Source organism: Aedes albopictus, chromosome 3 (genome assembly GCF_035046485.1).
Source record: "Aedes albopictus strain Foshan chromosome 3, AalbF5, whole genome shotgun sequence".
Taxonomy (NCBI): domain Eukaryota; kingdom Metazoa; phylum Arthropoda; class Insecta; order Diptera; family Culicidae; genus Aedes; species Aedes albopictus.
Window position 1 is genome coordinate 350,479,548 of NC_085138.1, and position 72,089 is coordinate 350,551,636.

The 72,089-nt window shown below is 39.5% G+C and overlaps 3 protein-coding genes across 3 annotated transcripts; 1 reads left to right on the top strand and 2 right to left on the bottom strand.

The window, feature by feature from the left end:
• The first annotated feature begins 22,555 nt into the window (after positions 1–22,555).
• On the top strand, positions 22,556–23,454 carry LOC115260607 (general odorant-binding protein 45-like). Its single transcript, XM_029861627.2, has one exon. The coding sequence runs from the start codon at positions 22,561–22,563 to the stop codon at positions 23,452–23,454; it is 894 nt and encodes a 297-aa protein (XP_029717487.2). The 5' UTR covers positions 22,556–22,560.
• A 2,864-nt stretch (positions 23,455–26,318) lies between these two features.
• Positions 26,319–27,436, bottom strand: LOC109432647 (general odorant-binding protein 45-like). Its single transcript, XM_029875804.2, has one exon. The coding sequence runs from the start codon at positions 27,291–27,293 to the stop codon at positions 26,328–26,330; it is 966 nt and encodes a 321-aa protein (XP_029731664.1). The 5' UTR covers positions 27,294–27,436; the 3' UTR covers positions 26,319–26,327.
• An 8,311-nt stretch (positions 27,437–35,747) lies between these two features.
• On the bottom strand, positions 35,748–36,736 carry LOC115260830 (general odorant-binding protein 45). The gene has a single exon (XM_029862150.2). It carries the CDS (start codon positions 36,734–36,736, stop codon positions 35,840–35,842), a length of 897 nt encoding a protein of 298 aa, XP_029718010.2. The 3' UTR covers positions 35,748–35,839.
• Between the last annotated feature and the right edge of the window lie 35,353 nt (positions 36,737–72,089).

Below are 72,089 nucleotides of genomic sequence, written 5' to 3' on the forward strand. Positions count from 1 at the left end.
GATATTCATGAGAGATCTTTCATAGAGCTTCTACTAGAATTCCTCCAGGATTTCCTCCTAGAATTTCGCCAGGATTTTTTTAGGAGAAACCTCTTGCGAATCCTTCCCGCTACCCGGAATCCTTTCCTCTACTGGAATTTATTCGGAAATTCCCCTGGAATTCCTTCGGAAATTTCCCCTAGAATTTCTGCAAGGATTTCTCCTGTAATTTCTTCGGGGATTCCTCCTGGACTTCCTTCTACAATTCCTCCTTGAACTACTTTGGGAATTCCTCATGAAATTTCTCCGGAGATTCCACCTATAAATCCTTCCTGGAATTTCTATTTTTTTTTTATCTGTATTAACCCTCTAATACCCAAATTTTTGATTATGATCTAAATATCATTTTTCGTCATCTAAAATTGATTTAAACATGTTTTGGAAGATGATTCTTTTTAATTCTCGATTTCGTGAATTTCAGATTTTGATTTTTCTAATTTTTATTTTTGAACATCCCCACACTTTTATATTTTTCCTGGAAGCCAATTTTGGTAACGGATTTTTTGAGATGAAAACATTTTGAGATTTTATGGTTTTTGTTGAAATATTATTATTTTAATTTTTTTCACAGAAAATTTTATTTTCCGTGTAATTTTAAAGGAAAATAATTTTAGAGTGTATTCGATTCCCTTAAACTATTAAACAAGGATAGAATGATTGGGGAAAAATTTAAAATATGTTAATTGTAGCGATTCAATACAAAATAAACAATGACTTCTAGAAGGTGACTAAAACATCAAATTTTTCAATGATTTAAAAAAATATGTAAATATGCTTTAAAATACACCAAAAACCATTTTGAGGTATTAAGAACAGTCCTAAATATCAGCCAAAAATATAAAAAAAATGATTTTCCACGAAACAAAAATTACAAAAATGCTCAAATTATACCCCGTCTAAAGGCGGGATTGGGTATTGAAGGGTTAACGAGATTTTTAGCCCTAGGCAAGTTCATCTCGGGACCCACGCTTTACTTCCCTTCCGAAGGAAGAACTCACATTTTGCGAGTTTGTCGGGAGTGGGACTCGATCCCAGGTCCTCAGCGTGATAGTCAAGTGTTCTAACCATCACACCAGGTCCGCTCCACTGGAATTTCTACAGGGTTTTTCCTGGAATTCTTTCGGGGATTCCTCTAGGAATTCCTCCTAGACTTCCTTCAAGATTTTCTTTTGGAATTCTTTCGGGGATTCCTCCTGATATTCCGTCATTGATTCCTCCTGGAATTCCTTCGGTTATTCCTCTTAGAGTTCCTCCGGGGATTCCTCCTGGACTTCATTTAGGGTTCCTCCTGGACTTCCTTCGGGGATTCCTCCTGAAACTCTTTCACGGATTTCTTCTGATATTCTGCCATGGATTTCTCCTAAAATTCCTTCGGGAACTCCTCCTAAAATTCCTCTTGGACTTCCTATGAGGATTCATTTTGGAATTCCTTTGGGTATTCCGCCTGGGAATCCTTCGGAGATTTTTTCCAGAATTCCTTCAGGGGTTGCTCCTGGGATTCATGCATGGATCTTTCCTATAATTTCTCCTGCAATTCTTCCAATTCCTCCTGATATTCCGACATTGATTCCTCCTGGAATTACTTCGAATTCCTCTTATAATTCCTCCGGGGATTTCTCCTAGACTTCCTTCGAGGATTCCTCCAGGAATTCCTTTGATGATTTCTTCTTGAGTTTCTTCAGAGATTTCACCTGGAATTCTTTCGAGGTTTCCTCCTGAAATACTATCGGGAATTCCTTCTAGATTTCCTCCGAGAATCCCTCCTGAATTTTCTTCAGGGATTCCTACTGAAATTCTTACGGGAATTCCCCCTGGAATTACTACGAATATTCCTCCGGGATTTTCTTAGGGAATTTCTTCTGGAATTTTTCCGAGGATTCCTTTTGTAATTCATTTGGTGATTCCTCTCGATACTTTTCTCTAATTCCTTCAAAGGGTTTCTACTTTAAGGATTATTTTTTGAATTCCATTGGAAATTCCCACCGGCTTTTTTTTTCTGCTGGAATTTTTTGTCGATTTCTACTGGAACACCTTTGGGATTCATACTGGAATTCTTCCGGGATTTCCTTTTGAAATTCCTGCGAGGATTCCTCCTAGAATTATGTCAGAAGTTTCTCATGGAATTCCTAAGAGGATTCCTCCTGGAAGTCTATTGGGCATTCCTTCTAAAATGCCTTCAGGAATTCCTCTTGAAATTGAGTTCCTTCGAAGATTCTCGTGGATATTTATCGTTGGCTCCTCCTAGAAATTCTTTGGGATTCTTTCTCGATTTGGAAATTCTTTCTGGAATCCCTTTGAGGATTCCTCCTGAAATTCTTGCGAGAATTCATCTTCATATTTGGTCGTGAATTCCTTCGGAGTTGACTCCTGGAATTCTTTTGATGATTTCTCTTAGAACTCCTTTAGAGATTCCTTCTGAAATTCCTTTACAAATTCCTTATGGATTTTCTCCAGGATTCTTCTTGGAATTCCTTTGGTATTTCCTTCTTGAATTTCTTAAATATTTTTTTTTTTCAGAATTCCTTCGAAAACTCCTCGTGGAATTTGGGGATTCTTCCTATTGTTCCTACGGGGATTCCTTCCTAAATTTCTTCGAGGATTCTTTATGAACTTCCTATGAAGATTCTTCTCGGAATTTCTTCGGGGTTTCCTTTTCAAAAACATTTGAGGAATCAGCTTGGAATTCCTTCGGCGTTTCCCCCTGGAATCCCTGCAGAGATTTCTACTGTGATTTCTTCGGGAATTCCTTCGGGGATACTTTCTGGACTTCCTTCGAAGATTCTCCTAATATTTATTCGGGGATTCTTTCTGATATTCCGTCGGAAATTCCTACTGGAGTTCCTTCGGGATTCCCTCTTGCAATTCCTTTGGAAATTCCTCTTTTAATTTCTTCGGAGGTTTCTCCTGGATTCCTGACAGATTTCCTCCGGGGATTCCTCTTAGAATTCAATCTAAAATTCCTGCGGGGATCCCCTACGGATTTCCTTCGGAGATTCCTCTTAGAATTCTTCCTAAAATTCTTTCAGGGATTCCTGCTGGAATTCCTTTGAGGATTCCTCGTGGAATTCTTCTGGTAATTCTTCCTAGAATTCTCTCAGGGATTTTTCCTTCAATGATTCCTCCTGGATATTTTTCGTTGATTCCTCCTAGAAATCCTTTCGGGATTCTTTTTTGGATTCTCTTGGATATTGCCACTGGAATTCTTTTGAAGATTCCTGTTGAATTTGTTTTGGTGATTCCTACTTGAATTCCTTTGGAATTCCACCTGAATATTTTTCGTTAAAATCTTAAGGGATTCGATCCCGTTTGAAGTAGATCATCAAAATTCATTTTCTTAATCAGCCTAGATAGCTGTGTAGTGTCGGTAACGATTGTATCAATAGACTAAGAATCCTGTTCAGGTGATAAGAGTCGACGAACAGGTGACCCCTAATTCATTGTGTGATGCAGCTTTATGCTTACCCGGCCTTGGAATGAATGGCTAGGGGGGTCTAATAGAAACCTATCCGCTAATGGAGCCTGTGGAGTACCAGTGTGTCCTCCACAGTATGTTGCCCTTACTGCGCTAACCGGAGCAATGATGCAGTGGACCTTGTATTTCTCCGAGTCAATCAGCTGCCCTTCTTTAGTCTCACTTGAGGCTAAATAAGGACGGGATTATGAAGATGTTATTAATCAGTTTAAATTTTCACCTATATGGTTTCGCATTATGCGATTTAAACAGTGTATTCTGTGTGTCCTCGCCTTTGACGTTTTCCAATCCATATCGATCTGGCTTTATTGCTATTGTTCTTTGTTGTGCTATTATTGCGAAGAGTTTAATCTTACCTAGTTTGGGTAGTGGCTACGATTAGGATAGCTCAGACCAATCTTTAGCATAAAAGAACAGCAACTATCAATCTTTGCAGACTTATGCAAAATGGTACAGCCCAAGTGGCCTTAATCCAAGAACCTTACTTTCGTAAGGGGAATTTCAATCTAAAAACCTTGTGAACCCGGTGTTTTCTACTTTCAGTGAACATGGAATGGCAAACTCGCGTGTCATGCCTCGTACCTGTGTGCTTGTCAACAACGCAATTGTTGTTACACTCATCTCTGAACAAACCACCAGAGATGTATGTGCTATCACAATTGATGCATCTGTTGGAAACCTCAACAGGAAATACGTCTATTGTTCATCCGGCTGGGAAAACCTATGTACAATTGTTACCAGTTTGAGTGAAGTCAGTCGGTTAAACAAAATCCTTGCGAAATCTAAGGATTTCCGAGTAAACGAACTTCGTTTGCCAAATAACGATCTGACTTCCTCTGATGAGGAAGTTCTGGAATGCTTATTCAGCACACACTTCCTCGGTTGTGTGGATATTACATCTTCGGATGAACCTGATGTCTTTTCTTGTAGGTATGATTCTCTTGCTTCGGCCCGGAGTATTGTAACTATAGAATCGATTGAATGAGCACTTAATAGCTTTGTTTACTCGTTTTAAATCTCCTGGGGCAGATGGGATTTATCTTCAGAAAGGGATTAGATTATTTCAGACATGTTTTGAAAAAAAAATACTTGCTTGCAGTTTTGCTACAGGGTATATTCCCAAATCTTAGCGGGATATTACTGTGAAGTTCATTCCGAAACTGGGTCGTGCGTCGTATGAAGAAGAAAAGAGTTTCAGACCTATTAGTTTGACCTCGTTTCTTCTGAAATGCATGGAACGCATTGTGGATCATCACATCCGTGATGTTCATCTGGCCAACGTGCCTCTGCATGTGAACCAACATGCTTACCAATCTGGAAAGTTCACTGTGACTTTTTACACAAGGTTGTTTACGATATTGAGAAAGCGTTAACTCAGAAGCAATCTTGTTTGGGTGTTTTCTAAGATTTCCAGGGTTTCTTTGACAATGTGCCTTTCGTTGACATATTAGAAGCCGCACGGGGTCATGGTATATCTCCATTGATTTCCATTTGAATTCACCAAATGCTCAAAAATCGACATCTCCTCTCGACATTGCGTCAAGCAGCTATTCGGAAATTGAGTATTTGTGGATGCCACCAAGGGGGAGTCTTATCACCGCTTTTGTGGCATCTCGTAGTAGGTACGCTATTGAGGCAACGCAATAATAGCCGTTTTCCTACTTATGATTTTGACGACGACTACTTAAAATTGTTAGATGATATGTGCAAAACACCCTTTTCGACCGGATACAGGTAGTTGAGGGTTGGTGTCGCCAATAAAGCCTTTCGGTAAATCTGAGTAAAACATCTATTGGTCTTTTCACGGAAAGGCGAAACCGTAATGACGTTCGACCTTTGTGTCTCTTTGATTCTGACACATTCTGAAATCGATGTGACTGATCAGGTAAAGTACGTTGGAGTTATTATTGATTTTGAGCTTTCCTGGACATCTCAAATTGAATACAAAATCAAGAAAGCTTGTATGGCCTTCGGGTAATGCTAATGCCGGCCAACCTTTGGTACAACTTGGGGTCTAAAATCTCAGTATATCAAATGGATTTACACAACTGTTGTTCTACCAATATTGGCCTATAGATGTCTTGTGTGATGGCAAAAGGGCGAAGTGAGAACGATCCAATCAAAATTAGGCCATCTCCAAAGGATGTGCTTAATGGCGATGTCTGGGGCGTTCTCTTCAACTCCCACGGCGGCGCTCGAAGTTCTCTTTGCCGTTCCCAAACTACACATTCATCTCAAACAAGAAGCACTTTCTTGCACTTACCGTCTACGGGTACTCGGTCTTGTAGAGGCAACTCCTATGCACTGCAGTTCAACACACACCTCGTTGTTTCGCCATTTGATGAATTGGAACAAAGCTATCCTTGCTCCAAGTGATCCAACAATTGCTTGTAGTTTTCCATAACGGGCATTTTCCACGAAATTCCCTTCCCGGGAAGAGTGAACATCTGGTTATTTTGAGAGAAGTATTACAGACGGCATCGTATGTTACACTGAGGTTAAACTGGTTCTGGTGTCTACTTTCGTGAACTAAGGCTACATCAATCTTACTCACTTGGTAGATACTGCAGCGTTTTTCAGGCTGAAATCTTTGCTCATATCCCCTATTGCTTTCCCTCTCCCTCGGCTAAACGATAAAAAGGCTCGTGTTCATGGCGATGGCACAAATATCTCAAATGGAAGAGAACGTGCCTCTGGAGCCGACCTACTTATATCTGATGCCTGATATGTTAATTGGAATCGTCATTATCTCGGGGCATAGGCACCACAACACAAATTCATTGCATGCAGGCTTTAGAATGTTTTATTGCCACCCGGATTTATGTTATGCAAATTGGTACAAAAATTCTATTTATCCCTACAAGCATAACATATTTTTCCAGCACCCTTCTCCGAGATCAATGCACCTCATTGGCGTAGCTAGGGGGGGTTCCAGGGGTGCCTGGCACCCCCTAGAACAAATTTGGCACCCCCTAGAATCTTTTCTTGACAGACACCTAAAATAACACAACACAATAATTCTAATATTTATTAATGGCACATTTCAACAAAACTTAAGCACACTCAGAATTACTTAAATACTTGTTGTACGTTTTGGCGTTTACGATAATCAGGACAAACATTTCTATAGGTCCTAAGTGCATATGAGAGGCTCTCTTTAAGTCACCTCTCTTACGATTATAACGTGCTTGTATTTATAAAATTTGATTTACTTCTTGCATCGGAAGGTAGATCAAACAATCCTTTGCCGATCTTCACATCACAAATTGTCAAAATGTTCACAGTGACATGGTAATAATCTAAAGAGAACCGGAACAAAGAGAGCCTCTCTTTTGCAGATTGGACCTTTAGATATGTTTGTCGCCTATTGGTCAGAATCAACAGACTCTCTATGGATTTCTCCAGAAATACCTCTATCTATTTATACAGTGATTTCTCTAGGTTTTCTTATGGATTCCTACCGGTTTTTCTTTCAATAAACTTCCCTTATGATTCTACAGGCAGTCCTGATGGAGTTGTACAGAGGGTTCAAAAGTCCATTCAATTCGGTTCACTGGTTTCCGAGATATAACAGTTCAAAAATTATTTGGCCTCAAAATAGTGTTTTACCGGAAACAGAATAGTGTTTTACCGGAAACAGACAAAATTTTAGATTTTTCGATGCACTCTATATGAAAAATTATAGCATGTTGAACTTTATTGTGAGAGAAAAAAAGTTGCCTATCATCCCAAACATTTTGGCCACCCCCCGTATATACTAGAAATTTCTGCAAAGATTAGTCCAGCATTTTCTCCTAGGATTTCTTAGGAGATTCTCGGAATTCTTCTAAGGATTCCTCTAAAAAATTCTGTTGGGATTCCTTCAGGAATTTCTTGCGTGATTATTCAAGACAATCTTTCTGGGATGCTTTCAGAAGTTTCTCCGGTGATTCTTTCAGGAATTCCTTCAGAGATTTTATTCAGATATTCTTCCAGAAATGTCTCATGGAATTCCTTCAGCAGCTCATATTGGCCTTCCTCCGGGAATTGTGGCTAGGATTCCTCAAGCAACTCTTGCTGCGATTCTTGCAGTAATTTCTCTTAGAACTCCTCTAAAAATTCTCAATATAGTACCTTCAGGTAAGGACTGTATCGTTAATTATGAGTACACCTTTGAGGCTCTGTATTAAAAAGACTATGCCTTATTTTATTAACTGCTTTGTGTCTATGTGTTGCTAACGTTGTAAACAAACGATAACCTTCATTAAAAGTTAAAGCTTTTCCTCAAGTGGAACAATGCGAGGGTTTACGGAGGAGAAGCGAAAATCGATTGTGACCAGGCACTGTAAGGAAAAATGATCAAAATTAGCAAAAATTTAATGTATTAGGGTTTTTGTTGTCCAAAATGCATATATGCATAACACACTGAAAGACTTACCCGGACGCGGCAAAAAACAGGTGCGTCCAAGTCAAATTTGAACAGCAAAACTTGCAAAATCGTTGAAGGAAAATAGGAGGTATCCATTAGAGATTACGCAAAAAGTGTGAAACGACTGTTGGTATGGTTCAACGCGCCAAGGAGCGTAACTCCCCGAAGACCTACCCAAACAGAAATGTCCAAAACGCAGTCAAATTCTGGCAGATTATGTGAAAACTCAGGCTTGGAAGCTGTACGACGATGTTTTGAGCAAAAATTGCTTGTGCATATTCATGGATGATGAAACGTATGTCAAATTGGACTACAAGGTACTTCCAGGGGCACGGATTTTCACTGTTAAGCATGGCACGGATGTTACGAATTAGGAGAAAAAAAAATGGGAAAATGTGTTGGTTAGGCAAGCAATTTGTCAATGTGGTATGAAGTCGTCACCTTTCTTCACCGTCCCAGGTATGAACGTCGAAATATACCGGAAGGAATGCCTCCAGAAACATATTCTGCCACTCATCTGAAAGCACAAAGGTCCTACATTACTTTGGCCGGATTTGGCATCCTGCCACTATGCGCGTGACACCTTTGACAGGTATGAAGTAAACAATGTTCAATTTGTGGAAAAGGCAATGAATCCTCTAAATTGCCCGTAAAAAAGGCCCATTGAGAAATAGTTAACTTTGATGAAAGGGAAACTACGGAAAAAGGATAGAGGAGCAGAGGACGTCACAAAATTCAAGAAAAACTGGGTCAACGTATGCAAAACCATCGTCGGAACGGTTGTCCAAAACCTTATGAAGCACGCCAAGAAGAAAGTGCGAGAGGTGGCAAGATCCACGAAAAATTATATATACAATCATGTCATGGGCTTTTCTGATGGTCAATGAACAATGTAATTGAATTTAATTTACAAAATAAATAAAACATTTTGAAATACAGCAATTTTAAGGTGTACTCATAATTAACGATACGGTCCTTATTCTACTAGGGAAGTTCCAGAAATTCTTCCGGAAAATCTCTCTTGGATTTTTCTAAAAATCCCTTCGGTGATTCTTCCAGACATTTCTTCAAGGATTTATCCAGGACTTCCTCCAGAGTTTCTTCCAGAAATTTCACAGAAGATTTCTCCAAGAACTTCTTTTGCCCTTCCTCTTTGAATTCCAGCTGGAGCACTCATCCAGGAATTCCTTCAGAGATTTTATCCAAAGATTCCTCCAGAAATTCCTGCATAAACTCCTTTTGGCCTTCTTTCAAGGATGCCTCAAACAAGTTTTCCTGCGGTTCTACCAGCAATTCCTCCATAAATTCTTACTAGAATACGTCCAGAAATTCTTCTAGTGATTCCTATACGAATTTATCCTAGCATTGTGGCTTAAATTCTTCTGGAAAATCTTCCTGAGATTTCTTCAGAAATTCCTTCTGCGATTCAATCAGGGTCTTCATTATAAATTCTTTCTAAATTCCTTTAACGGTTCTTGCAGGGACTTCTCTAGGTATTCCAAGGATTATTTCTTTGGATTCTCCCAGGCATTTCCTATGTAGTTTCCTCCAGCAATTACTTTTAGGATTTATGCTGAGATTTCTACAATGATACATCCCAGAATCCTGCAAATAATACCTCTTGAGGTTTTTCCTGTGATTTCTTCAGAAGCTCTCCGGTGATTCCTCCAGGAATTTTTAACCAAGGATTCTCTCATAAGCTTCTCATGCTCTTCCTCCAGGAATTTCAGCTGGATTTCTCTAGATATTCCTGCTCTGGTTCTTCCAGCAATTCCTCTTAGGACTCCTCCTGAAATACTTACTGAAATACCTCACGGAATTCTTCTGGGGATTCTTCACGGAATTCTCCAGGGATTCCTCCAAAAACTTGCTGGGATTATTCAAGGCAATCTTCATAGGAGAATTGCTTTCAGTGTTTCTTCCTGGAAATCTTAAAGGATTTTTTTTTCCTGGTATTTCTCCAAATATTTATCACTGGATTCCTCCAGGAACCCCTCTTGACTTTAATCCAGGAGCTCCTCCTGGGATTCCATAAGCGATTGTGTCAGCAATGCCTCCTAGATCTCCTCCAGAAATTCTTATTGTGATACCTGCAGGAATCCCTATAGGGATTTCTTCTGGTATTCTTGCTGGGATTCTTCTAGGCAATTTTCCTTGGATACTTTCAGAAATGCCTTTGATTCTTCCAGGGATTTTTCTTAAGACTCATCCAGGAGATCCTCTAGATATACGAAAAATCTTATAACTAATTACAAGGCACAGATTATAGCTAATTGACAAATTGAGAGATGGGTGGGATTCGAACCCACAACTCCGTGTTCGCTAGACCACAGTATGACCATTTCTTTGCAAGTTTGCACGACATAACACTTATCGTTCTTACAATCATCAAGAAAATATTAAAATTACCGGTTTCGGGCGTGATCTAGTCCATCTACAGGACAATGTCCGACTGACTGCGTTGATTTTCGTACGTTGTGCGTACACGTCTAAAAATGAAGAGTTCATCTCGGGACCCATGCTTTACTTCCCTTCCGAAGGAAGAACTCACATTGTTTTGTAAGTTTGTCGGGAGAGGGATTCGATCTTAGGTCCACGGCGTGATAGTCAAGTGATCTAACCATCACACCAGGCCCTCAACTCCACAACTTCGAAAGTTCTAAGGTAATTTTGATGGAAATTTTTCCAGTAATTTCTTTTGGAATTTGTCGGGAAGTTTTCCGTGAATTTCATAGGATTTTCTTCAAGCAAGCCCAGTTTAGAGCTTCTGAAGCAATAGATATAACTAGAATTAAATCATAAAGAATTGCCAAAGTAATCACGATGGAATTGCCTGAGAAATTTGCAAAACAACTGGAAAAAATGCTAAATTTTTTTTAGAAGAATAGCTATTGAAATTATAAAAAACTAAAGAAATTAAATAAATTAAATTCCAATGAAACTACCACAGAAATTAAAAAAGGGCTAAAAATCTCGCTAATACAGATAAAAAAATCTTTCGAAGTAGTTGCAAAGGTATTCATTACCGGTGGAATTCGTAAAGAAAACATCAAGGCTTTTTTTTTATAATTGGCTAAATGCAATCTCAAAATAAATTGCCGAAATTTATTCTTTAAAAATTTTCACAAACATTCACAAAAAATTTCTAAGAAATCCTCAAAGGAGTTCCTGAATAAAATTTTGAAAGAATTCCAAAGTAATTGTCGTAGTATCATCTCGTTACAGAATTTTTAAAGAACCACCAAAGATTTTTTTTTAATAAATTTTCGAAGGAAATCTTTAAGGAATTTGCCGAATCAATTTCCAAATGAATTACCGAAGAAGTTTCCACAGTAATAATCGAAGTTACCAAAATTTCTAAGGAAATTGCTGATAAAATTCCAAAATAAATTTTCAATGCAAGTAATATCGGGATTGCCGAAGGTATTCCAAAACTATCTGCTGCAGGAATTCCTTAAATAATTACAGAAGAAATTTTCTAAAGAATTTTAATTACAATTATTGGAGCGATTTATAAAAGAATTTCCGAATAAATTTTCAAAGTTATCGCCGATAAAATTTTCAAAAGATGCGTGAAAGGTGTTTAGTGTCAATTTCTAAACATATTAACAAATAAATTCTTAAAGAAATTGCCGAAGGGGATCCAAAGATATTCCCGAAGAAATTTGCCAAATCCAAAGGAATTTCTGAGAGATTTGCAAAATAAGTCTTAATTGAAATAAATTGCAAAACAATTTCTAAAACACAAATTCCATGTATTATACGCAATCAAGTTATAAAGTTTACAAGTACAACGGTTTGGATTTAAAAAAAAACTGTTCTTTAAAATATAGCGCGTTTAAATTTACGTTCTATTTGTTTCCACGACGCAGTATATCATTATACTAAGAAATTGAGGGTGGATCGGTACTTCCTTTTACAAAAAAAAAAGCAAAATAACCTAGAAGCCACTGAAACTGGCACCCCCTAGGCACCCCCTGGGAAAAAATCCTAGATACGCCAATGATGCACCTCCAAGGAAACCTAAAAGCCTCACTCGATTGATGCAATATGCATGACCTACTTCCAAGAAGAGCTTTGATACTAGTACCTACCACAAACAAAGTGTGTTTTAATTGGTACCCCATACCTAAAACCGTTCGGTCAACAAAGACTAGAGCCAAACAAGCTCCGTTGCCTGTGTGACAAATTAATTACAAAAATGTTACCCGGACTACGTCTGCCATATCCCCATATATGTGGATCGTCCGTCGGTCGAACAAAGTGAGCCGACCTTTGATGATGAATTCTGTTTGATGCCATCGATGACGACGACGACGACTACGACGAGGTTTCTTTCGAAAGACCAACCACGTGTGCTTGGGAAACTTACCTCGACTCGAGGGAAAAGCGGGTACCCCAGCTCAAGTTCAGTGTGTGTGAGTAGACATGCTACTTTTAGCACCACGAACATCAACGAAGCCTTTACCAACAATTAAGCGGAAATCAAACAACTCAAGAGTGAACTGTGTCGAACAGAAATAGAACGTAACAACCCAGTTGGGGACGTTCTCAGACCATTAGTGGATTGAAAATAGCAGAAAGCGAAAGCTGGTGGTTCAGTTTATGACCTTTATTTAGAATTCTTACTTTCAGCTGATGGCACAATAATTACTTAACTTCGAGAAACAGTATCCTTTCCTATCCCCTCACTGAACGTGGCAGTTGAGTGAAATGATCCGAATAAATTGACCACAGAATCTGCACCTTTGTTGATCCGGAGCGTACTTGTACCTGTTTTGTTGTTTTTCGCTGCACTTTGTCGAAGAAGTACGTTTGGTGGTTTTGGCCATGTTGACTGCCAACGGTGAAAATACAGAGCAAATGAATTGCTGAACTTGCTTCTGATAACTGATGATTGATTCGTTAGATTGTCTGGATTTTATACGACGATTTTGAATCGTACTTTTATACCTGCAATGGTACCTATAAGATACTCCATGTATAGTTATGTACCGTGATATAGGTAGCCATTATTAATTCAGATGAAGATTTAGGTATATTTAGGAACATTTTCAAGGCACAACATTGTTTGAGTAGTCGAGTTAGCCATGATTTTTCCAGGATGCTCTTCATGATAGCTGTCCAAAAGATAATAGGGATTTGTAAGAAAAAATACACAATAAGTAACTTGGCATCATTGAGGTTGCTCCGTTTCTCGTTGCTGGTAACGAGCTCTTCAGAAAAATAAATACCGTGTGTGAGAATATGCTTCCAAGAAAAAAAAGTTTAATCGGTAAGCTGATGATTATTTTAATAGTTAACATTTATGGAATGTAAATAAATTTAAAACTGCTCAATAAGGAAATGAAAAAAAAAATACAAATCCTTATTATTTATTTTGGAAATTTTGCTAATACAGGTCGGACTCGATTATCCGGAGTCGGGATCTGGGGCTTCCCAAAATAATATCTCACAAATGGAATGCTGTAAGAAGCTGAAATTTTGAGAGAATCAAAATGTCAAAACTTCAGCTTTATAGAGAATTTTGTTCTCCAGATATACACTCCCGATCAAAAGTTTGGGGTCACCCTAGGGGTCACCCCCTCAAAAACATGTCATTTTTTAGGTTCATATCTTCGCCAATTTCTTCGGCAACTTTACCTTAAGGCGAAACTGGAAGCATTTTCTCATTTTTACGGTTTTTGATTTTTTATTAAATAACAAAGCAATATTTTCAAATCGGTTTTCGTGCACATGTAGAGTATGGATCAAGGTATCTTCTGAATTTTTTTGTTGTGAAATTTTGTTTAAAAATGGTTTCTGCAAAAACGAAAAACATTTTCCACTACAAAAAAATCAGAAGATACCTTGATCCATACTCTACATGTGCACGAAAACCGATTTTGAAAATATTGCTTCGTTTTTTAATAAAAAATCAAAAACCAAAAAGTGATGAAATGCTTCCAGTTTCGCCTTAAGTTTTAATATGTAAATTTCAACAAATATGTGTGGTTCAATGTCTATGCAGTAAGTATCATTCATTTTGTATCAAATAAGCCAAGAAGAATTAAAATTGAATGAAAGATGACAATAATACCATTCGATCATCTGAATGCAGGTTTTGCGTCAGATTGATAAAATTCAAGATATTGGCGAGTTTTGGGAACAATCTCCTTAAATTTTAGCAAAATTTTGAAAAATATATGAAGAAATGTATTTTTTTTAATTAGAAAAAAACAATTTTAAATTTCTTTCTCAACGTTTTTTTGACAAATCATATGTAGGCGAGATACAGTAATAAATTCAGCTCAATCGGAGCATTGATTACGGAGAATGAGGTGTGTGAAGTGAGCGACTTTGCTTAAAAATAGAACAAAAATCGATTTCAAATCATCAACCTTGTAGTCGAAAAAAAAATCCGCTCTACTGTAATTTTTTTCCTTCGCGTTTTCGTACTCAGGGCATGGTTCTACACCAAAAACGATCATCAGCTTACCGAGTTCAAAAATGCTGTAAACTAGTGTTACTTTTTTTCTAGATTTTTTAGCTAAGTTCTGTAAAAAGCAGATGAAAGCTAATAGAAAATGGGTTATATTACCGCTCTCATCTTAAAATTTGGTCGACCCAATTTCCAGCGACACTGCCGTAAGTTTATATTCATTTTTTAGAATATTTGGCAACTTTGGGTTAAGTTTACATACAATTTTTTTTGAAAAAGTTTCTTTTAAATCATGTTCAAAGTTTCTTTGACTTATTATCTTTTGAATGAAACCTATGGTTTTGAAATCGGACGCCAATTTTCGGAGATATGGGCCTAAAAAAATGACATGTTTTTGAGGGGGTGACCCCAAACTTTTGATCGGGAGTGTATGTTTGAGAAGCATTAGAACACGATTCCGGATAATCGAGTCCAACCTGTATTCAAGGATATTTTCTGATACACTTACCAATATCTCCACTTACATAAATCTGATGCAAAAGCTGAGTTCAAATAATCGAAATAGGGGAACTTGCGCATTTTCGGCCGTTTTGTTCTCTTCGGCATGTTTTTTTTTTTTAAACCTTTTGGACTCAAAATTGACCTTAAACTCCTCCAAATCAAGCTAAAACATATGACCAAGGTTCAACCAATTTGGCCGTAAAAAACCCACATGACGAAGGAAACAAACCAGCCGATAATACCCTTTGTCACCCTACAAAAAGATTGAAAATTGCCAATTTCTTGATTTTGCTTTGGCTGACCAAGCCATGTGGGAAATTACACTGTTGAAAATGCTTTGACATCCATGTGCACAATAGAGCATGTGCTCGATGAACAAATTGAGATTTGAATTATGAAAAGAAATCTACGTACTCCGGTGAGACTCGAACTCACGACTCCCAATTCGCTAGACGGGTGCATCCATTCCTTCAAGCTACGGAGTCACTCGACTATCTCCGTCGAAATTTGAAACATTTGAAAATTGTTCTAGGAGAACTTTCTGTAAGGTTTCCTTCAGGAATTCCATTACATGTTCTCTTTCAAAAAATATACATATCAAGGAGTCATTCAGAAATTTACTTTGGAAATTCCATTAAAAATTCTTGGAAAAAAAATCTCAAAGGTGTATTGAGCATGAGCATGGATGACCGCTTGAAGAGTTGCTACTCCGTGATTGACCGGAGCAATCGAAATTGCACAAAGCACCGATGAATGGGGCTTGGGACCAGCACAGCATTCTCAATGTGCACAGTTTGAGAACTCTCAACTATATTAGAGTCAATAACAGCGCGGTTATCGAGGAAGGGAAGGAATGTTAGTGAGACAAACGTTGTTATAGAGACCGATTATCGCTCCATCTCCACGTTTCTCTCAGGAAGGGATTTTTGTTAGAAGGGAGAGATTGTTATTGCTACTGTTATTGTTTATTTAACTTATAAATTTTGAAAGAGCGATAAGCCCTTTTGAGCGATTTCCTTGTATGCGAACTACTGAAGGGTTACCTGGAGAAATTCTTGTAGAAATTCTTGCAGGAATAACTTGAGAAAAACCTGGAGGAATTCCAGGAGGAACTCCTGAAGGGATCCCTGAAGGTATATGTAAGTGGAGGAATTCCTGGAGGAATCCCAGAATCCCTGAAGAAATTTTGGAAGAAATCTCGTGAAGAACGCCTCAAAGAGTTCCTAGAGGAATTTCTGGAGGACTTCCTGGAAGAATTTCTGGAGTAATTCCTGGAGAAATCCTTGGAGGAATCTCTGGAGGAAATCCTGGAGGAATGCCTGTAAGAACTTCTAGACAAATACCTGAAGAAATCCCTGTCAAAATACCTGGTACAATTCCTGGAGGCATCCCAGGAGGAATCCCTGAAGAAATATCTGGAGAAACTCCTGGAGAAATTTCTGGAGATATTTCAGAAGGAATTCCATGAAGAATGCCTACAGGAATTCCTGGAGAAACCCGTAGAAGATCTCCTGGAGGAATCTCTATTGAATTTCCTAGAAGAAAACTCTAGAAGAATTTCTGTAGGAATTCCTGCAGAAATTCCTGAAAGAATCTTAAAGGAATCCCTGCAGGAATTCCCAGAGAAATAACTTCCGAATAAATCTCTGGTTGATTCCCTTCATGAATTCATAGACGAAGAATCCCTAGGAATCCCTAGGAAGAATTTCTGAAGAAATCCCAGGAGGAAGTACTGAAGAAACCAATCCCTGCGGAAATCCTGAAGGAATCTTACAACGATTTTGTGGAGGAACACCTGGAGCAATCCCTGTGACAGTTCCTGAAGGAATCTCTAGGGAAACCTCAGGAGGAATGCGGGAAGCAATTCCTAATGTAATCCCTAAACAATTCCAGAAGAAAGTCTTGGATTAATTCTTGGAGGAGTTTTTGAAAGAATTACTGGAAGGATTCCTAGAGAAATCTCAAGATAAGTTCCGGAAGGAATTCTTTGAGGATTTTTTTTAAATAGCCTCTGGAGTTGTTCCTGAAAGTATCACAGAAGGAATAACTGGAGATGTTCCCGGAGAAACCCCTCTGAGGAATCCGAAAACAATCCCATGAGGCATTCCTTAGGAAATCCCAAGAGAGCTATTTTAACGAACTCCTGATTAAATTTCTGTAGGGATCCCTGGGGAATGTCTGGAAGAATCCATGTCTACAGTAATTACTGGACAAACTATTGAAAGAATCCTTCAATGGACTCATAAAGGATTTTAAGTAATACATTTTGCCCGTGTAGTTGCCGGCTTAGAATAGCACTACGGACCCCCTGTTCCGGGGGTAAAAGTCCACCAAACAGGGAACCCCAATCCAAGGTGTCAGGCGACCCGTGCTGAGGGATGAATGGTTGAGGAAGTTTAAAACATGCTCGATCTTTAACGGAGCCCGTAACGTGGGTAGATCTCCCTTTTGGGTTGCGTTACGGAGTAAGGTCTACCAAACTGAACCCTGATGACATCGCTTGTTAAGCTAGGGTAATGGGTTTTGGTAATAAGGATTCATGGTACAAAGCCCTTGTTACTAGTGACAGTTTCTAAAATTGCATTTATTTGGCATTACGGATAGTTAAAGACTCGGTTTGTCCTCGCCGAGACTACACTTGATGTAAGGAAAACAAACATGCTTTGCGTATCTAATTGCGTAATAACCTACTAGTAATACAAGGACTCACGTGAATTCTTATTACTGAACACATTCTCTAATTTGACATCGCTTTGCAACTAGCCTAAAGCCCCGGGTTTTTCAATGTTGTCCTGGGACTAAACTAGAAGCAAGACACGGATGAAGCCAGAGTTCCGATGCATGGACAAATATCAGTTCTACCGTTTTGTTTATCTTAGAAATAGAATCGATTATGTGTGATTAAGGGCGCACTTTCGCTGGGATTTATTTTCCTGTGAAAACGGTACTTTTTCATCACATTCGATTTCTCGAACCTCTGAGGTAACAAAACAAGATCTGTACAGAAATCGATGCTCCATTGCCTCTCAATGACAATGGAGTAGTACGACATGCACTAAATACTAAGGATACGGGTATTGCCACAAAAGATCTAAATACTGGTCGCAGTGGCTCATCCGAACAGAAAAAAAAGAAAAAGTAATACATTTAAGGAATTCGTGAATAAATTTTTGAATAATCTCTAGTAAAGTTTTCTGAAAGAGTTGCTTAGAGAAATTCCAACATAAATACTTCGAAAAATTCCAGGTCGAATTATTGGAGCAATCTCTAGCAGATTTTTTAAAGCAATACATGGAGAAATTCCTGAAGAAATCTCTGAAAGAATACATGTGGAAATATCTAAAAGAATCTCTGGTCACAATTATATAGGAATCCTTGAAGAAATTCCTGATGGAATCGTCAAAGAAAGCACCGGAACAATCACTGGAGAAACCTCTAAAGATACCCCATGATAAATTTCCGGAGGAATTTCTAGAGTAATCTTCGAAGGAATTGAAAATTTCAGGAGGAATTTGTCGATACATCCTTGCAGAAGTTTTTGTAAGAAAAAATGATGAATAAAATGAACCGTAAGAGGAATTCCCGAAGCATTTCTTGGAACAAACCTGGACCGGAAACAATAACTATCAGAACCCCGCTAACGTCTGAGTCACAAAAGAGATTATTTTGAAAAAGTCCTTTGAACAATTGCTCTTAGGAATGAAGGTGCTCTTAGAGAAATACTTAGCGAAATTTCTTGTGATTTTCGAAAAAAAATGATGATTATGGCTAAAACCCTAAATTAATAAAATCTAGAATAAAATAGTTTTTTTTTTTTGAGTTTTTTTCCTGGAACTCTGATAATCTCGAGTTGGCTCAAATTAAAAGAAAAATTATGTCAGCCCTGCCCCTCTGGCTACATCCATGTACGAAATCCTTCAGCAAGTTCTCCAAGGGTTCTTTTTTAAAAATCGTACATGGAGTGCCATAGAAAATCCTCCAGAGTTCCATCAGCTTCCTAAGAAAATGATCCATTGATTTTTTTAGAAAACTATCCTAAGGTTCTATAGAAAAATTCATCAACGGATTCTTGAAAAAAATCTAGCAATTTCTTTCAAAAAATCAAAAGTTCAAAATTCTTTAAAAAATTTCGCAAGTGATTTTTAAGCACATTTTTGACGCTTCTTACGAGAATTCTTTCAGAAACTTTTTGAGATGATCTTCAAAGAGGTTCCTTAAGACAATTTTCCACGAATATTACTACGAAATATTACTACGGACATCTTCAGAAATTACTCCAGAAATTCATTCATAAAATCTTCCACGAATTCAAAAACTCTTCCAGAGAACCATAAGTAAATTTCTTCAGAGATTCGTTGAGATATGCCTTAAGGAATTTGTTCAGAACACTTACATGGGTTCCTTCTAGAACTTCACCTAGAATTACTTCAGAAAATCTTCTAGGATTTGCTACATATAACAAATCCTTTTGAAGGAATCAGAATTTTCTCCAACAGTTTTATTACTGAGATTTTCTCAGCTCTGGGCTGTTTTATCTCTGCATTTAAAAATACTTTTAAAGCTTATTTCAATAATCCTTTCGTCATCATTTTTTTCAGAAAATTTTCCTTCAGGAATTCGTACAGCTATTTTTTCACGAACTCCTCCAGATACTCCGGATTTTTTCAAGGATTTAATTGGAAATATTCGCAGGAATGTCTCTACGATTTTTTTATTTACTTCAGGGATTCATCCACAGATTCAACAAATACCAACTTGAATGAGCGAAACAATCATACTAAACCTATGCTAAAGTGATTACGGTATCGCTAAATCCCCTACCAGAATGAGAACAAAGAACGTCGGAGCGTCTACCCGACTATAAAATTAAATCAAGTTTGTATCATATTGTGTAATGATGTTATAATAATTTTCTATAACTTACACAAGTTATAAGTTTATTAAAGAATCCAACACAACACCTTATTTACGCCAAATTTCAAGAAAACACGACTGTCAACAATTGTCTTCATCATGGAATATGTCTTCTATCCCACGTGTATTTAATATTTACCTGGTAGGGTCAGCATACCTTCAAATGGAGCTAATATCAACTAGAAAGTAATCGTTACCTGTAATGAAAAAAAAAAACAAATTATTTAGGCTTATTAAAAAAAACATCGACAGAGAACATGAGGCATATTTGACATCAGGTGAAACATCAAAAAATACAAAAAAAAATATGAAAATGAAATAATAGAATTATACATATAAATAAATTCCAACGTTTTGGAAAGAGGGAAAAAATTTGTGGAGTTTTTTTTATTGTCGATTATTCTTGAAGAACAGTCAGTTTTTCTACATTTCAAAACATTTCCACTATCAGTGCATTGAATTCCACGGAATTTCGTTTCGGAGTGTAATTAGCGTTATAATTGGGTTGGGTACACCGCATACCCTTAACTTTTCGCCATTCTAAGGGCAGTGATTACATTGAAAAGTTTTGAAACTTCGAATCGAAAGAAACATAAACAATTAGTTAGTTTTAATAGTTAAAAACCATACAGGGGGTGGCCAAAATGTTTGGGATAGGTAACTTCTTTTTCTCTCACAAAAAAGTTCAACATGCTGTAACTTTCCATAGAGTGCATCAAATATTCTCATATTTTGACTGTTTGTCAACCTACTATATGTGCATCATTGGTACAAATTTGAGCTCAATTGGTTAATCTTTCGCGAAGCTAGAGCCGTTCTCGCAAAACACTATTTTTTAGACAACTAATTTTTAAGCTGTAATATCACGAAGACTAGTGAAACGAATTTAATGAAATTTTGAGCGATTATCAACAATATATTAATGCTTGAAAATTCTTCAAAACATAGGTACTTTTTAAACGTTGAAAAAAGTTATGATTGTATGAAATCTCTCGGTTCGCACTTCAGCGAAAGCACCCACGAGTAAGAACTCGGATAGCACATGCGACGACTACTTGTGATACGATCACGAAGAGAATTAACTTTATTAAGCGCACTAATTTCAATTAGTAGGAACACGGTTTATTTTTGTGGACTGTATTAACACATGAACGGCGTAGGATCCAACGATCGCTACCGATACCGTCGATGGTAGAAATTCAACTAACCATATTACATTATCTCCTATTGGAGATGCTGCGAGAGCACATCTTCTAAACCTTGCCTGCCGGCTCTTTCTCTCGTGCAGCCTATTCACTACAACAGATGCGGTCACTCAATATACCGATCTATCTTGTGCCACAGTGGCGCGTAAAATTCAAATCTTAGTAATATCTAACAATGATGATTTGACATTTTCACCCATGTAGAGGAAAATGAGTCAAATTTAGAATACCGCACAAAAAATACTAAATAGCAAACGTTAACGATATTATTTAACTCACTATTTTTTAGCAATTTGGTCTATTTTAATACATATGCTTTCCATTACATTTTCAATTTGTTGGCGGCTATGTTGTTACTTTCCTTCAAAACACATTTATATATAAGTCAATTAGAGGGTAATTAAATGAACTATAATTTGCATCTTGAATTTTGGAACGATGTTGAAGTTTTGGACAATTTGGTGTTTTATTAGAAAAATAATCTAATCGTTATAATTTTCTTCCGTGTTAAGAATTTTAAGTTAAGTGAACGGTTTTTCATAGATCACTATATGAGTCATAAATGGTTAAAATTTCATTGCATTTGGTTTATTGAATCCGGAGATATAACAGCTCAAAGTTGTCTATCGGATAATTTTACCTTTTCCAAGATTATTTATTACTTCGTGGAAAATGGCCCGATCTTTCCCAAATTTGTACCACTGATACACAACTAGTTGATGAACCTACAGTAAAAAATTGAGAGTATTTGATGCACTTTTCGAAAAGTTAGTTAGTTGAACATTTTGTGAGAAGTGAAAATTTTACCTGTCCCGATAATTTTGTCTATCCCCTGTATGTTTTAAAGAATTTTCAAGCATTAAAATAATGTTGATAAACGTTCAAAATTTCATTCAATTCGGTTCACTGGTCTCCGACATATTACAGCTCAAAAATTAGTTGCCTAAAAAATAGTGTGTTACGAGAACGGTTCTAGCGAAAGATTAATCAATCGAGCTCAAATTTGTACCAATGATGCACATAATTTGAGAATTTTTGATGCACTCTATGAAAAGTTACAGCATGTTGAACTCTTTTGTGAGAGAAAAAAAAGTTGCCTAATCCTGTATGTCACATACAGGATTTGGGCCGCAGAACCGGAGTTCGGAGCCAAATTTGCTAAGCAAATTAATGTGGCAGTAAATCAAGTTTACTTCAGACTTCACAGAAATCTACGATCAAATAAAATTCTCTGTCAAAGTTTCCATTAACAACCATTTGCAGTTTTCTACACTCACGATTCCTAACACCCTTCACAGAGTCTTCCATGTTTCTTATAGATCGGTTGGTCCGCAAACTGCATCTTCGAGACACTTTCAACATTACCGGTCAACAGCCTATCTACACGCTTTCATTTGACCATTGAAAATCGAGAAATCCAATTTCTTTAAACAAATTACGCTATCTTACTGCCAACCAATTTCGAACACGTTCGCACGTGCGTACCCAAAAATCTACCACAACACTCGACGAACTACTTAAGCCCTTCGTTGCGGCACCAGAAGGCACACAACTGAGCAGCAGTTTCTCAGAGTCATACAGTGTAGAAAGTGACATAACAATGAGTGGCTTAATTTCGTTGATTGCGATAGTGGCTCTGGTCGGTGGAGTGCTGGGTCGGCATGACGCAGCGTTCAAAAGTTTTGGCTCCACCGGGGGAGAGTGTAGCCAGTACCTGAACAACGATGGTAACGGAGATTGCAATGTCCACTGCATCGGAGTGGTCGCCCACGTCTGGAACGACACTTTGGCCAAGTTCACCCAGAACTACGCCGGTTACTTCGTCCCGGACCCGAAGGATGACTGCTACGTGAATCGTACGGAACGGTGTTTGCTGCAGGTCGACAAGTCGGTTGAAGTGTACGACAAATGCACCCGAGCCCAAAAGTTAGGACAGTGTTATGCCGATCAATACGGAGAATTGGTGCCCACTCAGCTGCAGTACGTGCCGATGACGGATCTTCAGTACACCCGAGTGTTCCTGCAGTGCGCCGCCATGCTGGGACTTTCGACCGCTGACCTCGATGCCATGGTTCAGCAGGGAGCTTACAACGTTCCAGCTGGAGAATGTCTTCTGCGGTGCACGTTGACTCGGATGGGATTGTACACCGACGAGGCAGGAATCGACGTGCCCTTGGCTACCAGGCAGTGCGGCCTGTACAATGCAACATCCGACATTGGCCAGTGCCAGGCCAAGGTTATGGCAGAGCAGTGCGACAAATGCAAACGGACTGTTGCCATTGCAAAGGATTGCCTCGGCATGCACTACAATGTTCGGAAAGTAGACAACAGCTATGTGTTGGAACTGTATGGAACTTGCTATTCGTACTGTGCATACTACTACTACTACTGTTATTACTATGGATGCCCTTACCTGAGCTACTCAAGTTATTCAGCAACGGGCTCATCATCCTATGCTTATAATTACATGGATTTTACTTTTGCCGGAAAGTAACAGTAACCTGACGAAACTATTGGGAAGTGGTTGCTAAATCGAAATGCTCTTGTTTTTATTATTCAATTAATATGAAACGCAAAAAATAAATGTACTCTACCGGTAACAGATTGTTATTTTTTAAGTTATGGATCTGATCACATTCCGAAAAAAAAGTTTAGGGTCACTGTGACGACGCCTGTCAGTACCGTCAAACCGGGATCAAATGTATCTTTCTAGTAATTTAGCGCTAGTATAATTCTATACTGGAAACTTCTACACGTCGTTATGATCATAAACTTTTTCCGCATCTAGTTCAGGATGTTTCAGCTCTTACAAAAAAAGTCAGACTTGCATTATTTTTAAGGGCTTTCATTGAATTTCTTACATATCTAAAATCGTTGGTACTAAACGCTATGGGGTAACTTTTCGAAATCAATAAAACTTTCTGTTGGTTATTATTATTATAAAATATTTGTTATAGAAATAATCGAAATGGATAATTTATTAATCACGTAACGCGCTCATTTTCAAATTTCGACTAAAGTTTTGTATATGTATGTCATGTGACCTTCCAACATTGTTAAGGACTGCCATATTTTTAAGTTTTATTCATGTTTCACCTTGTTAAAAGTTTCGTTTGTGGTTTGTGGACGTTTTAAAACAATCATCAACATCAATTTTGAACCTAGATTGAGTCAATTATTTCAGTGGAATGCCCAAATTAACGGCTCAAGAAACTCAGGTAGCCAAACACCATTTTAAACTGAAAATTACTTAAACATAACTCACTCTTCCATTTCAAGAAATGAGATTAAGCATTTTTGATATTTTGTAACTAGTATCTACTTTTGGAAATTCGGCTTATCAGTCCTTTTTCTCTAGAACGACAACAGTTTTCGATTTGTCCCTACGTTTCGGTAACATTTGTTACCATTCTCAGGGGAAAATCAGTGGAATCGTTCTTTGTTTGGAGGCTTTGTTGAGCATTTGTCTATGGGGTTTTTGGTAGTTGTATATGCATACTTATTGCTATGTTTTTTCGGTAAAATTCGATATTTTTTTAGCTCTTTTAATATTGGATAATTTTTGCACTATTTTGGTTTGGTTGTTGTACTGAGCAGTACATATACACTGTGGTGCATAATTGATCGGACAAACGCCGTTTTTCATACAATATGTCTAAGTTTGGGATGCTGTAACTATGGTTTGCGTTGATCGATTGATCTCAACTTTTGACACGGAACTACTAATATGTTGGATTTTACGTATACAAAGTACAAAATGGCATGCCTTTACCTCATTAGGGTATCGAGATATACGAGTTTTAATATTTCAGACACAAGGTGCCACCTAGCGGATAAATTCCAAACCAAAGACTTCACTATCAGATAGTTCTGATCTTGCTGAAGAACTTTTCCAAAGACAGCATCATTCTATCTTATCAGGTTTCTGAAATATGAGGGTTTGAACCAAGGGGGCGGACAGCTTTTGCTCTAAAGCCTACTCTGGAGCTAGATTTTGAGCAGCTCTGAGCAACTCGAGTAACTCGATCTTGGAATGTGCATAGCAACCCGCTGTTATGTTGAAACCGTGGCTGTCAAAGAACGGATGCTACTGCAATGGGATGTACGTAAATAAGAAATGTAAAAAAGTTACTGAACGAGACCGCGTTCAAAAGTGTTTCACTAGGCTAGAGGGGGATGAAGGTCGAGCCCAGCAAAGTTCCAGATTCGGCTGCGGAAGTATTACGCAGTGATTTTCAGATAAACGGTCCTTCGGGTTTACCTAAGCTGAAAACTTCGTGCAGCTCCTGGCCTGATGTAGTGCAAATAACCCGTAAAACGGTGACTTGGGGGTACATATCGTCTCTAATAGACTAGCTACTGATGCCTCCTCTCAAAAGCTACTCGCAAACTGAGCAATGGATTGGCGATAGTAGTTGTGTAGTAAAAAAGTGTCTGATTTTAGAAAGATGTCGTTGGAAGTCGAAAAAAGTAACACAAAACCTTGCATGGAACAATATTATCTTCCTTTATGAAAAGATGATCATATTTCAACTGTAAAAAACTAACAAACATAAAAGGGGGCTCAAGACACAGAACGATTCGTTGACGTACCAATAACCTATGGAAACAAATTGTTCTCCGCATCTACCGCATCCTCGCTGGTACGTTTATTACTCCGTGTCATCTTTGGGATTGAATATTACACATTTAGGCCCAAACATTTAAGGTGCCTTACCAAGTAAACCAGCAAGTACCTCCACAAGATTTCTGAGAAACTTTTATGGATAATCAGACGCATATTTTGGTTGCCATTTCACTTCCACACTTTTCCCAAAAATGTCATTCTTATGGTGGGTTTGATAAATGTAGATCAAAGCATGCGCATGTATTACATTTTTCGGAGCAAAATATGAGCAGCTCAAAGTTGCTCGATCTACAAAGTGTTGCTCTGGAGTGAGCTGTCTTCCCCCTTGGTTTGAACATTGTTGACACCTGCGCCGCCTAGCGGCTGAATCGCGAACCAAAGTCACCGTTGCCAGTTAGTTCTTAACCTGCTGAACAACTTCGCCGAAGACAATATACTTCTACCTCATCGGGATCTTGAGATATACGTTGCGCAAAGTATGTGACCAATTTTGGTACCCCAAGACAATCCGGAATAACTCCGGAACCATGTGGACCAGGCACCCATGTCCCCGGCAAAATAAACTAGAAGAATTTTTCGGGAAATTGTAAAAATTTCATCAAAATCCATCGAAAAATAAAAAAAGTATGACCATTTCTGTGCTTTTCCTAAGGTGAAAAATGTACGTTGGCTGGATTAAGGTTAACATCTAAAACATAAGTAAAACATCACATTCATAAAACACCCTTAATCTTTATTAATCACCAATAAGTGGTGTAGTACAAGAAAATGTAAGTAATGACTCGTGCTGCAGCGGTAGCCCCTGCTTCCGCATTGGCGTTTGCATTTACATTCGTATAGAACTCTATACCGAACGGAATCTGCTCCCGAGCCTTAGCATTTTTCGCCTCGTAAAGATGAAGATGCATCTGAAGGCAATCGACGGCAATCCGCTCCGCTTGCGCACATTTGTCGCGGATCCCTTCGGCATGCACGACCTTCACACATCGGGTCACATTGGTTCGCCATTCCTGCTCGTAACCTTCGTACCCTCCGCATTGCACCGAAACGCGGTCCAAATTCGGTCCATCCCGGTCCGTGTACAAGCCCTTCCGCATCAGAAGACATCGCACCAGGCAGGCTCCCTCCGGTATGCTGTCCACACCATTCCGCACCACGAATTGCATTTTGTCTGCGACTCCTAGCATTTCCGCGCACTGGGACAAGATCTGAACCTGCTGAAGATCCGAGAACGGCACGAAGCGTGGACTCACAACGTCCAGTTGACCGTAATTGTTGCGGTAGCAATCCACCGATGCTTCCGCGAGTTTGCAGGTGTTCCTAGTTGGGATCGAAGTGGAGACCTGCTTCAAACACTGAAAAGTACGATCCCGAGCGCAGGTACTTTGTGTACCCTCGGCATAGAACCGACTGATCGACTCCGACAAGCGTCCGGCGGTGTCGTTCCAAATTCGATTCACCAACGACACGCAACGGACGCCGCAATCCTTCCGGACAGCGTCCGTCGGCAGGTAGAGATCGCATTCGCCCGTTGACGATTGGATGCTTTTGTAGGAGACTCGGTGCTCCTGGAGGCAAGCGACGGCACTGATGGCACTGGCTAGTATGACTAAAGGGGCGTACACTTGCATCGCTAGTGAAGTACTTTGCGTGACTGTTGCGCTTGGAAAAGTTCTGAAGTGTATTTGTTTGGGGGGTATATTCATAGAATACAAGTTACGTGAGCTGATTGCCACCCAAAGCACGCATGGACCGATTAGGGTCTGACCAAAAACTGTTTACGATGGGTGGTTTTGCCATTCGTAGAACCATAGAAAGCTTGGAGAAGTCTATCGCACACTTATTAGAATGGGTTTTTATTGAAAGGACATTAACCTATGTGTTTTTTCTTAAAATTGTAATAGTACTCTAATAAACAGTTTTTTATCGCTGTGTTTACTTGAAAGGCTCGAATTCCTTAGGGACAAAACAGAGTTGAAGTTGGTTGTAGTGTGTGTGTGTGTGTGTGTGTGTGTGTGTGCGTGTGTGTGTGTACATTGCTTAAATAATATCTTAAGTTGGTTACTCGACTTGGCGCTTTTTTGTGGCTGTTTATCGATGCTCGTGGAGGAACATCACAATAACAACAATGACGGATCTTTGGAGCTGTTTTGTTTTACAACTGTACCTTTTTTTGTATTTTTTGTTTTCGTGTGGAAAATGTCTCAGATGTTATATATGTACCTTGAAATGTGCCTTCAAAAATATGTTGAAGTAATATTTTTAAGTCATGTTTTGGCTGTAGAGCTACTTATTTACTTTTAGTCCTGAGCATCAGTTCAGTTTATATTAGGAGTTGTTGCACGGAATGGGTCAAAAATGACCCTAATGCACAAGAATGGGTAAAGGTAACATTATCTAAATGGAATTAGATTGTATTCATAACAGTTGGTGTACTAAAGATAAGGAATAAGGTAAGTTTAAGGGATATAAGCAGTGAGTGAAGTTAATGGTAGCTTAAGGCATGTACAAGAATGAGAGGTAAGGAGTGGACGAGAGGTCTTAGAATATTGAAGACTCCCTTAAAACTTTCTAGATTACCTTCCTTCATGCATAGTAGGGTGGGGCTAATTTCAAAAAATCTCTCCGATATATGATTTCCCAAGTGGAAAATAACCTACTAGTCGAAATAAGTCAGCTGTACAAAAATTAGCGATTTCGGTTGATATTTAGGGGTGGCGCAAAGGGTTCAAGTGAAATTTTTGCTAGAACAAACTTTCAAAAATCATTTCAAATTTAATTTTCAAACTTATTTTTTCTAGACTAAATCCTAGACTAAATCGGTGATTCTAGAACCCAATTGGACCAAATTTGTGCTCAAAATTGCGATATCTCTACTGGTTTCTGAGATATTTGAAAAAAAAATGGCGTTTTTCAGTATTTTTTGGGTTTGGTATAAAAATATGACATTTTTCTCAAATATCTCGGAAACCAGTGGAGATATCGCAATTTTGAGCACAAATTTGGTCCAATTGGATTCTAGAATCACCGATTTAGTCTAGAAAAAATAAGTTTGAAAATTAAATTTGAAAAGATTTTTGAAAGTTTGTTCTAGCAAAAATTTCACTTGAACCCTTTGCGCCACCCCTAAATATCAACCGAAATCGCTAATTTTTGTACAGCTGACTTATTTCGACTAGTAGATCACTTTCCACTTGAGAAATCATATATCGGAGAGATTTTTTGAAATTAGCCCCACCCTAATGCATAGCTTGCATGTTTAAATTAAATTCATGCTTGTATACAGCTTCCTGCAGCTGTGTGCTGTCAAGTGGTGAGTTCAATGCTTATTCGAGAATATCTAAAAACTTCACAGAGTATATGCCATCAGTGTGGTACGTCTTGGATCCCTTCTACAACTGTCCGAAATGCTTTTAACCTTTCAGGACGCGCACCATCAAGCAACCGAAACTGCACCGCGCTCGCGCTGTATACAAAGAGCGAGTTTTTTTTTTGGTAGTGTTGTACTTTTTACAACAGCGCGCGCGCTGAAGGGTTGAACTCCTATATAATCCCTCTGTAGCCGAGAGCAGTGGTCCAGCTGTAGGCTCTTGAAACTCCCTCGGACCCCCTATAACGCATCTGAGACCTTAACCACCTATAACACCCCCGAAAATCGTTGGAAATCCTCTGAAATCTCCTGAGATGCCTCTGAAAACCCTTGAAACTTCAGGCCCTTGAAACGCATTTGAGACCCCTATTAAACCCCAAAAAACACCCTTGTAACACCTCTTAAAGCCAAAAATCCTTTGAATTTTCCTGAAGGGCCTCGGAAAACCGCCTGAAACTCCCTTTGAATCCCTTGTAACGCATCTGGGTCCACCGTCCACTATTAACTCCCGAATGCGCCCTTGTAACACCTCCAAAATCCGCTTGAAATCCTCTTAAACTTCCTGAAATGCCGCTGGAAACCTCCTAAGAAAATCCCTTGGACCCCATTTAACGCAGCTGAGACCCTCCAAAACACCTGTAAGTGATCTTATTACGCCTCCCAAACCCGCTGAAAATCTTTTACAACTTCCTGAAATACCCGCGAATCCCATATGAACCCTGATGATTTATTCAGGAATTCCTTTATCTAGGCACCAGGACTGGCGACCTACTGGCGACAGAGATAGTCGAGTGACTCCGTAGCTTGAAGGAATAGAAGCGCCCGTCTAGCGAATTGGGAATCGTGAGTTCGAGTCTCTCCGGTGTACGTGGATTTCTTTTGATAATTCAAATCTCAATTTGTTCATCGAGCACATGTTTCTGTTGTGCACATGGATGTCAAAGCATTTTCAACAGTGTGATTTACCTTTTTTATTTTTTTTTTTTTTCTAAAAATGAGTTTCTAATGACTCATTCGGCAGGTTCTTTGAAAAATTCCGTAGTAAGTTCGTTCGTAAATTTCTTTGATAATTTACGGAAAAATCTCCGGTAATTCCTCTGGAAAATCCTCTGCTAGTTTCTTTCAAAATTTCTTTGTTATTGTTTTAGACGTTCTTTTAGAATTTCTCACTGAATTCACGATGGGACGGCCGAACGAAGTCCCAAAGGAATTTTCAAGAGAGCCAAGGTAAGCGCTACAGAAGTTCCAAATTAATTTATTAAAAATAAACCCGAAGCAATTTTCAAAAACGTTGGCATAGAAATAGCTTAAGGTACTCTAAATAAATAACACTAGTTTACAAAATAAAACGAAAGTCGTGAACTTCAGTCAACGACCAAAGTTTTTGAAGCACAATTTAGCGCTGATTTCGAAACTGTGCTTCAAAAAACTTTAAGTAGACCAGTTTCTGAGTTTCAGCTCAATATTGAGTTTTACAACTTTTTAAAATATGGAATTTACTAAAATTCAAATATCATGCATTTTCTTCAGCCAATTTTAAATCTTTTCCAAAAATTAAGAGCTTTCTATTCAGCATTCGATCATCTGAATGCAGGTTTTGCATCAGATTGATGAAATTCAAGATATTGGCGAGTTTTAGGGACAATCTCTTCAAATTTTAGCAAAATTTCCAAAAATATATGAAAAAATGTATTTTTTTAATAAGAATGTTTTTCAGTTGTGCAGAAACTATTTTTATATGAGTTTTGTTTTTTTATAAAATGTGTTTTGGAAAACTGAAAAACATTTTCCCCCAGCGAAACATTCAGCAGATTTCTTGATCCTTCCTCTATATGTGTTTGAAAACCGATTTTGAAAATAGTTCTCCGTAATTTAATGAAAAATTAAATAAAAGGAAATGTTTTGCCAGAAGTATTTTTTTTTAATTACCTACACAAGTTTACAAAATAAAACGAAAGTCGTGAACTTCTATCAACGACCAAAGTTTTTGAAGCATAATTTAGCGCTAATATCGAAACCGTGCTCTAAAAAATTTTAAGTAGAACAGTTTTTTTTTTTTTGAGTTTTAGCTCAATATCGACTTTTACAATGAAAGTCTCTTTAATAAAGACAAATCAATCAATCAATCGACTTTTACAACTTTTTAAAATATAAAATTTAATGAAATTCGTTTTGTTCAACCGATTTTAAATCTTTTTCCATCAATTAAAAGCTGAATATAATACCTTTCTATCATCTCAATGCAGGTTTTGCGTCAGATTGATGAAATTCAAGATATTGGCGGGTTTTGGGGACGATCTCCTTGTATTTTAGCAAATTTTCCAAAAATATAAGAAAAAACAATTTAAAAACTCTTTCTCAACGTTTATTTGACATATCATATGTAGCGAGTTACAGTAAAAAAAACAGCCCAATCGGAGCATTGGTTACGGAGAATGAGATGTGTGAAGTGAGCCACTTTTCTTACAAATAGAACAAAAAACGATTACAAATCATCAACCTTGTATGAAAAGTCGAAAAAAATTCCGCTCTACTGTATTTTTTTTCCTTCGCGTTTTCGAACTCAGGGCATGATTCTACACCAAAAACGATTATCAGCTTATCGAGTTCAAAAGTGCTATGAACTAGTGTAATATTTCATTTTCAATACAAAACTAATATATTACGTGATGATCTTATTTTGAAATATACAGGGGATAGGCCAAATTATCGCGACAGGCAAAATTTACAATTTTCAAAAATTTATCAACTTGCTGTAACTTTTTGAAAAGGGCATCAAAAATTCTCAATTTTTTTTCTGTAAGTTGGACAACTTGTTATCTATCAATGGTCCAAAATTAGGACAGTTTGGGAAATTTAAATTTATATTTGTGTACTAATAGCTTTGGTTTTCTATCCTAGGGCCTTTTTGTTTCATACTTTCGAGAAATCATTTGAGTTTTTCTTCCACTACTTTTTGAAGATCTTTTCATAAAATTATGGACGCTCAAAAGTATTTAACTTCATCGCTTTTCGTCCAAGAAGCATCACTAGGAATTTCCCGTAATATGTGTTCGAAATTTTGATCATATTACTCTAGGAGTTTCTCTGAGTCCACTTTCAAGCATTCGTCCAAATTTTATTCGATTTTTTTTTTCAATTTCAGTATGTTTTTCCGAAAATTCCCTCAACCCTTCAGGATGCGCGCCATTGCAAACAGTAAACACCACGAAAAATGCTCGCTCGTCGTATGGAGCACGAGCGCGTTGCAGTTTCAGAATCAATCAGACGCGCTTCCTGAAAGGTTAAAGTTTGTTTTTTTTTTTCTTAATTTAATTTCGAAGTTCTTTCTAGAATGTTTAAGAGAAAATCCTCAAAAATGTTTTTTTAGATACGCTCAGGCAAAAGCCCAGAAGATCAGTCAGAGAATAATCCAAAGATTTGCTTAAAGAGTTGGTCTGTGGATTTCTTACAGGGTTTTTTTTTCTCCAATGATTCATCCAAAATTTACATTGAAAATTGCAGCAGCAATTTTTAGAAAATTTGACAGAATTTTCTCAGATAATTTTACCGAGAGATTCCTTTAGGCGTTTCAACGAGGATTCTTCCAGAAATTCTTTTAAAGTGCCTTTAGAAATTCCACGGCTTTTCCAAGGAATCCTCTCAACAGTTTTCCAAATTTTGTCCTAGGATTAATTGAAAAGCGTTTGAGGATTTTTCCAGGGTTCTTTCTTACAAGCCTTAGAAATTTCAACTGAAATTGATCATCATCATTTCTTTTCGATGAATTCTTCAGAAATCTTTAAAATGTTCAAAATTTTCTCACCATTCTTCTGACATTTTTTTTTTTTGCAAGCGATAAATCTCCCAGAAATTCCTGCTTGATTGATAAATGTTTCGTTTTTTTTTTTGAGGTTTTGTCGAGGATTTTGTCGAAGGAAACCTACCCTATTTTGTTCAATAACTCAAAAACGAGTAGAAATATCGCAATTCTAAGCACATAATCACCGATTTTAGGCCTAATGATCAGCCTACGGTATGTAGTAAGAATTTCAATGAGATTCCTAAGATATGATTTAGGAAAATTCGGTGGGAACGTATTTTATATTTGCGTGAGAACAAGAATGTCATTGGTATTCTAGGAGAGATCTGATGCAAACCTTGTCGAGATTTTTGGTGAGTTCCGGCGAGTTTCCGACTTGGATAATGATTTAGGTTTTTGTGATACAAATAGCTCCATGCTAGGAAAATAGGAATGCTAGAAGACTCTGAAATAGTTTATGGTGGTAGTCCTATGCGGTTGGGGGAATCTGGTGAAATTGTTTTTTTTTTCAGTAACTCCTCACGGGAATCCTCCAGGAACTCCTTCCAGGATTTTTGCAGAAACTTCTTCTGGGTTCTTTCTGGAATTCTTTCAGATGATTTCAATGGAAATCTTCAAAGAGTTTTACTCCTCAAAGATTTTTTATGGAATTCCTAATGACATTGTTTCAGAAGTTTCTTATATAATTTCAACAGAGCTTCCTTGAAGAATTCCTTCAAAAGTTTTTAAAGTGCCGAAGGAAACATTTTTTGAGGAACTTCTCATTGTGTTCCTTCTAGATTTCCTAAATCAAATCCTAACAGGAGAAAGATGGGAATCCCAAAATTAATTTTTTGAAAATATTCCTAAATGAGCTGGAGGAATCTCAGAAGGAATCCCTCAAGGAAATTCCAGAGGAATTTCAGAATAAGCTCCTGGAGGAATCTTGAAAGGAAGTTAAAGATAAATCCCGTGAAGAGTTCATAAACTAATTCTAGAAGGAACTTTTGGAGAAATCTAGAATAAACTTCTGGAAGAATTTCAGATGGGGCAATTTGTAGAGTCTTAGAAGAAGCCTCTGGTTCAATTTTTAAAGAAAACACGGGATACATTTGTTTGGTTAAGATAACTTTTAAGGAATCCCGGAAGATATCCAGCTATCACAAAATCTATGAAAAAAAAATTCTGAAGGAAAATGAGAGGTGAGGGATTGCTCGCCCCAGACAACCAGTCATCGTATCAGATATTGCATAACATGACAAAAATGAGGCCTTATGCGTACATACCTTCATTCAGGCGCATGTCAAAAGTACGAATATTACCTCCACTTTAACATCTTATCCATCATCTTATACGACGACTGGTTGACTGGGGCGAGCAATCCCTCACCTCTCATTTTCCTTCAGAATTTTTTTTTTCATAGATTTTATCAGGAGTGATAGCTGGATATCTTCCGGGATTCCTTAAAAGTTATCTTAACCAAACAAATGTATCCCGTGTTTTCTTTAAAAATTGAACCAGAGGCTTCTTCTAAGACTGATACTGGAGAAATCCTGGTAGGAGTGAATGGAGGGATGCCGGGAGAAGTTCCTGGAGGAGCCCTCGTTAAAATCCTGGATAAATCCCAGAAGGAACTCTTACATGGATCCAGGAAGGAATTTCTGAAGGAATCCGAAAAAAAAACTCCTGAAGGAATCCCAAAAGCAACTCTTGAAGCGGTTTTGAAAGAATGCTGAAATAAATTCTTGCAGAAATCGTGGAATGATTAGCTGAGTGAATTCCGGATAGAATTCCAGAAGGAAACTTAGAAGGAACTTTTGGAGGAACCCATGAAGAAACTTCTTCAGCAAACCCAGAAAGAAGCTCTGATGGAATCTCAACATAAATTCCGGTTGAAATCCCTGGAGAGATTTCCGAAGAATCCCCCGGGGGGGGTGGGGGGTGGGGGGGAAAGAGGAGAAAAAATTTTGAAACAACTCCTGAAAGGAACCATCGATTAACTCATAAAAACCGTATAAAAATCTCCTGCTTTCTTTGGAGGAATCTTAAAAGGAGCACTCCAGAAGAAATTCTTAGAGGGATATATGAAGGAACCTCAAAAGAAATACAAAAAGGAGGAATTCTCAAATGGATTTTTTTGAGAAATTCCAGAATAAAATGCTAAAGGGATTCAAAAAGAGAGGAATTTTTGAAAATGAGAATCCCAAAAGGAAAAGGCTGGAAGCATTTCAGAAGAAACTTCTGCAGGGTCCTCCAAATGTCATAATGAATTTTATTCAAATGAAACCAATTTGAAATTCTTAACAGATTTATTAGTGATTGATCACTAATACAGGTCGGACTCGATTATCCGGAGTCAGATTCTGATGCTTCTCAAACATGTATCTGGGGAACAGAATGTTCAATGATGCTAAAATTTTGACATTTTGTCAAGCCAACTGCGCCTAGTAATCAGTAAAAAAATCAGCTTCTTACAGTATTCCGTTTGCGAGATATTATTCTGAGAAACGCCAGAACCCGACTCCGGATAATCGAGTCCGACCTGTATATGATAGTAAACGGTAGAAAGAAATGGCATACCTAAGGAAGCGGAACCATGGCTTCTACTTTGGGCACTTTTCCGCTATAACTCAGTCAATTTCGAACCAATTGACTTATTTTTTTGTACGCGGTGAGATACGCTTAACATCTAACCGTGTACAAAAACTCAAGTCAATTGCTTTCAAATTGACTAAGCTATAGCAGAAAAGTGCCTAAAAGGCTCGTTGCCCTTTGTTTCGTTGAGTATATGTATCAGTTGAAATGGAAATCAAAACTAAGTATAGACTTTTTTTTTGCTTTTTGGCATGAAAATTTTATGGAAGGAGGGGAATTTGTGACGAAATGCTACGAGGGGAAGGGGGTGTTAAAAATCACTTAAAATACTACGTCATTTATGGAAGCTCCCTTATGAAGACTAAATAAAACGCCCTAATCCCAGAAATACACAACAACGGTTTGATTATTTTTCTTTGCACATTTATTTAGTAATGAAAACAAATAAATTTTGATTTACAAACATTCACGTAAAGTCATACCAATAATTAATCCAATTCAACATTCTATCCGGCAAATTCGAAATAGTTGGAGTTAACGGCATAGGAAGATGATCCAGTTTCTTGGTAATTGTAGTAGCTCAGGTAAGGGCATCCATAGTAATAACAATAGAAGAAGTACGAGCAGGAAGAATAGCAAACTCCTCCATACAGTTCCAACGCATAGCTTTCTCCTACTTTGCGAACATTGTAGTGCATGTTGAGGCAATCCTTTGCAATGGTAACAGTCCGTTTGCATTTGTCGCACTGTGATGCCATGACATTAGCCTGGCACTGGTCAATGTCGGATGTCGCGTTGTAGAGACCACACTGCCTGGTGGCCAGCGGAACATCGAATCCTTTCTCGTCAGTGTACAATCCCATGCGAATTAACGTACACCGTAGAAGACATTCTCCGGCTGGAACGTTGTAAGCTCCTTGCTGGACCATGGCATCGAGATCAGCGGTCGAAAGTCCCAGCATGGCGGCACACTGCAGGAACACCCGAGTGTACTGAAGATCCGTCATCGGCACGTACTGCAGCTGAGTGGGCACCAGTTCTCCGTATTGATCGGCGTAACATTGTCCAAGTTGCCGGGCCCGAGTACATTTGTCGTACACTTCAACCGACTTGTCGACTTGCATCAAACACCGTTCCGTGCGGTTCACGTAGCAGTCATCCTTCGGGTCCGGAACGAAGTAACCAGCGTAGTTCTGGGTGAACTTGGCCAAAGTGTCGTTCCAGACGTGGGCGACCACTCCGATGCAGTGGACGTTGCAGTCTCCGTTACCATCGTTGTTCAGGTATTGGCTGCACTCTCCCCCGGTGGAGCCAAAGCTTTTGAATGCTGCGTCATGCCGACCCAGCACTCCACCGGCTAGAGCCACTACCGCAAGTACAATTAGCGAACTAAAGCCTCTCATTACTATGGCACTTGTTCTAACTGTGTGATTCTGAGATTGAACTGCTCAGTTCTGTAGTTTTTGCTACGACGGCAAGGGGCTTAAGTAGTACTTTTTGCGATGTAGCTGTTTTTGCCGTACGCACGTGCGGACGTGCATCGAGCTAGGAAAGTCGAACCCGAAAGCGACCGGTCGTATTGTTTAAAATTTGGTTACTCGAAAAGTTATCTTTTCCCAATTAAATAATTTCGTAACTTTCAGGATGGTTATTTTATTTACGCAACGTTCAGTATAAAAATAAACACACTAGATTATTTGATGAAACACCTATTAAGTAGATGACGTTATGTACAAACTGAGGCAAAACTGAAGCAGGAAACGCGCGGGTATTTAGCAGGATTATGCTAAGGGTGATGGGTTCAATTCCCGGTTGATGCAGGAACTTTCCGTATAGGATATTTTCTTGACTTTTTTGGGCAATGAATATTATTGAACCTGCCACACGTTATGCAAAATGATCATTGGCAGAGGATGCTTTCAGTTAATAACTGGGGAAGTGCTCATAGAACACTATGCTGAGAAGCAGGCTTAGTCCAATAAGGACGGTACACCACGAAGAAGAAGTTCAGCATTACTGAACTTGGCATTATGATACAACATCTAAATCTATCCAACGAGGTCATAAATCACATAATCCGAACATTCCCACAGTGACTCTGCTTCGACATGTGTAGATTAGAATATTCCATCGTAAATCTAATTTCCCAAACGACCTTTCCAGAACGATCCTTCAAAACAAAAATCTCACTACCATAACCCAGAAAAAGAAACATCCAAACCCTCTCAAAGAACAATCGCTCGAATGGACCGTTAGCTAGCTTTCCACCCAGCACCCGTGTTTGCCATCGGCAAATCGGAACCCACATCGAAAAGAACACACACCCCCAGCCCCAATCACGGTGCGGTGAGGGAAAACAGGCGCAGCCCTTTCATGTTATGATAAATTACAATCGGATACAGGTTCCCCATATCGATGACTAAGGAAGACGATATTCCCCCGGCAGCAGCAGCAACAGCAGCACGTCGCTTCATCGAGCGCCTTGCCAATCGAGCGCGCTATCCATATCCGCCACCGTCGTCGTCGCTACCGATGAGGTTTGATTTCTTCTGCATGGTAGGGGAGAATAAGCTGATGGAGCGAACCGATCGAGTTTGAGAATGAGGTCGCAGTCACATTGAGGAAGAAGGTGATGGATGACTAGGACTAGGCAAAAGGAAATAGAACAACGGATTCGAGAAAAATCTGCGATTTGAAAACTCATAAGGATAGTGCATATCTGTTATGTTTTTATGCAAAATAATGAAAATCCTCTTGAATTTGAAAGGGATTCTTCTCAAATCCCGGATGAGATTCCTCTCAAATCCAGAGAAGCATTCCTATCGAATCCCGGGAAGGATTCCTATTGAATCTCGAGAAGCATTCCTCTTGAGTCCCGTCAGGGATTCCTCTCGAATCCCTGGAGGAATTTCTCTTAAATACCGGCAGGGTTCCTGATTTCGACTTTTCATCTTCTTCCACATGCGAAGACAGTCAGCAGCGAACGGATGTCGCTTTAGTTTGCGTGCTTGCTTGTCAGCGACGACAGCAAACTCCGGCGAACGGTGGGAAGCCACACTTGGAAATTACTCATTCGTCCACATTCGCATCGCAAGCGATCGAGCGGTGATGCGATTCGTGAGTGATATTGTGCATACGAATTTTTTATGTTTCCAAAAAATGTTTATTATTTTCTTTGCTAATCTAGCGTTTCAACAACAATACACTAAAAATGTATGCATTACATGCAAAAATTCTCTTCTAGTTATGATAATAGCCGCTTCGATCGCTCACCAGCATTCTTCACCATTCGCCATTCATTCATTCACGTACGATCCAAACTGCGACGAATGGCAACGAATATCCATGCCGACCAATTTGCGCATCGCTTCCCACTGGTGATGGGTTGAATGTTTGATCATGACTATTCGTTTGCTGCATCTTTCTCGATTCGCTTCAGCAAAGAGGAGTGAATATGAATGGAGTGAGGCGAATATACCGATCCTTGAATACCGGGAGGGATTCCTCTCAAATCCCGGGAGCGATTCCTCTCGAATCCCTGGAGGAGTTCCTCTCGAATCCCGGGAGGGATTCCTCTTGAATCCCGGGAGGGATTCCTCTCGAATCCCGGGAGGGATTCCTCTCGAATCCCGGGAGGGATTGCTCTCGAATCCCGGGAGGGATTCCTCTCGAATCCCGGGAGGGATTCCTCTCGAAACCCGGGAGGGATTCCTCTCGAATCCCGGGGGGATTCCTCTCGAATCCCGGAGGGATTCCTCTCAAATCCCGTGAGGGATTGCTCTCGAATCCTGGGAGGGATTCCTCTCGAATCCCGGGAGGGATTCCTCTCGAATCCCGGGAGGGATTTCTCAATCCCGGGAGGGATTCCTCTCGAATCCCGGGAGGGATTTCTCTCGAATCCCGGGAGAGATTCCTCTCGAATCCCGGGAGGGATTCCTCTCGAATCCCGGGAGGGATTCCTCTCGAATCCCGGGAGGGATTGCTCTCGAATCCCGGGAGGGATTCCTCTCGAATCCCGGGAGGGATTCCTCTCGAATCCCGGGAGGGATTCCTCTCGAATCCCGGGAGGGATTCCTCTCGAATCCCGGGAGGGATTCCTCTCGAATCCCGGGAGGGATTCCTCTCGAATCCCGGGAGGGATTGCTCTCGAATCCCGAGAGGGATTCCTCTCGAATCCCGGGAGGGATTCCTCTCGAATCCCGGGAGGGATTGCTCTCGAATCCCGAGAGGGATTCTTCTCGAATCCCGGGAGGGAATCCTCTTGAATTTCAGGAGGGAATCCTCTTGAATCCCGGGAGGGAATCCTCTCGAATCCCGGGAGGGATTCCTCTCGAATCCCGGGAGGGATTCCTCTCGAATCCCGGGAGGGATTCCTCTCGAATCCCGGGAGGGATTCCTCTCGAATCCCGGGAGGGATTCCTCTCGAATCCCGGGAGGGATTCCTCTCGAATCCCGGGAGGGATTCCTCTCGAATCCCGGGAGGGATTCCTCTCGAATCCCGGGAGGGATTCCTCTCGAATCCCGGGAGGGATTCCTCTCGAATCCCGGGAGGGATTCCTCTCGAATCCCGGGAGGGATTCCTCTCGAATCCCGGGAGGGATTCCTCTCGAATCCCGGGAGGGATTCCTCTCGAATCCCAGGAGGGATTCCTCTCGAATCCTGGGAGGTATTCCTGTCAAATCCCGGGAGGGATTCCTCTCGAATCCCGGGAGGGATTCCTCTCGAATCCCGGGAGGGATTCCTCTCGAATCCCGGGGGGATTCCTCTCGAATCCCGGAGGGATTCCTCTCAAATCCCGTGAGGGATTGCTCTCGAATCCCGGGAGGGATTCCTCTCGAATCCCGGGAGGGATTCCTCTCGAATCCCGGGAGGGATTCCTCTCGAATCCCGGGAGGGATTCCTCTCGAATCCCGGGAGGGATTCCTCAATCCCGGGAGGGATTCCTCTCGAATCCCGGGAGGGATTTCTCTCGAATCCCGGGAGAGATTCCTCTCAAATCCCGGGAGGGATTCCTCTCGAATCCCGGGAGGGATTGCTCTCGAATCCCGGGAGGGATTCCTCTCGAATCCCGGGAGGGATTCCTCTCGAATCCCGGGAGGGATTGCTCTCGAATCCCGAGAGGGATTCTTCTCGAATCCCGGGAGGGAATCCTCTTGAATTTCTGGAGGGAATCCTCTCGAATCCCTGGAGGAAATCCTCTCGAATCCCGGGAGGGATTCCTCTCGAATCCCGGGAGGGATTCCTCTCGAATCCCGGGAGGGGTTCCTCTCGAATCCCAGGAGGGATTCCTCTCGAATCCCGGGAGGGATTCCTCTCGAATCCCGGGAGGGATTCCTCTCGAATCCCGGGAGGGATTCCTCTCGAATCCCGGGAGGGATTGCTCTCGAATCCCGGGAGGGATTCCTCTCGAATCCCGGGAGGGATTCCTCTCGAATCCCGGGAGGGATTCCTCTCGAATCCCGGGGGGATTCCTCTCGAATCCCAGGAGGGATTCCTTTCGAATTCCAGGAGGGATTCCTCTCGAATCCCGGAAACGATTCCTCTCGAATCCCGGAAACGATTCCTCTCGAATCCAGGGAGGGATTCCTCTCGAATCCCGGGAGGGATTCCTCTCGAATCCCAGGAGGGATTCCTCTCGAATCCTGGGAGGGATTCCTCTCGAATCCCGGGAGGGATTCCTCTCGAATCCCGGGAGGGATTCCTCTCGAATCCCGGGAGGGATTCCTCTCGAATCCCGGGAGGGATTCCTCTCGAATCCCGGGAGGGATTCCTCTCGAATCCCGGGAGGGATTCCTCTCGAATCCCGGGAGGGATTCCTCTCGAATCCCGGGAGGGATTCCTCTCGAATCCCGGGAGGGATTCCTCTCGAATCCCGGGAGGGATTCCTCTCGAATCCCGGGAGGGATTCCTCTCGAATCCCGGGAGGGATTCCTCTCGAATCCCGGGAGGGATTCCTCTCGAATCCCGGGAGGGATTTCTCTCAAAACCCGAAAAAAAATTCTCTCAAATCTCGGGAGGAATTTCTCTCAAATCTTGTGAGGGAGTTCTCTCAAATCCAGGGGAGAAGCCTCTCCTTTTTCGGGAGGGATACCTCTCGAATCCTAGGAGGGAATCGTCTCGAATCCTAGGAGGGATTCGTCTCGAATCGCGAGAGGGATTCCTCTCGAATCCCGGGAGCGATTCCTCTCGAATCCTGGTAGGGATTCCTGTCGAATCATGGGAGGGATTCCTCTCGAAACTCGGGAGGACTTCCTCTCCAATCTCAGGAGGGATTCTTCTCGAACCTCGGGAGGGATTCCTCTCGAATGTCGGGAGGCATGTCTCTCGAATCCCGGGTGGGATTTCTCTTGAATCCCAGGAGGGATTCCTTTCGATTTCCGAGAGAGATTCCACTCCAATCCCGGGAGGGATTTCTCCCGAATCCAGCAGGAATTTCTCCCGAATCCCGGCAGGGATTCCTCTTAAATCCCGGAGGAATTCCTTTCGACCTCCGGGAGGGATTCCTCTCGAATCTCAAGAGGAATTCCTCACAAATCCCAAGAGTGATTCCTCTCAAATCCTGGGAAGGATCCCTCTCGGATCCCAAGAGGGATTCCTCCCCAATCCGGGGAGGGATTCCTCTCAAATCCTGGAAGGGATTCTTATGGAATACCATGAGGTATTCCACTCGAATCCTGGAAGGGATTCCTCTCGAATACCGGGAGGTATTCTACTCGAATCCTGGAAGGGATTCTTCTGGAATCCCGAGAAAAAAATCCACTCAAATCCCGGAAGGGATTCCACTAGGTCCAGTGAGGGATTCAATTCCGATCCCGGGAGAGATTCCACTCGAATTCCGGAAGAGAATCCACTTGCATCTCAGGAGGAATTCCTCTCAAATCCCAGAAAGGATTCCTATCGGTTTCCCTCTAATCCCGGGAAGGATTCCTCACCAACACCGAGAGCAATTACTTTCAATTCTCGGGACAGATTTCCCTTGAATCCCAGAAGGGATTCCACTCAACCCTGCACTGAATTCCACTCCAATACCGGGAGGGATTCTATTCGAATCCCGGGAGGGATTCTACTCGAATCCCGGAAGAGATTCCACTTGAACCCCGGGAGGAATTCCTCTCGAATCCCGAGAATTATTCCTCTCGAATGCCGGGAATGACTCCTCTCGAATTCCGGGAGGGATTTTTCTAGAGTCTCAGGAGTTCCGAAACATCCCGGAAGCAACTTTGGAGAAAATTCCGGGAAACACCCAGAATGATAACTAGGAAAAAACTCCTGAATAAATTCAGTAAGAAACTCCGATGAACTTTCAGGAATTCAAGGAAGAACTAGCAGTATTTACTAGGTGGTTCAAAAAATCGTTTTTGCTCCACACCGCTTATTCGATTCGTAACCAGATTCTAAGCCTTCTCCCAAAAAATGAGCTGATTTGGTTGAAAATTTAGAATGCACAAGCTCTTCAAAATTTGTATGGGAATTACTATGGGAAAAGAACGTTTTTCATTTAATTGACCGTAGAATTTCCCCAAGTGCCCTAGAGTGTTAGTTGACCCTTGGTTCTCCTAGGCTACTCTATCGGCTACATCTTTGCCGAAGACCGCATTCAAATCGGACGCTTCATTAATTTGTTATCACTGCAATTAGCCTTGAAACATAGTAGCCATGATTTATGTGTGCTATCTTTAGCGCCATATGCAGCAATGTCGCCTGCTGGGAAGCTGAACGATCACTGTTAAAGATTCTGCAGTTGGATAAAAATCGATAACTAATCAATGAGGCGTCTGATTTGAATGTGGTCTTCGTCAAAGTTGCAGCTGATAGAGTAGCCTAGGAGAACCAAGGGTCAACTAACACTCTAGGGCACTTGGGGAAATGCTACGGTCAATTGAATAAAAACGTCCTTTTCCCATAGTAATACCCATAGAAACTTTGAAGGGCTTGTGCACTCTCAATTTTCAACCAAATCAGCTCATTTTTTGGGAGAAGGCTTAGAATCTGGTTATGAATCGAATAAGCGGTGTGCAGCAAAAACGATTTTTTGAACTACGCTAGTATTTACTAAGAAGCGAATAAATTTATAAAATTTAAAACCTCTTAAATAAAATAATAATAATAATAATAATAGTATTTACTACATTGGCGGAGCCAGCACTTTCTTTTGTCTTACTCACTCTCCTTAACATATACGAGAAAGAGAAAAATAGAAGAGGAAGCAGCTCCTCTTCCATCCCGCTCTTTCTCGAATATGTTTAGGAGAGTGAGTAAATAAAGAAAAAGCTGTCTCTGCCAATGATATATGTACTATCACAAATGTAGTTGACTCAGAAGGCAGTAAGGCAGAATCATAACCTGTTCTGTGGCTTAATTGGTTAATGCGCCAGTCTAGCGAATACGAAGACATGTGTTCGAATCCCACCAGAACGCGATTTTTATTTCACAAATTCTTTTTTTTCTTTTTTTATAGTTTTACAACATTATGTGCCATCTAATTACAGGTTTTTCAGAAGTAAACTCTAATTTGCCACTTTCTACTCAAACGACCCACTGAATTACAATTTATGCCCACAAAACATTCCATTTTTGTCCACGGTCCCACACACTTGTTTGACAATCAACGTGGTTTAGTCCGTCGTTTGCCCTCTGATTGGAACAAAATTTTTCCATCAGGCCCAACTGGAGATTTGGCAAAATTGCGGCAGGCTGGCAACCAGCACTTCGCAGTCTTTGTTCTGAAGCTCCGTGATTCTAGCAGCCGCCAGCCGCTGGTACATGTTGTGATACGCCTTTAGGATTTTTGCCTTTTTACCGCCCACTCCATGTGATGGGGAGAAGCGCCAACGAGTTGCAGGAAAATATCGCCACGCGATATGATGGGATGAAACAAGTTTTGCTACAAGGAAATCAAATCAGCTGGTATGGAATTTTTATGGCTTGTTATGCCTACGTTCACTTTACACCAGGCAGAAGGAGTTGGCGTTTGAAGTTTACGGAACTCAATAAAAAGATGTTGAAGTGGGCGGTATTTATACCGCATCCACTCACATGAAAGAAATGAAAAACGAATTAACGAGCTTTCAGTCTCGAACTCCTCAAATTCAATGTCAAATTTAAAACTAGAAGAACAAAAGGCACGATGATAATATATGTTCAAGGAAGTCATGTGAAAAAAAAAATCCTGGAACAATATTCTAGAATATACTACAGAAAAAAAAACTTCGGAAGCGAGGGACATTGTTCAAACTTATGGAATGCGTACATAACTCACTTAAATAAAACTAGTTGAAAACAAGTATTCTTCTGCAGGTCCATTTTTGGCAAATTTTAAAGTCCTACAATGATTCCTTCCTCTCGTGGGAAATAAATCTTCGTTTATCTCACTGTTGTCAATCAGCAATCTTCACTTAAAGCAAACACATTGTCCAGTGCAAAACGCTGCTCTATCGTGACTTCATAATACCTTGCTTCTCATTGCCTAAACCATTTCCGTCATGTAGCATATGTAGCATATGCATGTCCCCATTTGTCCACCGTCCAAGAACAACAAATACCCAAATGAATCTTTGATAGGAACCTCTCGGGAGACGTCACAGTCGGCTGTTTTCCATGATTTATAATTTTTCTTCCCGGTTGAATCCACCGACACCCAGCATCCAGCACCGTTTCCCGCCATTAGATTTTTTTGTTTGTTTCACTTTCGTTTCGCCTTTCAAAATAGACAAAGCTAAAATCCATTCCGATGCTATATGTTCCTGTGAGCTGGCTGTTGTGGTGGTTCGTGGCCGTACTGTACAGCATGCGATGTGTAAGCACATTGGAGAGCCGGAACCTGCCCGTAAGGCAGGGAAAACCAAACATCTGAACCCGACTCGAACTCTACGCTGTTCGCTTGCCAGATTTTTTTTCTGCCTACTGGTGATATAATCTGATTGAATCAGCTAAGGTGAGATTTGGTTATTGTTCCTTTATTTGGGTGTATGAAAATGTGTAATTCATAATTCAGGTACCTTCAAATGATTCCTTTGAACTTTTATAAAACATTGTTGTCAGAATATATTTGTTGAATATTTTTAGCTCTCTCTTCTGATTTTGGGTCAGCCTATATAGATAAAGTGAAAGCATGGATATTCAATAAGGCCATGCTGAAGGTGACGAGTTCAATTCATGGTTGATCCAGATTATTTTCATAATTAAGATATTCTTGACAATCTTGTACATAGGATTTCATCGTAGAGGTCACACTATATACGAATGTAACACAATTACATTATATAACTCATTTAAAAATATTTCCTTTTTTGCCAAAATTCATAACAAATCCTTATTATATTGGACCTTAAGTCAATGTATGTGCCTGGAATATTCTTCAGTGCATCAACATTTTTGAGAACTGATTCAAGATTTGCCGAGAAATTTCTTCGTGTTCCCTAAATACTAACAGCGATTGTAACGACTGAATGTCCTAGCTGCGTGTAGGAATCCGTTTTCTGAGGTTTCCATTCATCGCAAAGAAACGAAAAAGAGCGAGAAAAATGACACTGGAAGTGCCACATCCCGGAGCTTTTTATTTATAGGATCTTGAGTCAACCTACCGACAGACCAAGGATCACCGCGAAACGAAGCGTTCACTCAATCGACAGATGTGTTATGCCTCGCATTTTTGTGTCGTCATCAAATCTTACAAAAGCTGAAAGATTCTCAAATATGTTCTAGGTAAGGGTAAAGAAAACTCCGTCCTCGTTTTACGTCCATTATAGGAAAGCAGAGGAGGAAACTACATTAACCCGTTTGACCCCAGGTAAAAAATAAAAGTTCAAAAAATCGCCAACAGCCCATTTCTCGACAGAATTCAACCAAACTTTGAACAGAAACTCGCACAACACTATAGTATATGTAGGTGTTACGGCGGCAGGCAAATTGGGTTTTCGGACACTGGGTTTTTAGTAGGCTCAACATCGGGCTTCGGTTGAGTACAGCTTTAAACTGTAAATATATTTCATTGGGTAATGCATAGGTGAGGTTAGGTATATATATATATATATATATATATATATATATATATATATATATATATATATATATATATATATATATATATATATATATATATATATATATATATATATATATATATATATATATATATATATATATATATATATATATATATATATAAACTGAAACTACCACTATCAGTGCTTTCACCGCGTAAATGTCCAATTGCTTCCCAACCACACATTTAGTTCTTTCTGTAATCGAATGCATGTTTAGATAAGCTAGGATTATGTTGCATGGATTTAAATAGTTTCTTATAGGAATTAATAAATTGCAGTTGGCATCGTCATCCAGATAGTGCCCACATTTCAGTTAGGTGCTGTAAGCCAGGAAAATTTATATAAGTAAATAGAGTAAGAACCAATTCAACTATTTCACTCACTGTTACCTGTTTAGATATAGTTTAAAGTAAATCACTATCTTTAAGACGCACTAATTAACGGAAATGCATTAAGGATGCACGGATTTGCAAGTCACTTGCTGCCTCAAAGCTTTGGTTCTTCTTTTTGCCTTTCTCGTACACCAAGGTGTACCGAAAGGCTATATGTTCACTCCAAAAATAAAATTTCGATAGAGCCCCCAGAGGGGCAAGTTTCATATACCAATCTACTCAGCTCGACGAGTTGAGATGATGTCTGTGTGTGTGTATGTGTGTGTGTGTGTATGTATGTGTGTGTGTATGTGTACAAAAAAAGGTCACCTCACTTTTAGATAGTAAATATCAATCGATTTTAACGACTGATGGCTCATTCGACGCGGCATCTGGTCCCATTGTTTCCTATTGAAAATGGTTCGGATCGGTCCAGCCGTTCCGGAGTTATGGCCATTTAGGTGCTCCGGAACCGGTACCCCTGGAAGGGGCCAGACATGAAAATGCACCAAACCCATGCATGCGGCCCATCAAACCACGGCATTTACGATTATCCGATGAACGATAAGCAGGAAAATAGTCTCAGACTATATCTGAACCGGTAGTGTTCCGGAACCGGTTCTGGGTGTCCCGCCGGAAGTGGCCAAATATCAAATTGAACATAACTCATGCATGCGACACATCAATCAGCGGCTTTTTCAATAATCCGATGGACGGTTAGCAGGAAAACAGTATCAGACAACATCTGAACCGGTAGTGTTCCGGAACCGGTTCCGGATGTCCCACCGGAAGTGGCCAAATATAAAAGAGTACCAAACCCATGCATGCGACACACCAAACAACGGCATTTCCGATAACCTGATGAACGGTAAGCAGGAAAACAGTATCAGACCATATCTGAACCGGTAGTGTTCCGGAACCGGTACAGGATGTTCCGCCGGATGTAACCAAATATAAACGAGTACCAAACCGATGCGTGCGACACATCAAACAGAGGCATTTTCGACAATCTTACGAACGATAAGCAGGAAAACAGAATCAGACCATATCTGAACCGGTAGTGTTCCGGATGTCCCACCGGAAGTGGCCAAATATAAAAGAGTACCAAACCCATGCATGCGACACATCAAACAGCGGCATTTTTGATAACCTGATGAACGGTCAGCAGGAAAGCAGTATCAGAACATATCTGAACCGGTAGTTGTCCGGAACCGGTTCCGGGGGTCTCGACGGGTGTGACCAAATATAAAAGAGTACCAAACTCATGCATGCGATACAACAAATAATGGCTTTCATGATAACCTGGTGACTGGTTATTATATTATATATACGACATGAATGCACCTCTGGTGTAAAGTGTCGAAAATAAACAAACAAACAAACAAACATTATATTATATTTGGTATGGGGAAGACTTCCAGAGTCCAAAATGGCGATCAGGATATCCAAAATGCCGATCTAAAATTTAAGATGGCGGCTCCGAATTCAATATCGCGGCTGTTTAATTGAGTTTTAGGGCCTGAAACAATGCATTATTGGTATATTTGGTATGAGGATGATGTCTGGATTCCAAAAATGGCGACCAGAACATCCAAGATGACAATCTTTAATCTTAAATGGCGGCTTCAAATCCAAGATAGCGTCTTTTTCGTAAGAGTTTGAGGCTCAAACATCGAAAGCCAGATAAACGATATGATTTCTGGTATGATGAAATGGATTTCTGTTAATTGTATGAAAGTGCGATATACATAAACTAGAGTGCCTTTAACTTAGAGTGGCGTCAATGTCAAAATTGGAACAAAGATCATGTGTCAAATTGCTGTCAAATCCATACAAACGCGCGTTCCAAACGAGCAGGAGACCTGTCAAAATTGGAACATGACGCCACGCTCCCTTCCAGTCACTCTAACATAAACATTTCGCTTGAGTTTTATTGAAATGGAGTTTCGAAGGCACGAGAAAGGTGCTATCACCGCTAGGTGGATTAATTAGGGTTTTTCTTATACACAATTCGCCCATGTCAGTCGCAGTTACATTTGACTGTCATGAGAGTGAATACAGTGTTCCCAGCGGCAACAATAGGGATCAATATTTTCTTGGACTTCTGGACGGAGTAAGGCCGGTGGGTCACTGGGTCAAGTTGGGCATAAATAAGGCCAAGTACGATTTGCACCCCTTAACCCCATAACCAAAGTTTTTCAATAGGAGTTTGCACATTCCGTTGCCTAAAGATAGTTGATGTTGCTACAGATTCGAATCTGAGATTTTCCGATCGGTTTCTTTTCAGTTCTTGAGATATTCAACATTTCTAAACCACCCAAGTCTTCATTTGCGTTTGTTGTTTTCAATTGAAATTAGACACTAGATATTATTCCCTTATTGACCCCATAGGTCATCCGAGACATCTTTTAAACATGAGTTGCCCTCGTAGTACTATTAATATTTCCTGAATATCTCGATGGATTGTCCGAATCCGTCCTTGCAAAACATGAACACTCGACATAATCACCAAGGATTATTTTCAATTATTTTTATCGCTTTTATTTGCATCAATACTTGACCATCTGTATAATGTTTGTTATATCAACGAGCAGTAGACATTTTTGATCTGATTGAAGTCATGCCTTGACTACAGAGAACCGTAGATGGACTACAATTAGACCCATTTGTATGCGGAAAACAACGGTTAGCTCCAGAAATCCATACTACATCGAACAGAAGTTAGTAAAAGCCTCGACTAGATTCCTGAGTACCCGGGATTGCCTGGCTCAAGTTAGGCCTTGAGTTCATTGAGCTGTAATTAAACTGCGATCACATGTTTTACCTATGTGTATAACCTCTGTGCACTACATACACTCATATTCTATCATGTGTCAATGAGAAGGTCTGGCACAACTGTTCCTAGGAAAATGTCATGACCTAAGCGAAGTCATGCCTCAACTTCAGAGAACCATAGATGGACAACAATGAGAATTATTTGCACGCGGAAAACAATGGTTAGCAAGTAAATTCCTCGACTAGATTCCAGAGTACCCGGGATGGCCTGGCAATAGTCAGGCCTTGAGTTCTATGAGCTGTAGATGAAATGTAATCACATGTTTTACCTGTGTGGAATCTCTGTGCACTTCATAAACTCATATTCCGCCATGTGTCAATAAGTAGATCTCTCAAAACTATTTCTAGGGAAATTTGATAAACTCATTCGCTCATGCCTCAATTCGCTCATACCTTGACTTCTCCTATATCCTCTTCGATGTAGAATTGGTTTCTGGAGGCAATCATTGTTATCCTCATGCAAATAGGTCTAATTGTATTCCATCTACGGTTCTCTGTAGTCAAGGCATAAATTCGCTTAATTTATCAAATTTCATTAGGAATAGTTCGGAGAGACCTGCTCATTGACACATGATAAATTCAGAGTTGCGCAATACCAGTCTTATCAGGTGACTACTGATATTGCACAATCGTCACTATCACTCCAGGCCGTTCAATATCAAAACGACAATGACAGGGTACGACCTGATATTGACCCGCACTCTAGATCACCATCATTGCGACTGTTGTGATATTTTAGTGGGTTTCGCCAAAACTCAAACTTTTTTGTGATCAACATGCAAAACTTGTTATTTTGTACCACATATTAAAATATCATCTTGGCAAATCTTCATTTGGATTTTCAAATGAATTTCAAAGATGGTCTATCAGTGATATCCACACACCATCACAGTCAGTCTAGTTCTGATGGAACAAGGAAAGTGACGGAGACTCAACAGAGCGCACGCTGACTTGGATCGCAGTCGGCCTATCAAAATCATCGATTTGCCTACCATTGACAATGACAGAGTACAACTCTGGATGGATTATGAGTTTATGTCGCGTGCCATGGAGAATAAAAACTTCGACCAATGTATCATACATTGGATTCATACTGTGCTTGCAAAAAGAGAAATCACCTCTGAGCTGGGAAGTTCTTCTATAACAGTAAGGGCAACAAAGGGTTGCCCTCAAGGAGGAGTCCTCTCACCACTAATGTGGTCCTTAGTTGTAGACGATCTTCTAAGAAGCTTGAAGGAAAGAGGTTTCGAAGTTGTGGGCTTTGCAGACGATATAGTCATAATAGTGAAAGGAAAGTATGACGAAACTGTTTCGGAGAGAATGCAAAGGGCCCTAAACTATACACATTCATGGTGTATTAAGGAGGGCCTTCGCATCAACCCGTCAAAAGTCGTAATTGTCCCTTTCACTAGGAGAAGGAAGATCAACCTAAAAGCTTTTCGGCTTGGAGGGATACAAATTCATCCTAGTGATCGAGTCAAATACTTAGGTTTGATTCTGGATGCCAAACTGAACTGGAATGCTCAAATTGAGTCCGTGATCGGTAAGGCAACAAGTGCGTTCTGGTTATGCTCCAAAACTATTGGCAGGAAGTGGGGCTTGAAACCAAAAATGATAATGTGGATTTATACTGCCATAATCCGCCCAAAAGTGACGTATGCTTCGTTTGTCTGGTGGCCAAAAACAAAAGAGGCTACCACACAATCAAAGCTTGCGAAAATTCAACGTCTTGCGTCCATTGCTGTTACAGGAGCGATGCGAAGCACTCCATCAAAAGCTTTAGGGGCTGTCCATTAATTACGTAAGGGAATTTTTAAGATTTTTCGACACCCCCTCCCCCCCTTGTAAGATTTTTTGTATGATAACCCAAAAATGTTTGTATGGCGCGTAAGATTTCTCATACCCCCCCTCCCCCCATAAAGCCTTACGTAATTAATGGACAGCCCCTTAGATGCGATTCTCAATCTGCTACCTTTGCACGAGTACGTGCAATTAGAAGCAGAAAAGGAATTGCTGAGACTTGAACGAGTTGAAAAGTTTATGCCAGGTGATCTTGTAGGTCACCTGAGCATTTCACAATACTTCCAAAATAGGCCAGTTTTGAAAATGATTAAAGACTGGATGAAACCTGTGGAGAACCATGATGTTCCTTACAAGTTGCACGAAACAACTCGTGCAGATTGGGAAGTCGGAGGTCCCACTGTTCGTCAAGGATCAATCAAATTCTATACAGATGGCTCAAAAGTTGGAATAAAAACGGGAGCAGGAATCTACGGCCCTGGAATACAAATTTCAGTGGCAATGGGACACTATCCTACGGTGTTTCAAGCAGAGGTTCTTGCTATTTTGAAATGCGCAAATATCTGCCTTGAGAGAAAATACAGATATGCAAATATTTGTATTTTCTCAGATAGTCAAGCTGCACTAAAAGCATTGTGCGCTTACAAATGTACTTCAAAGCTTGTCTGGGAATGCATTCTTTCACTGCGCAGGCTGTGCCAAGGGAACTCAGTAAACTTATACTGGGTTCCAGGTCACTGCGGCATTGAAGGGAATGAAATGGCAGACGAGCTTGCTAAAAGTGGTTCCAATTTACAGTTTGCTGGCCCAGAACCATTCTGTGGTATATCAAACTGTACAATTAAAATGGACCTGAAACGCTGGGCTGAGCAGAGGGTGATATCCAATAGGATGGACGTCCAAAATTGCAATCAGTCAAAACGATTTATAACACCAAATGCTTATAAAACCAAAAAGCTCTTAGAGCTCAACAAGAGAGCTCTATGTACATACACTGGCCTAGTAACTGGACACTGTCCGAGCAGGTATCACTTGAAAAATATTGGCCAGATTCAGAGTGATATCTGTCGTTTCTGTAATACGGAACGTGAAACCTCGGAACATCTGCTTTGCAGTTGTGGTGCTTTATACATGCGCAGGCAAAGATTTCTAAATAGTGGTTGCTTGCAACCCAGTGATATCTGGTCTGCAGAACCTGGGAAGGTCTTGGGGTTTATTAATTCCATTGCACCTGACTGGGAGACGACGCGTCGTGGCAGTAGCTGATTACTTGACACATGGTAATTAGCTGGCTAGATGCGAATATCAAAACGGGACATGCCACAAAAGTTCAGCTTATTGGACGCAGTGGCTTAAATTCCCCAACAGGGGAGGAAAAAAAAATGAGTTTATGTAGGTTCCACACAGGTAAAACATGTGATTACATTTCATCAACAGCTCAAGGCATGACTTCAATCAAGATATCCTGAGTACTCAGGAATCTAGTCGTGGAACTCACTTGCTCCAGTTCGATGTAATATTGCTTTATGGAGCCAACAATAGAAATACACTAGAACTCTAATGGCGCTGTAGTCACTTTTCCTATTTAATTAAACTTATAACTTTAATTGTAATAATTGATTTTTTTAACTGTCCAGCTGATAGAGGATCTTTTGTTTTTGGTAAATAAAATTTATTTGACACTTACTGACGCTGTAAGGGCGTGGCAAACTAGATGTTAGTCACACGAATAGTCGCGACATTGGACTTCTGTGGCTAGTTATTCTACTGAGCCAACAGTTGTTTTCTGCGTGCAAACAAATTCTTGTTGTTGTCCATCTACGGTTCGCTAAAGTCAAGAGATGACTTTGCTTAGGTCATCAAATTTTCCTAGGAATAGTTGTGAGAGACCTTTTCTCAGACACATGATGAAATGTGATTTTATATAGTCAATAGAGATTCTACACAGGCAAAACATGTGATTACAGTTCATCAACAGCTCATAGAACTCAAGGCCTGGCTACAATCAAGATGTCCCGTGTATTCAGGAATCTAGACGAGGAATTCATTTCGATGTAGTATTGGTTTCTGGAGCTAAACATTGTTTTTCGCGTCCAAAAAACTCTCATTGTTGTCCGTCTATGGTTCTCTGAAGACAAGGCATGACTTCGCTTAGGTCATGACATTTTCCTAGGAATAGTTGCGCGAGACCTTTTTTGACACAAGATAGAATGTGAGTTTATGTAGTACACAGAGGTTCCACATAGGCAAAACATGTGATTACAGTTTATCTACCGCTCAATTAACGCAAGGCCTGACTTCAGCCAGTCCATCCCAGGTACTCAAAAATCTAGTCGAGGCTTTTACTTACTCCTGTTCGACGTAGTATTGGTTTCTGGAGCTAACCGTTGTTTTCCGCATACAAATAGGTCGAATTGTAGTCCATCTACGGTTCTCTATAGTCAAGGCATGACTTCAATCAGATCGTCAAAAATGTCTACTGCTCGTTGATATAACAAACATTATACAGATGTTCAAGTATTGGTGCAAATAAAAGCGATAAAAATAATTGAAAATAATCCTTGGTGATTATGTCGAGTGTTCATGTTTTGCAAGGACGGATTCGGACAATCCATCGATATATTCAGGAAATATTAATAGTACTACAAGGGCAATTCATGTTTGAAAAATGTCTCGGATGACCTATGGGGTCAATAAGGGAATAATATCTAGTGTCTAATTTCAATTGAAAACAACAAACGCAAATGAAAACTTGGGTGGTTTAGAAATGTTGAATATCCCAAGAACTCAAAAGAAACCGATCGGAAAATCTCAGATTCGAACCTGTAGCAACATCAACTATCGTTAGGCAACGGAATGTGCAAACTCCTGAAAAACTTCGTTAAGAAGAAAGTTATGGGGGTGCAAATCGTACTTGGCCTTATTTTTGCCCGACTTGACCCAGTGACCCACCGGTCTTACTCCGTCCAGATGTCCATGAAAATGTTGATCCCGTATATTTTCAAATTTATAGTATTGTGCGAGTTTGTGTTCAAAATTTGGTTGAATTCTGTTGAGAAATAGGCTGTTGGTGATTTTTTGAACTTTTATTTTTTACCTGGGGTCAAACGGGTTAAGAAATCTGTCCAGAATTGCTTTAGGGGTTTCTGCCAAGATTTCTTTGTAAAATTTTGAAAGGATTCTTTCTAATTCTAGTCAGCACTCCTTTAGGGATTACTTCTGGAATTCCTTCAAAGATCCCTTCCATGATTTCCTAAACGATTCCCTTAGGAATTCCTGCTGGGGTTTCTTCAGGGATGGTACTCTTTCAAAAATTTGTTCAAGGAATCTTGGCGAGATTTTTTATCTTGTACCGATTTTTCCAACCCTCTAAGTAGAATACCCTCTTCGAATGAGTATAATCAGTTTTGTATTTTTTTTAATTCCACCCTATTTTGCTTATCCTTTGACAGACGTGTATTTCGAGGATTCCTTCCCGTTTTTCGGCATTCCTTAAGGGATTTCTACGTTATGTCCTCCCGAGATTTTTTTCCGTGATTACTCTAAGGATCCCATCAAGAATTCTCTGCGGTATTTCTTCCAGGTTTTCTTCAGGGAATCTTCCTCCAGCGTAAGTTGGAGCTATCGAGAGTGGGTGAGTAAGAAAGTCAGTCATCTGACAGTTAACACCTATTCTTCCAAAGTAGTTCTTCTCTCTTTAATTCATTATTACAATTCATTATTATTCATTATTCATTCATCATTCATTCATATTCATCATTATTCATTACAATTCATTATAGATATGTGAATCATGTGTAAAAGTTGTGCTAAAATAGAGCTTGAGAAAATCCCAAGTAACATTTTGAATTTTGTTCTGATCTATAAGAGATCTTTATAACCCAACCTCTTGACAACGTCTTTAAGAGCATCTTCCGGCTAAGTGGACCACTCTCGGAGAGGTGTTGCAAACCACATTAAGAGTAGCAATAAAACTGCTTCAAAACCCAGTTGAAAAATTTTCCATTCTCGAAAAAGATTAACGTTATGATTATTGTTATTTTTTTTTTCAACAAAAACTATGACAGCTCAAGTCAAGATGCAGAGAAGCTTATTCGATGGCGCGTAATGTTCAGGAGGATACATCATTCGTAAGTAGAAAGCGATCATTTCAAAGTAATATTTGAGTAGTTATTGTGTTGGTAGGCTTATGCGCCATCAATTTTACCCTGAATATTGGGGTTGTAGAAACATAAAATAAATGCGCTTCATATTTGGTGAATATTATCATCTTGGAATTAAATCAATTTGTTTATTTAGTAAAACTATCTCGAATCACAAGAAAACTCAGCTGAGAGAGTTTATTTATGTGAGCATGTTGCGGATATGGCGGCAAACTGCCAATTCATTGCTTATTTGGTCAAAATTAACTATTTTTCATTTACTTCAGTTAATTCTTGAATATGGCCACGAGCACTCTTAGCGAAAATAAAACGATAGCACGTTTACTTTTATGATGACCATAATAAACCTAGCAGTGACGTAGTTTCTGCTTTTCCACCAACAGTCGTTACTAACCGAAGGGATCGCCATCTGTTGAGAGTTTGAACAGTTTTATTGTGATAATAATGAATGCCAGAAGGTTTACATATCGAAGAGTTTTGTTTACTCTTATAATCTGGATTTATGGATATCTTCAAGTACTATAAAACATTTCACCATGGTTTTCATATAATTAGTAATAAAACTGTGAGTTTTACTTATTGCTGTAATAAAACCCTAATAAAAATCAAACAAAACCAACCACCAATGGAATTGTTACTTGAGATATCAGATGTTGTGGAACAATATTGAAGTTTTTTTTTGAAACTACACCACTTCTTCACCCATAAATTTACTACTACAATATGATTTTCATACAATGTATTGCTCTTTGAGATCCAATAAAGAAAAACAAGCATTTCATTTGCTCTTCAAATGTCACATTTTGAAATTTTCAGAACTTCAATTTCAACACATAGAAAAACCGCGACCGAAAACCGAAGCGACAGTATTTAAGCGTCCCACAAAAAAATGTAGTGGAATCGACCAACAGAGACAGCTAGTTGACGCAACCCACGATATGTGGTTTGTTCGTTGCCTGCCATTTTCTCACCACATTTCGAGCGGATACCATTTGAACAGTTTCCAAGCTCAGTGGTTTTTTTAATTGCAGTAACATCACTCGGGCATGATCTCGCATTCTGTGAGAGTTTTGAAAAAGAAATACTGCGTTTTCCACGAACAATGTTATCGTACATATTTATAAAAATAGTTTGAAATCGAAAGTTATATATTCCAAGGGATTACAGACTTTATAGAGAGAATTTTACACTGGCATTTTTTCTTTTCTAAAAGAAACATCTAAAAATTTAAATACTGAAAAACAAATGTTCCAGTATTTGCTTAGTATAGCTATGAGAAGACAGGACCCATACAGCCGATGCGGTAAGCACACGGGTATTCAGCATGACCAGACCATGCTGAGGGTGAGGTGAAGAGTTTGATTACCGATCGGCCCAGGAACTTTTCGTGAAGGAAATTTCCTTGACGTTTTTGGGCATAGAGTATTTTTGTGCCTACCATACAATATATATATTGTACAGTGCAAATTGGACACTGGCGAAGGAAACTCTCAGTTAACAACTGGACAAGTGCTCATAGAACACTAAGCTGAAAAGCAGGCTTTTTCCCATAGAGGACATTACGCCAATAAGAGAAAAAGGTTGAAGAATAAACAAAATGCTCACACCCACAAAGTTATATTAGATTCTACGAGAGTGGAAAACTCATCCGTCATATTACTGTCTCACCTATTAAAAGCTTTAATTCCACCCATGAAAGCTCCAAATGACACACCTATTAGTCTTACTGCTCGGCGCTGGCGGCATAGAAACGGGTAAAACCCCGTCATTTATCGCTTGGTGAGAAAACTGTAAAATTTAAATGGTCTCATTTCGGAGTTTATCAGCCAAGCCAGTCAGCCCACGCCAGCAGCAGCAGCGTCTGACTGACTTGACTGGGATCTGAGTTATTCTCACATAATATTCCCCAAACACCCGTTCGGCGTTCATTTCCATTTCCTCTTTAGTATGGATAGATACGACTTTTTCCCGCTGTCTCGCACTGTGGAAATGACGCCAGGCACATAGCAGAATTGAGCCGGTAATAATGCATAAAATAAAATTCAAGTGGCTTCTCTGGCTTTATCATTGTTATACGCCATAGCCAGGGACGGTGCGATGTTTGGATGGCGCTTTCTGTTCATTTCTTTGCCTCTCCGGTCGTTGTCATCCGTGAATATGGTTGCGAAAGGTAATTACGTATACTTAACGATAGTGGTTTGAACTGAGTAGTGGCTGTGGGAAAGATAGATGGGACTAAATTCTTATGCAAAGTGTGAACATTCCTATTAATGGTGAATTTTTATGGTCACCAGTTGTACGTAGTTTAAAAAATTCGTAGCTCTTGAGAAGGAAGTGAAACGCACATGTAGACGGGACAAAATAGCATGGGCGGACTCCTTAGCCGACGAAAGCGAGAAAGCCGCAAATACCGGCGACACCCATCTCCTGTGTTTCACGTCGCCTCAGTGGGACTACGATGAATGCTACGATGCCCGTCTTTGGAATCCTTTTCCAAGTATTGGCCACGCCATCATCACTTCGGCATGATTCGCCAAGGGTTCGATGTGTCAACACCAAAGCTCCATCAGTGCAAGAGATAGAAACAGCCATTCGTAGCATTAAATCGAGCAGAGCCCCGGGGGTTGATTACATATCAGCTGAGATGATCAAAGCTGACTTCGTAGTATCTGCACAACAGCTGTATCAATCATTCTGCAACATATAGGAAACCGCGTCATTTCCGGCCGACTGGATATTAGATTTCTTAGTAAAGGTACTCAAAAAGGTGACCTGACTGTATGCGATAATTGGCGTGGTATCATGTTGCCGTGCATCGCTTTCTAAGTTCTCTGCAAAGTGATCCTTAGCCGGATACTGGTTTGTCACGCTCCGTATCATCTTGGAAAAAATAAATGAATTCTAGGTATCTCCATACCATGTGTTCATTGATTACGAAAAAGCTTTCAACCGTCTCAACCACGATAACATGTGGGAAGCCCTCAGGCGCAAGGGTGTCCCTGAGAAAATCATCGGCCTCATTGAAGCACAGTACAGGGCATTTTTTTTTTTGCTGAGTACTGCACAACGGTGTCTTGTCCGATCCCATCCGGGTCGTTGCTGGAGCGAGACAAGGATGTACACCATGTATACAGAACATAGTCTACGGTACTCAAAAAGCCTCAATGCACCCCTAGAAAAAACATGAATTGGGTGATCTAGGTCATCTAAACTACTCTGGAATTCATTTTCTTAAGATCTACTGGATCTACCATCATTTATGTTCACTTTGTTGAAGAAATTTAGTCACGTTGATATCCATTAGACCTCGCAATGCTACGAGTAACTTGATATTGTGGTAGTTGAACATTCTGTGAAATACAAATGGCCTCCAGTTCATTTTGAAGTTTGGGTTACAATATCTACATACTGTATCATGTCTTAATTGTAAAAAAATATTCGTGGAATGTAGTTTCTACAGCTGATGGAGCCTCAGTGCACAACTATAATGCTTTTGGTACGTTAATAAGGATAAGATATTCCAGGCTTTCCAAACTATTCTGGAATTAAGGCCTTCAAAGTCTACAGGCTCTACTCTTGTTTCTGTTCACTCTATCGGCATAATTTTTTCACTATTGTGTCTGTTGCACCTCATAATATTACGAGTATCTCTTATGTGTTACTAGTTGGGTGTCCACTGGCATATAAATGGACCCCAATGAATTTTGAAGTAAGGATCGCAATATCTGTAAATCTTTGGATATTCTTATTGTAGCGAATGCTCTCGAAATATAATATACGCTACTCTTAGAGCCTCAGAGTGCGATTCTGATACCTTTTTTTTTGTTGGGATTTAAGCCACTGCGACCATTACTTTGATCTATTGTGGCATACCCCTGTTTAGTTTCGCAATTGTTCAGGGCAACAAGTCACCATTTAGGGTTGCCGCCGTTTGCTGATTATGCGAAGTGCCACAATCTGGGACGATTTTTAGGATAAAATCAACCATCAAATTCGGATTTTTCAACCAAATTTCAAAAAGAATTTAAAATACCCTTGTTGAAATATTGTCTTCTACGTACAAAAAGTGCTGGACAGTCACATAACAAATGGTGAGAAGTCTCAGCTGCATAGTTACTGAATCGACAGACATCAGTTTGACATCGCTTAATGTTTTTCAAATGATATCTTGTCAGGCAGTGCCCCGTGAGAAGCCCAATAGCTATGCTAAGAGATTTTTATTCAAGTTTAACAGTTTTTCTGTAGTTTTATCATTCGAAGTTATGAACAATTTGGATTGTTGTCGCAGATGCCTTAGCGACAATCACTTGGTTATCTAGATCATCCAAATTATTCTGGATTTAAGACCGTCAAGATCTACAAGCTCTACTCTTGTATCTCTTTACTTTATCGGTCTAAATCTTTCACGATTATTTCTGTCGTATCTCATAGTATTACGAGAATCTCATTGTGCTGTTATTTATGCGTCGGCTGGCATACAAATGATCTTCATAGTATTTTGAAGCATGGATCATAGAATCTGTATCTAATCACGGGAATTTCTTTAAAAGTACTCCAAGAATTTCTCCAACATTTCCAGAATTTCCCTGGGAAGATCTCCGTCATTGCTCTGGAAATCACTGCATAAATAAATCGGAAAATCCCTCCAGGATTTCTACTTCAGAAGTTCACCAAGAAACTCCCCAGCAATATTGCATGCTTCCTTTCAGTATTTCCATGAGATTTTACAGGATTTTCCTGAATATTACTAAAGGATTTACTCGGGCATATTTGAGTTCCTAGAGTTCCTAGAGAATTACTCCAGGACTTTCCGTGAAATCCTTCACGAGTTTCCTGGGAGTTTCTCGAAAATTGCTTCAGAAGCTATTCGGGAAATTCCTCCAGGAGTTCGTCGGGAATTACTCCAGGATCCTTTCAAAAAATCCTGTAGGAGTTCCTCAGGAATTCCTCCATGAAATATCCGAGGATTCCACGGAAGTTCATCGAGGATTCCTCGGTGAAGGATTCCCAAGGATTTCTCTAGGAGTTTCCTGAAAATTCCTTCAAGTAATTTTTCCAAGAGTGTCTCTAGAAATTTCTCCTGGGATTCCTACAACATTCCTCCAGAAGTTCCTCCAGAATTTTCTCAAGGAATATTTGCTCATCATCTAGAAATTCGTCGAGGGATTCCTTCATAAATTCCTCCACGGTATCCTCCAGAAATGAATCCCGGAATTCCTTCTAAAATTCCTACAGGGGTTCTTCAAGGACTCCCACATAGGGGTTCCTCCTTAAATTCCTCAAGGGAATCGTTTTGGAGTTGTCCAAGGAATTCCACAACGAATTCTTCCAGGGATGCCTTCAGATATTCATCAAGTATTCAACCAAGAATTCATCCAAGGATCCCTCCTGGAATCACTCCAGGGATTTTTCCATTAAATTCTGAAGGTATTCATCCCAGAATTCCGCCAGGAAATCCTACAGAAATTTCACCAGGCATTCCTTTTTGTATATCTCCAGTAATTCCTCAGGGCATTCCTCCGGGAATTCCTGCAAGGGTTCCTCCCTGAATGCCTTCAAAGTTTCCTCCAAGAATTCCTCCAAGAATTCCTCCAGGGAATCCTCAAGGGAATCCTCCAGGAATTCCTCCAGTGATTCCCCTAGGAATTACTCCAGGGATTTCTATAAGGATTCTTCCAGCACCTCCGTAACAGATACAACCAGAAACTCCTTTAGGTATTCCATCACAAATTCATTCAAAAATTCCATCAGAGGCTTTTCATGAAGTTCATCATGGAATTATTCCAAGGCTTTCGCTTGGAATTCTACTTAGAACTCTTTCAGGAATTCCTCAACTAATTCCCCCAAAAATTTCTCCATAAATTCTTCCTGTAACAGCTCAATGAAATTCTCAAGAGATTCCTTCAGAACCCCCTAATGAATTTCCCCACGAAATCTTCTAGAAATGCCTCCATGAAATCCTCCAGAAATTCTTCCAGGGATTCTTTCAGGAATTCCTCAAGAAATCGTTCCAGGAAATACTCCAGGAATTTCCCCAAGAATTATTCCTGGGATTTTTTCAGGAATTACTCTAGGGAATCCTACACGAATACGTAAGGAATTCCTCTCGAAAATGTGCTAATCCTCCAGAAATTACTTAAGGAATTCCTCCAGAAAATACTTTATGAATTCTTGGAGTATTTCCTGAAGAGATTCTAGGAGGATTATCAAGAAAAATTCAGAAAAAAAATCCTGGAGGAACTTTTCAAGAATTCCCGGTGGAATTTTTGGAGTAATGCCATGAATAATTTCTGGAGGAATTCCCGGTGGATCCTGGAGGAATTTTGAGAGGTATTCCTGGAGGTATTCCTGGAGAAATTCCTAAAGGGGATCTTGGAGAAAATTCTTGGCAGAAGTCTGGGAGGGGTTCCTGGAGAAATTCCTGGAGGAATTCCTCTAGGAATTCTTGGTGGGATTCTTTGAAGAACTTCTGGCAGAATTATTATTATTATCTTTATTATCGAGACTTTCAGCCGATGGCTGGTTTATTTCCGCTCTGGCAGAAATCTTTGAGAAATTTCTGCAAAATTTTGTGTTGGAATATCTGGAGGAATGCTTGGAGGTATTATTATCTGGATAAATTGCAATAAGGACTGTTCAATTTATAAAACGGACAACTTGCTTGTGCGATATCTTTTTTATTTTTCAATAAAATCATTATCAGTTTTTTGCATAACTTTCTATAGCTATTCTCAAATGTAGGAAAAATAAAACATTAAGCAAAATGTTCTTTATTGTGTAGCTGAAGCGGTTTTCGTAAAACATCAATAAAAACCCATTTCTCAAAATTCGACAAAACTTTCCACATACTTAATATGCACATTTTCATGAAGTTTTCCATGTATTGGAATCTTATACTATTCTACTAAAGGTAAAGCTTATTAGTTGGTCAGTAATAATGCACCAAGCAGTCTCCGGCTTGATATAGTGAGTTGCCTTATTTTCATAGAAATTATGAAAAAATGTTCATTTAAGTCCTGTGCTGCAATAACATCACGGATTCGGCTAAAAATTTGACCAGATTAGTAGAATATTGCTCTCTGAATGATACAGAAGAAAAAATTGCTTATAATTGCATTTTGCATCAAAAATTTAATCCATAAAGATGGTCATATCGAAAAATTTCATACTTTTTGCTCCATTGATGCAGATTTTCGACTCTAGCGAATCTTATTATTATTGTTTTTCAGCAAAGTTGGTCCTATGTTATTGTACACCTTATTTAATAATAATCGGATGCAAAGGTTTCATTTCCAACATTATTGTTATGCAAAATTTGCATTACGTTGTATTGTTATTAGTAAGAACCTTCAAAGAACGAAATCGTTTTGATTACTGTGTCTGCAATAGCGCACAATAACCAAACAAGCAATGCTATTAAGAAGCAATTTTCTGCATTCTAAACCACATTATTCCCACTTTCGACTGGATGCATAAAAAAAAATTATTTAATATTTTCATGCCCTTTTTGCTTTACAATTGAATTTTATTGAAAAAAATCGTATCTTACTTGAGACTTTAATATCTCAACACTTAATTTTCCGATTGAATTTAAATTTTGCCAGAATGTTTATTACTCATGCTGCTGCAGCATGGCACATACATTTCTGGTATTAAAAACGATATACTATATGTGAACAGTAATTTTATATATATTTTCAATTTTCAACAATCGAAAAATTCACCTTATTTAACACCTGGCCGATTTTCTATAAAATAAAACTATTTTTATTCGATTCAAAAATTATCACTATAATGACAGATGATGTACTGAACAACGAAGCAAGGGTGGTTGAATTTGAACTACACGTCTTCTTTTTATAGCCTTGTAAAGTTGTCCGTTTTATAAATTGAACAGTCCTTAATAATTTCTGGAGGAAATTCTGGAGGATTTTGTGGAGAAAATTCTGAAAAAAAATACTAGACGTTTTCTCGAAGCAATTCCGATAGCAGTTTCTGCAGGAATCCCTGGAGCAACGTTAAAAGGAATTTTTGAAGGAATCTCTATTAAATTCCTTTAGGACTTTATGGATCTAATAAGTCTAGTGGTTAAGGCTATGGATAGCCAATCTGAAGACGGCGGGTTCGATTCCCGTTCCGGTCGGGAAAATTTTCTCGACTCCTTGGGCATAGTGTATCATTGTACAGTATGACCCATAAAAAAAAGCAGAATTCCATTTTTTGCGGTATTTGATGATTTTTAATGAAATAATCCTAATGAATCAAACTTTTTTGGATTAGGATACAATAAGGAGGTCATTGTCATACAGGATCTCTAATATTTTGTCAAAATATTCATTGGTAACGTATATGGGGTACCTTATAATTGTTAACAATTTCCAAATAAAATCAAGTTTTTCTCTAATCTTCAGAGCAAAATGAACTAAGATTAAAACTTTTAATCACATGAAAACCATGAAGAAATATGTACTCTTTAATACGCCCATGTTTAAACAATATTTTAAAAATAATGTCAAATGTTTAGGAAGCAAAAACTAAAAAAGGTGCTACATATTAAAAACCGTATTTAACATAAATTTATAAAAAACTTAACACTGTTTGAACATTTTTCAAAACAATTTTTTGTCGATGAAGGCATAACCTACCTTTATGATAGGTACAAATACTAAGTACTTAAAAACAATTTCATGCTTCAAACAAAATATTTTTTTAAAATTATCATTTGTCAAATAATTCAATTTTCAGAAATGTCTCTTAATTTATAAGTTAATATTTTTTTCGTTCTTGTCCGATGAACCAACGAACCCCTGAAGGCCTTATCCAGCCATAAAAGTACTATTTTGAAAATAAAATTTGATTGAATGTGATTGAAAGCAATTGAAAGAAAATTATATCCTTTAAAACGACCTCTGGCGCGTGGACGATTTCGACATCCATATGTTCAACGTTATATTTCCAAAGGTATGTGCATGAGATCAGTCTATGTTCGTTTGCCATTATCAGATAAGTGGCTCTACTAAACTATCCAATAGATACATGCAAGGTTAATCAGTTTGAAGTAGGGGAACGATGACTTTGAAAACTTTCACATTTTTTATGGGTCATAATGTACAGTACTTGCCACACAATGTACAAATTCATGAAATGACGAGCAAAGAAAGCCCTCCAATTAATAACTGTGGAAGTGCTGAAAGAACACTAAGTTGAAGCGAGGTAGGCCAAGTCCCAGTGGGGACGTAGAGCCATAAAAAAGAAGAAGAAGATTTTATGGAGTAATTCCTGGAATAGTTCCTGAAGTAATTCCAGAGCGAATTTCTTAAAGAACCTTCGGAGGAATTCTTGTAGAAATTCTGGAGGAATTCTTGGAGAATTTCCTGGGGTAGCATTCCTGAACAATCTTCGCAAGCAATCCCTGGTGGCAATCCAAAACAACTGTTGGACTTAATTGAGGTATCAGCGGTTTCATCTAGCCTTGCCACTGCCTAAGTGGTCCGGCACCTTAGTAAGTCAATTCCAGCGAGAATCACTCATTGAGTTGTTCTAACAATCCTTTATACCAATAAGATTATGTTGAATATATTACCATGATGTTTACCCGTAGCCCTCACTCGGATTCCCTTTCCACCCATTTATTTTTCGAATCTTCACACAAACACGTTCAACCGCCACAATTCAACGCAATTGATTAGCGCAATTTACGTCCATTCAACCTTCGTCAAATTGACCGGAACAGACCCAACAAGCGACAAACAAACTGTGTCTTGCTCCCCGGCTCCATGGTCCCATTCTGTCCGCATGGTTTCGTTACCACTTTGAACGCACCATAAATATTTACATTGGTCCTGACCTTCGGCCTCAATTTTTTTTTTAAACATCCCCTATTCCTCCAAACGACCATCATGGACGAGGGGTGATGAATGACCGTGTAGGTGGGGCTCCGGAAACAAATAATGTTTCTTTTTTTTTGCCGAACCGAATTTGCAAAACAAGCCATGGGGCTACAGATTCCTCGTCCATCGAATAAGACGTGTCGATAAGTGGGTTAGTTAGGGAGCTCTGGAACCTGACAAAAATCCTAACCATCCGGCTTCGCTTTCATCTGATTTTATTCGTTCCTCCTCCCGATGATGGAAACCAATTTGTGGAATGTGTATTATGATCTCACTTCCGGCGGACGATGACGACGACGTAGTCGTCCGAACGGAAGGAACTTTGAAAAATTGCTGCCTCCCTGCTGTGACGACACGGGACGGGACGGAGAGAAAGCAAATGGTTTCAAATTGAAGATTGAATACATTACCGACCGCCGCCGCCGCCACCATCATCCACCGTCCCACACACACACAATGACTTTCCAAATCTTCCCGAGTCTTCCCTTCTTCTCTGGGTGGCTATGCTCTTTGCGAAAATCGGATTTGACATCCCACACTGTGACTGAGTGTTCCAGCACAGCACTTATTGGCCCGCCGAAGAAATATGCTTTGGATATTATTTCAACTTCAACACCGGTTAACCTCACAGCTAAATCACACCCGCTTCTTGTGCTTCGTTTTTGGATGGGCGACATTGGCGTGCAAAGGGGGCCGGATCGGACCCCACTCGAACCATTCAGATCCGTTTGAGCAATTCCAGAGGAATACCTGGAAGAATTCCTGAGCAATTCCGTGAACAATTCAAGAGCATATCCAGCAAAAATCTCAGAAGAATTCCTGGGGAATTCCTGGAAGATTTCCTGGGGGATTCCTGGTAGAAGTCCTGGAAGAATTCCAGGCCAGTTCCTGAAAGAATTTCAGGGCAAATCCTGGAAGAATTTCTGGAAGACTTCCAGTTGAACTCCTGGGAGAATTTCAGGAAAATTCCAGGAAGAATTCCAGGAAAATTCATTGAAGAATTCCAGGAGAATTTCTGGAAGAGTTCCAGTAGAATTTTTGAAAAAATCCAGAAGAATTCCTGAAAGAATTTCAGGAGAATTTCTGAGGAATTCCCGGAGAATTTCTGGAAGAATTCCAGAAGAATCTCTGGTACAATTCCAGAAGAATTCCTGGAAGAATTCTAGGAAAATTTCTCAAAGAATTCCAAACGAATGTCTGGAATAATTCCAGAATTTCTGGAAGAATTCCAGGAGAATTCCTGGAAGAATTCCAGAAGAATTCCTGGTAGAATTCCAGGAGAATTCCTGGAACAATTCCAGGAGAATTCCTGGAACAATTCCAGGAGAATTCCTGGAAGAATCCCAGGCGAATTTCTCGAAGAATTCCTGGAGAATTCCTGGAAGAATTCCAGGAGAATTTCTGAAAGAATTCCAGGAGAATTTCTGGAAAAAATTCAGGAAAATTCCTGGAAGAATTCCAGGAGAATTCCTGGAAGAATTCCAGGACAATTCCTGGAACAATTCCAGGAGAATTCCTGGTAGAATTCCAGGACAATTCCTGGAAGAATTTCAGGACAATTCCTGGAAGAATTCCAGGAGAATTTCTCGAAGAATTCCTGGAAAGTTCCAGGAGAAATTCTGGAAGAATTCCAGGAGAATTTCTGAGGAATTCCAGGAGAATTTCTGGAAGAATTTCAGGAAAATTCCTGGAAGAATTCCAGGAGAATTCCTGGAAGAATTCCAGGAGAATTCCTGGTAGAATTTCAGGACAATTCCTGAAAAAAAATCCAGGAGAATTCCTGGATAAATTCCAGAACAATTCCTGGAAGAATTCCAGGAGAATTCCTGGAAGAATTCCAAGAGAATTTCTGGAAGAATTCCAGGACAATTCTTGGAAGAATTCCAGAACAATTCCTGGAAGAAATCCAGGACAATTTCTGGAAGAATTCCAGGACAATTGCTGGAAGAATTCCAGGACAATTGCTGGAAGAATTCCAGGACAATTGCTGGAAGAATTCCAGGAGAGTTCCTGGAAGAATTCCAGGAAAATTCCTGAAAGAATTTCAAGACAATTCCTGAAAGAATTCCAGGACAATTCCTGGAAGAATTCCTGGAAGAATTCCAGGACAATTCCTGGAAGAATTCCAGGACAATTCCTGCAAGAATTCCAGGGCAATTCCTGGAAGAATTCCGGGACAATTCCTGGAAAAATTCCAGAACAATTCCTGGAAGAAATGCAGGACAATTCCTGGAAGAATTCCAGGACAATTCCTGGAAGAATTCCAGAACAATTCCTGGAAGAAATGCAGGACAATTCCTAGAAGAGTTCCAGGACAATTCCTGGAAGAATTCCAGGACAATTCCTGCAAGAATTCCAGGAGAATTCCTGGAAGAATTCCGGGACAATTCCTGGAAAAATTCCTGGACAATTCCTGGAAAAATTCCAGGACAATTCCTGGAAAAATTCCAGGACAATTCCTGGAAGAATTCCAGGACAATTCCTGGAAGAATTCCAGGACAATTCCTGGAAGAATTCCAGGACAATTCCTGGAAGAATTCCAGGACAATTCCTGGAAGAATTCCAGGACAATTCCTGGAAGAATTCCAGGACAATTCCTGGAAGAATTCCAGGACAATTCCTGGAAGAATTCCAGGACAATTCCTGGAAGAATTCCAGGACAATTCCTGGAAGAATTCCAGGACAATTCCTGGAAGAATTCCAGGACAATTCCTGGAAGAATTCCAGGACAATTCCTGGAAGAATTCCAGGACAATTCCTGGAAGAATTCCAGGACAATTCATGGAAGAATTCCAGGACAATTCCTGGAAGAATTCCAGGACAATTCCTGGAAGAATTCCAGGACAATTCCTGGAAGAATTCCAGAACAATTCCTGGAAGATTTCCAGGAGAGTTCCTGGAAGAATTCCAGGACAATTCCTGGAAGAATTCAAGGAGAGTTCCTGGAGGAACTCCAGGACATTTTCTGGAGGAATTCCACGACAATTGCTGGAAGAATTCCAGGTGAATCCCTGGAAGAATTCCAAGAAAATTCCAAGAGGTTATGCAGGAGAAATCCTGGAGAACTCCATGAGATTTCATGGAAAAAAATCACAACTTCTTGGATAAATTCCGGGAGAGTTTCTGGAAGAATTTCGAGATAATTCCGAAGGAATTACTGGAGTAATTCCAGGGTAAGTCCTGGAAGAGTTCCAGGGGAATTCTTGGAAGAATTCTGACAACCTGGATTGACTTGGATCGACTTCTCATCAGGCCCTCTCCGGAAACCCCCCCCCCTCCCCCCGTTACATCACTGCCGCCACCGTCCAACCACAGCGCTTCTCCGGCGGCAGCAGCAGCAGCACTAAGGAGAAACTGTTGAAAATTTAGAAAATCATAAATTTTCTTTCGACTGTTCCGATCATTGGAACGGCGCGGCGGTGATGGCACGTTCGATCCATCAGGAAAAAAGGTTGACCCAGCATCAGCATCTCCAGTTGCTGCAGCTTGGGTAGCCATGCTTCTTACAGGGGTTGAAGAAAAGACGAAGTGCCCATATAATCCCTTCGATAGAAGGGTAGGGAGCGGAACGACTTCCAATCCTGATGGTGGCTCTAGCGATTGATGCTGGTGATGGTGGGTGACCCTAATGTAGATGCTGGCTTTTGACCTGGTCAGTTGGGTGGTAGGTGGTGGCGAGAAAAGTGGAGATGGGGAGCATTTGATGATGTGTGGAAATTCGAGAAAAAAGGGTTGGCTTAACCGCACTTCAGCCGAAGTGATTGAGACACGTCCCGGTTCAATGAGTTTGGTTTTGGCAGAAAATGGCGCATTTTTATACTTATGAGGATGAGGATTATCTCCACTCAAGAACGAGCCACCTAAGCAAAGCTTATGACTTATGTAAAACAACAACACCTTACAATCAAAAACACCAAAAGCTTTTCGATTGACTTCCTTCAACTCCCAAAACTCAGGGGTGCGTAAATCAACCAGAAGACTCAGAGTATTATTATAACTCGTGGTTTATCTCATTTTAAGAACTACAGGGCTCCAGCTCCGTTTAAAGTTGTTTTTCAAAGCTAAGAGATGTGTCTTGAAATTCAGTAGAACTCCTGGAGGAGTTCCAGAAGAACTTTGGGAGAAATTCCAGGAGAATTCCTAGAAAATTTCTAAGAGCCGAACTCTTACTTCAATTCTTGAGAACACCTTGAAGAATTTCAGGATGAGTTCTGAGAAAACTTTTGAAGAAAATGCAGAAGAACTTCGGAATGAATTTCCGGAGAATTTTTGGAGGGTATTAGTATTTAAAGTGTGTATATGGAATATAGAAGAACCCTTGGAGGAATTTCAGGGGAATTCTTGGGGGATTCCTGGTACGAGTTTCTTCGGCAAATTTCTACAAAAAGTCTTTCGGGAAATAACTTGAGAATTTCTTCAAACTTTTCATTAGGAATTTCTATAAAAATTGCCGATGGACGGCAATATTTTAAGGAATTTCTTCGTTAATTTTATGTGGTTTTGACGGCAATTCATAAAAAAACCTTTGGGTATTTCTGCGGCTACTTTTTAATTATTTCCTACGGAAATTCCTTACTAAAAAAATTAGGCAATCTCTTTGTACTTTTGAAAGTTCCTTACTTCGTCCAAAACCTTATGGATTTACTTTGTTAATTCTTCTGGTGGTTCCTTCGGGAATTCCTTTAATGTTCTTAAAAATGTTGTAGACCTTTGGAAATGTTTTGACATTTCCCTTTTTTTTGCAATTCCTTTGAAAAAAAATATTTATTCGGAAATTTCATTCAGCAAGCAATTAGTATAGAGCGCCTTTCGAATATATTTATTTGGATAACCCTTTGGGAAATTCCTTTAAAATTTATTTCTTCAATTAATTTGGGATTTGTTTAGAAAAATTCTTTGGTAATTCTTTCGGTTTTTTTCAAATTTCTCAAGCAACTCCTTTGAAAAATCTTAAAGCAATATTTTGAGGAATTTCTACGTTAATTCTTTAAAAAATCCCTTGAGCAAATCATCTGGGAAGTTTTCCGACAACTTTCTACGCGGTTGTTTCGAATTTTGAAAATAATTTTGAAAATTCCTCAAGCAACGTGTTTGAAATATCCTCCGGAAAAATTTAGGGAAATTGTATAGTTAATTCTTCAATGAACCATTGAGTTAATTACAAGACAACTTATTTGCTATTGTTTTTCCTATTTGTTGAAGAACTACTTCGGAAACTTTTTTTTAATTTCTTCGCAAATTTCTTTGAGAATAATTCCAGCAATTTATTTGGGAATTCCTACGGAAATATTTTGCGGAATATCCTTGGTAATTCTTCTAAACGTTCTTCCCGTAATTTTTTTTTAATTGTTCCTTCGGAAATTCTTTTGCGAATTTCTTAAGTTATTTACTGGAAAAATCTTTCGTCATTAAATGGGATGATCTTTGGGATGTTTCTTTTTGCAGAACATTTGCCAATTCCTTCAAAAACTATTTTTAAAATTACTTCATCAATTCCTTCGACAATATTTTCTGGAGTATAAGTAAAAAGAAAATCAGGTACGGTACTGTTCCTTTCAATTCAACTAAGAATTTGCATCCTTTGACAGACACGTATTTCGACCTCAACACGCCCAGGTTCATCATCATCATTCTGGGAATTTATTTGGAAATTTCTTTGGGATTGCAACGAATTGTTTGACGATATTTAGGGAATATTTATGTTTATTCGTTTGGAAGTTCTTACGGCAATTATTTCCATTGCTTTGCAATTTATTTAAAAATGACTTTGGAAAATTATTCGGAAGTTTCAATGAAAATTCAGTTGAAATTAACTACAACCATTCGTTGTAATTTTTGTCCTTCATCAAAATATAAAAAAAAAACCTTAGAAAATTTCTTTGAAGTTAATTCGGTGGTTTTTTTCAAAAACTTCGACAATTTCACTGGGAATTCAGTACAATTTTTTGAAATTTCCATCTACATATATACAGGATACTCTTACTAAAATTTGCTTAAGATTTTTCAGTAATTCCTTTGCCAATCGAGTGCATATTGACTTCGACAATTTATTGGAAAGTTGCGTTACAATTCCCTCTGCAAATTATTTGGCAACTCCTCAGAAATTTGTAAAACGTTTTTTCGTAATTCTTTAAGCATTTCCTACGTGAATTTTAGAATTTGAACTGGCTGCTATGATTGATTAAGAATCATCTTTCAGATTTCTTTGAATAAATAATTTCCAAATTCCTTCAGCAAATTTTTAGAAACTTTTTAACGATTCTTTTGAATTTTTTTGTTTGGCAATCCAATTGGAAGTGATTCCCGCAATTCTAAGAGGAATTATAGGATATTACTAGAAATTTCCCAGAGAATCACTTGAATAATTTCAGGAGAACTTTTGGAGAAGTTCCAGGAGAACTTTAGAAAGAATTAAAAAAAATGGAATGAATTCCTGGAGACTTTCTGGAGGATATAAGTATATTGTACGTAAAATATATTCCTGGAGGAATTCCAGAAAAATTCATGGGGCTATTCAAGGAAATTTCCTGGGAGAATTTCAGGACAGTTCCTGCAGGAATTCCAGTAAAAATGGCAGGAGAATTTCTATTGAAATTTAAGAAGAGTTCCAGAAGGAATTCCATTAGAATTTCTGGGGATTCCCAGGAGAATT

Coding starts and splice junctions, on each gene's coding strand:
- LOC115260607 (XM_029861627.2), top strand. CDS start 22,561: ATGAGTGGCTTAATTTCGTTGATTGCGATAGTGGCTCTGGTCGGTGGA.
- LOC109432647 (XM_029875804.2), bottom strand. CDS start 27,293: ATGAATATACCCCCCAAACAAATACACTTCAGAACTTTTCCAAGCGCA.
- LOC115260830 (XM_029862150.2), bottom strand. CDS start 36,736: ATGAGAGGCTTTAGTTCGCTAATTGTACTTGCGGTAGTGGCTCTAGCC.